Below are 71,179 nucleotides of genomic sequence, written 5' to 3'. Positions count from 1 at the left end.
CAATAATAATAAGAAATCACAATCAATGACAATCATAAGAAATCTGGGACGACGAGCAAGGTAATTTCTTTTGTATTGATGTATGTGTAAACGTGTTATAGAGAGAGTGGTGAAATTTTGTTTTGTCTTGTGAAACTTTTTTTCTGGATGTTATCGATTGTGTATCTCTCTGTGTACCTGCAAATATTAACAATGTATGATCATCTACCTTTATCTAGATATATAATCGCATTGTTTTAACACGTTCTAAAGTTTTTATGGCTTATATATTTTATTCAGTTGTGTTAAGACCTTAATAGAGAGCAAGAGCTAATACTAAGAAAAACTCCAGCTAAATTTCTGAACAAAAACTTCCTTGATTTTGTTAGTGTTAGAACCCTAATGTTATTGATCTTCTAATTCCCTAATTTTTCTTAGTTGAAATCCAAGAACAAATTCTTAGCAAGTTGGGCTGCTTCTAGGTAAACCATTTTTTTTTTTGGTGGGTTATTTTATTGTTGCACGGTTTAGGGAAAATGTTTTTTTTTATCTCAATCTAAGTTAAGTCGCGACATAGTGATGTCTTTTTTAATTTCATCTCATTCGGGTTCAGATTATTTTCAAATGGAAGAATCTACTCCTAGTTTTTCTATCGCTTTTAAAGTGTGATTGCGGTTTCTTTTCAAAATGCTTTTCACTCGGAAATACATCAAAATAATATTTTTTTTTATTTTTATAAAATTATTTTTGACATTAGCGCATCAAAATGATCTAAAAACACCAAAAAAATATTAATTTGAAGCAAAGAAAAAAATAAAAAAATTTAATTTTTTTTAAAAGCGCTTTTGAAACGCAAAAACAAACAGGAATGTACGATTTGTTTTCATGATGTTGAGCATAATGTAACCGATGAAAAATATTTGATAAGAGGACATGTGGGTGTCCTACCCGAGAGATGTCCTAGGGACATGTCATTGCAGACATTCTCGGAACAAGAGTAAGTTGCTTCTATTTCTTTTCTATTGGCAAGTTGTTTATGTTGCTGTAATTTTGCTTCTATTAATTGATGAATTTGTTTTTATTGTTAAATCTAAACTTTACATATAATCCAAATAAAACAATATATTTTTTTTATTATTTTTTGAAATCTCATTTGAATTTGATAGTATTAGATGAAATTTGTTTTCAAATGGTTAGATATAATATCATCAAATTTGTTTAGGTATAAATAGAGAGATAATAAATTAAGTATAAAAATATGTCTTAGGGTCAATTATATAAATTCGAGTAATTTTATTAGCCAGTAACAATTGAGAAGAGAAGAGAGACAATAACAGATGAAATTTGACAGTATAGCTTGTTTTTTTTTCTTGTTTTAGTTATATAAAACAACTAAGCATAAGAAATCTGACCATGAAAATTGATTTCAGTTTGGTGGTTACGCTATTACATAAATTCATAATAAAACTAAATTCGAATTGGCAATAAAGAAGAGCCCTAACTCTAACCTTTGATTCATAGTTTTTAGATTCGATCTGGTCCAAAGCCCGTGTTCTGGATTTTGACCGGGTCGTTTGGGTCAATTTTTTTTTAAATCAAAACTACGTCGTTTTAGTAAAAAAAATCAACGGGTTGTAACTGAGTTTTTAACCGGGTCTTGCCGGGTCAATTGAATCACCAAGTTACACCGAGTTTTTTTATTATTATTTTTTTTCAACCCGGCCCGAGTCAGCTGGATTCCAAGTTAATCTGTTAAGCCGGGTTCCACATCAACCACAAGACCGGGCTGGACTTTAAAAGTATGCTTTGATTTGCTCTTCAACTCCATTCCTTAAACTCCAATTTGGTTGCTGACGTGTTCCTTTCCAGTTTCAATTAAAGAACTTTGAAAAGCGCTTAAATAGAATTCAAAAATCTCTTTTCAATTCAGTAGTCAAGCTCGACTTGAGTGTAATGTTTCAATAATTTAACCGTTTGAATTATAATGGGAGCTAGTATATCAAATCTATGAATTAAATCATAAATTTTATTAGAATTATAAGCTGAGCTAGTATATTAAACCTATAAATTAAGTTATAGATTTTATTAGAATTATAATTTGTTTTTTTTGTCAAAACTATTTGTTATTTACTATACAATAATAAAAATAAATGAACATCAATCCAATACCAAGATGTTTTTTTTAGATCGTGATAACCTTATAAAATACAAAATGAAACTAATTATAAAACTGAATTCTCAATTAATTCAGTATTTAAGGATGAAATAAAAAAATCTAATTAAAAAATAGTTAACTTATCACACCCGAAAAACCAAGTCAACTAGCCAAACATGTGAATAGGTCCATGAACTTTATAAAGTTTAATAACATAACTTCTCTCTAAGACTATTTTTTTAAAAAAAAATTATATGAAAAAAAATAAACGATAGAAAAGTCAAGTTCAATTAAAAAAAACACCACGTCAAACTCGTGAACCAGGGCAACCCGGGTTACCCTAATAAACACGCAAACGTTGCTAACCTTATAGAAAGGTAAAATAAAAGGAAACAAATTATAAAATCAAATTTTCAACCATACCAATATTAAAAGATGAAATCGACAAAAATAAATTAAAAAAATCATAATAAAAATTCAAAAACAAAAACATAAAGAAAAAAGAAAGAAAGCAAAACCATGTGGATCACTATTATCATTCACAGTGCAATGAGCGTAGCTAAACAATAATTTCCTCACACCTTTTAATTTCTATTACTTTATAAAGCTTAATGACATGACTTTTCTCTAAAACTATTTTTTTAATTGTATGGAAAAAAATAGACTATAAAAAAAATCAAGTTCAATTAAAAAAAAAACAACCCACAAAAATTGTAAATCTGGGTTACCTTGACAAATCTGTAAACCACGCTAACCTCGTATAAAGGCAAAATAAAAAGAAAAAAATTATGAAATTAAATTATCAACAATCTTAATTTTAAAATATAAAATCAACAAAAACATATTTGAAAAAAAATCATAACATAAATTAAAAAAAAAAAGCAAAACACTATAACTATTATAATCCATAGTGAAATAAGTGTTCGAACAATAGCTTCCCTACATCCTTTAATTTTTGGTACTTTATAAAGTTTAATAACATGATTTTTCTCTAAAATTATTTTTTAATTATATATAAAAAAACAGGCTATAAAAAAGTTAAATTTAATCAAAAAAAAAGAAACCACGCCAAACGCATAACATGAGGCAACTGGGGCAACCTGGGTTACCTTGACAAATCTGTAAACCACGCTAACCTCATATAAAGGCAAAATAAAAAGAAAAAAATTATGAAATTAAATTATCAACAATCTTAATTTTAAAATATAAAATCAACAAAAACATATTTGAAAAAAAATCATAACAGAAATTAAAAAAAAAAGCAAAACACTATAACTATTATAATCCATAGTGAAATAAGTGTTGGGCGAACAATAGCTTCCCTGCATCCTTTAATTTTTGGTACTTTATAAAGTTTAATAACATGATTTTTTTCTAAAATTATTTTTTAATTATATATAAAAAAACAGGCTATAAAAAAGTTAAATTTAATTTAAAAAAAAAAGAAACCACGCCAAACGCATAACATGGGGCAACTGGGGCAACCTGGGTTATATTAACAAACTTGTAAACCATACTAACCTCATAAAAAAACAAAATAAAAATAAAGTTTTTTAATAAAAATAATTTTAAAAAAATCATAAAAAATACATGTGTTCAAAATAAAAAACACCAATAAAAAAAGATACAGGAAAGTTACAGACTTTCCCATATATTTTAACTATTTTATTAATTAATTTATGATGAAACTAAAATTAAATTGGGTCGGGTTTAGCATGGATTTTTTGAAGTATAATTATGAAAAAATGTAATTAAAAAATAAAAAATTTATTTTGCCAATTCGAATAATGAAAGAAAGTTTTTGAAATAACAAAATTTTATTCGAATTATCACCCTTACTTTTGGCCAAATTAAAAGAGCTTCATGAGTATACTGACTACATAATTCAACGAAAAATAGTAAAGGTACCATACCAAGATAATTACAAAAGTACAAGGACTAAATAAGGCGATGAATCTACTATATGAATAACCCCAGCAAGATTATTTTCAAGAAAGTTCTCTCAATCTCTTTCTGAACCGCAAACCCTAACTCTCTCTGCAAAAGATGTCTCACTTCGGCAGGTCTGGCCCTCCAGACATCGCCGACACATACTCTCTTCTCGTCCTCAACATCACCTTCCGTAAGCTCCGCTACCTCCCTGCCTCTCATTGTCTCTGTCTGCTTATGTATGTATATATGTATGTATGTATGATTTGGTTTATGTTATCAGGTACTACTGCTGATGATCTGTTTCCGCTATTCGACAAGTACGGCAAGGTTGTTGACATCTTCATCCCTAGAGATCGAAGGTTGTTATTGTTGTCACCTTCTTCACAACTCTCTCCCCTGTTTTTTTTTTTTTTACTTAAAGTTGTTGTTCTTGGTCGTTTAGAACTGGGGAATCGAGGGGCTTTGCATTTGTGCGCTACAAATACGCTGATGAAGCTCAGAAGGCAGTGGAAAGGCTAGATGGTATACTCCCTTTTCCTCTTTATTTACATTTTTATCTGGTTGAGCATATTGGATTATTTAAGGTTTTTGTTTGTTTTTCTTTTCAGGGAGGGTTGTTGATGGTCGCGAAATAACAGTTCAGTTTGCAAAATATGGGCCCAAGGCTGAGAGGATGTAAGTTCCGGGTCATGAATTGTTTGTTATGATAACTGCTATGTTGATTTTTTAATTGTAGCTGCTATGTTTATGGTTCCTTGGATTCTGAATTGCCTCTTTATTTCTGTATCAGTCATAAGGGAAGGATTGTTGAAACGCCTTCAAAATCAAGGCACAGGTCCAGAAGTCGCAGCCCTCGGAGAAGGTACCTTTTTTTGCGCTTTCTTTTCTTTTTTTAGCGAGTTATTGATTAGTTTTATAAATATAGCTTCCCAAGATTATTCTAGTACGGTAGCTGTTCTGACCTCTGAATTCTGAGGTAACTAGAATGTCCCTTAGCATCTATCTTTATGCATTTAGATCCCAAGAACCTCTTGCAATTGATAGGTTCTGCTGTCATTAGCTTGCTCTCTACAAAATTCTGCCTTTTATGCTTTTCTTTTCCCTGTAATCTACTGTTTTTTCTTGTTACAATAGCACTTCATGGTTTTTTACCCTTTGAAATCTACTTTAGTAAAATATGTTTCTGCACTTTAATGTCAAATTAGCTTTTGCTGTTCTGGTTTAATCTCTAGGTGCAAAATTTTGTGGTGGAGAGGGTTTTTGTTGGTGGTGGTATATGTTTGTGATTGAGCATGTTGTCACTGTGTTGTTTTATTGTTTCTTGGTGTGGAACCTATTAATTAATATCTTCAGGTACCGAGATGACTCTAGAGATAGGGACTCTAGGAAGAGAAGTAGGAGCAGAAGCAGGGACAGGGACAGGTCTGACCGTGACAGGTACCGTGCAAAGGACAAAGATTATCGTAGACGGAGCAGGAGTCGCAGTGCCAGTCCTGATTACTCCAGAGGACGTGGTAGAAGCCGTTATGATGATGAGCGGCGAAGTAGCAGCCGATCTAGGGATAGGTTTACATCTTTGCTTATTAGTGCATTGTTGTCAATTTTAAGCTGATCGCTTTGTCTTCTTGTTGTTACTATATCTTTTTAATGGTGTTGGTAATATTTCAGTCTCTCCCCTCGGCGGAGCCTGGAACCTCGAAGGAGTTTTTCCCCACGTAAGAATTCCCCTGTGAAAGGTGAAAGCCCTGATAGACGCAGCCGTGATGGTGGGTCTCCAACCCCTCGAAGTGCTTCTCCACGAGGTCGGCCTGCTGCGTCTCGTAGCCCATCCCCGCGAAATTCAGATGTTGATGTGAGTTGTTCTCCTCATGCTCCCATTTATTGAGTGCATATGAGGATTTCTTAACTGGCTGGTTCTGTTTTGTCATTGTGTAGGAATGAGCTTTGAGGGTTGCATGGATCTTTTGTGGCACTTTGACTAGTGCCAATCTGATGGTCATGTTGCTACAGCTGAACTCTCTTTTAATCGTTGAATATGTTCTGGTCAGGTTTTAAGAACTGGTTTGGTACTTATATATTTCTATGTTGAACCCAATGCATCTCTAATTAACTTGGTGGGTTTGCCTTGTATGGACTTTATAGTTTGTAGGCTGATACTTTACTCTCCATGAAAGACTTGAGTTGTAAGCCACATTATTGTGCTTGATTTTCTTTTGTTCTCTTGGATTTGGGATCATGTTTTGTGTGGGTGTGATTTATTGCATGAGAAGGCTGATTTAACACGTGCATTCATTGAATTTTATAGTTTTGTTCCGGAAAAGATTGACGTGGGGCAGATGGCCAGGATGTTGATATTGTGGATATTGTAGCTGTTGATGCTGTTTGTAAAACATAGATGGATGATCGTGGTTGTGATTTCTCTAAATTTCTGATGAGTGGTAAGATAAAAAAACGTCCACCCCTGATTTCAAAACAAATCGTGTCATTCTGGTGTCTGATGTTTGACCTGATTATCTTCTGGTCTTTGTTTATCTTGAAATTATTGGTCCTGAGATGGGGGTGGTAGTTGCTGTGATGGTATAGAAGGTGGACACAAGATGATCGTGTTTTGCCTGTAGCTGATGCTGCAAATGAAGTGGACCTGTTAATAGATCTCATACTGATACATAGTATGAGACATAATATGCAGTTCTGAATTTTGCAGCCGCAGTTTTTTACAGGCCAGGTTAACATGATTCTGCCTATTATTTGTTTGGGGCATAAGACTTTGCCATGCTTAACGCCACCAATATAACCTTTTAACTAATGTTGCTCAATGTAGTGAAGTAAGCATACAAGTCCGTGACTGTAGCTGTTGAAGTGATGGCTGATGCCTGTTCTGTTGTATGATATTGGTCGGTCCGTAACTTATGCAAGTATTAGTGAATAATCACCTGTAGCGGTCAGTTGCTGCCCTCCATGATGGGGTTGGTTCGGTAATGGTACTAGCACTTTTGATACTGGTGGTGGCTGCTACCTTGCTGTGTTGCTGGCTTGCTGTCAGTTCCATAAGTTGTATGCTTTGCCATGTCATCCACTTTACTGCAATACTTTGTTTGGAAAAAGTTGCTTTGCAATTTGCTTTTTTTTTTTTTTTATCGTGCTCCAGTCAAATTTTATGCCCATTAGGGAAAGATAACTGCTGTTTCTTAACCCTTATTTTATTCTTTTTTGTTAGGGTTTCTTATGTATTGGATTGTACATCTGCCACCTGGTCCTTGTGCTTTATCTAGATTGTATCTTCTAAACACTTTTGAGTGTGCTTATTGTATGTTCTTTGAACTAGTTGGTTGGTAGTATTATTACATCACTAACTGCATTTGTGATCTGTTCACAGTATCATCTCGCTGTTTCTATGGGTTTAGCTTTGTGTTCCCTTGTGTAGATTGCCATGCAAGCATAACCTGTAGAGAAAATTTTCTCACCGAGAACCAGAGTGGTTTTTAGAGAATTGAATAACTGTGCCTTTTTACAGTTGGTATTTGTATTGTGTGAATTTTGACCAAGGCATAAGAACCTGTCCGGGAGTGCGGTAGCTTCTGTTTTTTAGTGCTTATTAAAATTGCACTTTCCTTGAAAAAGCATCAAATTGATTTATTTTCTAGTGTTTTTTCATATCAAAAATGAAAAAAAAAATGAAAAAGAAAATCTTTTTGATGCATTTTTAAGTGAAAAACACACTTGAAAAGTCTGCACCAAAATTCCAAACACGCACTGGTCAACTTGTTAAAAAAAATTCATTTTCATATGTTATTTGGTTCTGGTGTTTTTCTTAAGTCCTGATTGACCATCTCAAAATGAGTTAACTTTTAATTCTTTTAGGCATTGTAACCTAACGTAGTCTGCAGTTGGAACTGTTTCATCCCAACTTTTTGTGAGACTTGTCATTGTTATGTGCCATTTTAGAAATGATGACTGGTGGTTTTGGCAATGTTATGCAAAAGTGACTGTAGAGGCTTTAGATTGGGAAAATGAAGATACCATCAGGCTTCAGCTTGTTGAATTCAATTTTCTGAAAGAACTTGGGAACTGTTTATTCTTATGAGCAATAAACTCAGACTTCACTGCTTCAGTGTAGCAATATCCTGTGAAAAGTTCTCAAGGGTGTAGTTTGATGGCAAAGGGCTTGAGATCTGCACAGTAGGTCTCAAGTTTGAGTCAGGGCATGCATCTCTTGTAAGAGCTTGGGATAGCCGGGATTTTACTTGCTCGTCTGGATCCACAAAGTGCGTTTTCTGGGGGGTTTTCTGGGGGGTGGGGTTTTCTCGAATTCAAAAAAAAAAATTTCCATTGAAAAGAAAAATGTATTTAGTAGTGAGAAAATAGTTCTGAATTTTGATATGTTTTCTAGAGAAAAAATAATGGGGGTGTTTGATGTTTATTTTCATGGATTTTAAATGGAAATGGCAGGCACCAAATTGTTTGGCCTTGGGATGTTTCTGCCTCCCTTTGATTCTTCAAAGGAGATTAATCATGCAAACTTGTAGTCGGGATAACCTGCTCCTTGTTTCGTTTCCATGTAAACTATTCTGAGATTGATCAAATCTATTTTGACGATTCTATGATTTCGATGGTCTCTTCTTTCCATTAAATATATATTTGATTAGAATTTAGAGGTTTTAAACTCGATTTCTTGGATGAATGGACCAGATGGGGGCATTTGATTCATTGGGTCCGAGCAAAATTTGTTTTTAAATGTTTAGATGGTATAAGTGTATTTTAAATAAAAAAAAATTAATGACCTAAGTTTTAAACAGAATAATTTTTTTTATTAACGTGGGTGTCTGGGTCTGCTTGTACGCCTCTCAATTAATTTCATGTAAGTCTCTGGTGGTTATCATATTAGCAACTATATGGCTTGAATTGAGACCACATGAAAGCAAACTTCTTGATCCCAAACTCTTACCACTGGGTCAAAACTCTAGGCTCACCAATTAGCAAAAAAAACTTAACCAAAACTTATGATATTTTTTTTATAAAAAAAACAAAGTTATTTTTATATATTGTAAAATTAAAAAAAAATGACCTAGGTTAAAAGTCAATTAACCTAATACTTGACTTGGGATTCGATACGGGTTGATCTTCGAGTTTGGCATGAAAAGTACGTGATATTATTGTTAAATGTTGAATAATAAAATTTAAAAAATTAATTACATGTAAGGATTTAAAATATAAAAAAAATAAAAAAATCAATTATATACAAGGATTTAAAAAAATTTAATTGAGAATGAAAATTGAAATAAAAAATAAATTAGAGGTTGGGCACAATTATTTGATTACATGGTTAAATTGAAAACAAAAAAAATAACAAAAGGATAAAAAAAGAAAAAAAAGAATGAGCACTAGGTTATAGCCTTGAATGGATTGAATAAGCTGATTTTTATTTTAATGAGATGATAAAAAAAAATGACAATGATGGTAAATGTTTTTTTTTTTTAAATGACAACGTTGATCTCGAAAACAACCCATAGAAAACATGTAATTAGATAAAAAAGAAAAAAAACTCGAGTTAAGCAAACCGGAGAATGCATGATAAACATGTAAGTCAGATAATAAAAGGCGAGCAAACTCGGGTTAACTCTTAAAACCTATAGCCCTGGTAATGAGACTGAAATAATCTGATAGACGATCTATTTAAAACCAAACAATTCCGATAGCTTGACTTGTTACCTAAGTGATCAGGGGCTAGATAAAGCCATGTCCCAACAAAAATAAAAGGGGATTGACCTAGTCTAATTTGATAAAAAAAAATAGGGTTGACCCGCAACTTAATTGGTTGTGGACAAACCTACTAAAAACCCTTTGATCTTATTAAAAAAAAATGATGTTATTTTTATATGTTTATGAAAAAGGGTTGATCTGGGTCAAACAACCTTACTCGGGTCAACCCACTTGACTTATGATCAGTGTCGTGCCTTGGATTGACCCCTAGGTCGGGTTTAAAAGCCATGACATAGATAACTTTAAAAACCCACGACACGGGTCATCGCATCAAAAGCACTACACATGACAAAACTGAAAAGTCAAACCCTCAACAAATTAAATGTTGAATGATAAAATCGAGGGAAAATAAATTTAAATGAAAGGATTTAAAATAAAATTTAGCAATTAAAAGAATGAGTGAAAATAAAAATAAAAATAGAAGGCATGGGAATTCTTTGATCAAAGATTAAATTGAACAAAAAAAAATTAACAAAATGAAAAAAATAAAAGTATAAGAACTAAATGAGAAAAAAAAAACTTGTATTGAAAGATGAAATTAAAAACCACCAAAATCTTAATAAAAAGGCAAAGGAAAAAAAAATAAAAGAAGAACCAAATTGAAAAATATTACACATGACAAATTAGAATTGAGGACTAGATTGAAAATAAAAAAACTTTCACAAAATGACCAAGTAAAAGAAATTAGAATTCAACCAATACGGACTGAATGAGAAAAAATAAAATATGCCTAATTAGAGTTGAAGGATTAAATTGAAAACAAATAATTTTTTTATAAAAGGGTAAAAAAGAAGAATCAAACATCACAAGAATAAAGATTGAAATTGAAAAAACAAACAAAAAGAGGACAAACTTGCATTTTTTGGAAGGAGAGAGAAAAGAATGAAAAAGAAAAGAATAGATAGGGGAACCGACGACAAACAACCACATCTAAAACCACATGTGCTACACCTGGTAGAAAAGGAGCACGACACATCCAATGAGATGGCCGAAAGGCTTGTTGTGTCACCACGAGGCACCGTACGTAGCGCTTCCCACGCTCTGATATGTGGTTTTCACACGTCAATAGCTTTATTAAATAACAAATTAATATTTCAAGAGAAAATAACCAAATTATCCCATGCATATGAGATTCACCATAAAACATATTTGAAAAGATCCAAATACCTTTTGGTCAATGGTTCATCTCTCCTTAACTGCGAGGGCAAAGAAGGTTTTCAACTATAAAAAGCAAAAATACCCTTAGCCAACCGTTTTAATTTGTTTTGAGATTAGAGGTAATTAAATAATTTAAATGTTTAAAAATTAAAAAGACATAAATACTCCTACATAATTATTAAATGCCCAATGAATTGTATAAAAAGACAAGAATACCTCCAAAACTATGGCTTATGATTTTTTGGCAAAGGATAAAAGTGTCTTTTTACTATGGCGGTGAATAGAAAAATATGTGTATAGCTACAATATATTTACCTTTAGTTTTAGTTTTTTTTTTTAAAAAAAAAATGTGATAGCTTGGACTTTTTCTCAACCACATAAAAAAAATAATTTGATTAATTAAATAGCTTTTAATTTTTTGCAATGGTTTCATTTGCGTTTGAAATCTTGATTTTAGAATAAAATAACATTGTTTTTATTTATTTATAAAAATATGTTTTTTCATTTTTTTTTATATGTAAAAACCCATATCATAACAGTTTTAGTCAAATACACATTCTTTTAAATATATTTTTTCAAAACCATAATTAAATTAAAATTAAAAAAGTGTTTCTTATTAGAATAATTCTAAACCTAACCGCCAAAAAGTTATTACGAGTAGTTTCGTTGAACTATAAAACTCACTTTATGCCGAAACTCATTTCTTTATAGAAAAGAGAGGAAACAGTAAGAGGTTAATCCCTCATGAGGAAGAAAACACATCTCCAAATCAGTAACAATCAAGCACGAGGCGCTGGAGAGGAGCGAATCCACTTCCAAGATTTGTGCTGAGACTACAACGTCATTGATATCAGTTGTAAATGCATGATATTTAGGACAAATGAGGGATGGATTTTGCTAGCCATCACTTGGATCTATGGAGAGGAAAGGCATGGCTTCTGGGTTTTTTTTTTTTAATGCTGTTTGGAAGCTCTTGGGTGAACTGGTGATTCCAGTCTGTTTCAAAATTATTATTTTAAAAATATTTTTTATTTAGATATGTATTAAAATAATATTTTTTATATTTTAAAAATTATTTTGATATTAATACGCTAAAATAATTTAAAAATACAAAAAATAAAAAATTTAATGAAAAAAAAAACACTTTCAAAATTCAAAAACAAAATTCTCCCATAAATAGAGAGGAAAGGAGTTGCATGCATACATCTTTTGATAGAAAAGAAAGGAACCGAGGAGGGAAAGGAGAGATTCCTCAATTTTTTTTTAATGATTTTTAATCTTTTCAATTTGTGTGAATTTACTCTTATCTTTTCTTTTCTTTTTTATATACAATTTGTAATGATTTCAATTTTAATGGATTAACTCTTGTCAAACAATTAAATCATAAATAAAAACAGTTATTTATTTACATAAATAAAAATATTATTTTTATTGGAAAGGTCATCATTTTGTAATAATATTTTAAAAAAAATTATTTTCATCTTTCAAAGGATAATATTTTCTTATTCTATATCCCTTTAGCATTGTAATAGTTTCTATTTTGATACACAGAGTTCACGACAAGCAGCAGTGCCTATTATTTGCATTTCCAGAAGAATCAACCAGCATGAATGAATAAACAAGGCACCAGAAAAAGCAGCTTCCAAACAAGAGAGAGGATCCCTCAATAATGGATGTCAAACCCGAAGGGAAGCCATCCAATTGATGGGATGCAAATCTCCAGAAATTTGTAATAAGTTAAGAGAGGCTTGTATAAATTTGCTAAATCCTATCCTTGCTGCAACTGAACATTAGGTTTCTAAAAACAAAATCATAAAACACAACATATCTTAGCATCGGCATCGCCGCATCGGCATTCACAATGAGGAAATTTCAGCTCATCTACCAAAATGAAAGATCAGTCCATGGGTCAGACCACTAGCATTAAGAACAGAGGTTATGTCAGATCTATCAGATATCTGATTTCAGAGTCACTTTAAACCTGTACAGACTCCTCAAACAAGTAACAAAATCAGTTGCTTTAGTTTGCATTGGATGCAACCTCCTGAATTTCGCTGTACGTGCCAGTTTCCTTGTTATAGGAGTACCTAACACAAGAAACGAAGGAAAAACAATTAGTCTAAGGGCCATGTACTATTGCATACACATGCTGTAGATATCTCATTCAATGACTGCTACCAACTAAAATTGATTCCATTCATTCAAACTTAATCAACTATTAACTTAAGGTTCTACTTAATTTATGATCCAAAGGAAAGAAAGCTTGGAGCTCCAGTGTATTGCGCTCTCCAAGTGTGCTTGTCCCCCCTTCTTCCTTACCATGGCTGGTCTTTTTCAGCTGCTTTATTTTTTTTACCAACAATTTAAGAATTGTTTTCTCTCGACACTCCAGAGGGGAGTAGGTTTCCATCTTTCCTTTTCTTTTGGTTCAAAAGTAGGAGACAAGTCAAATTGCATTCTCCTCTACCATGCTTAGCAGAGAAGAGGAGATCTATTGGATTCTTTATTCCCCATATTCCCAATGGGCATTATCATTCACCGGGGATCTGTAGATGCTACGCAGTAATAAGATAAGATAAACATAAATAGCAATGGTGAAAAGTCTTCCTAGCTGTATAGCAAATCATTTGTATAAATCTCTTACACAATCCTGGTATAAATCTCCTGCCAATCATTTCCGTAGCAAAATTAATGAGCTCAACACATCTAAAGCCTTAATTAAATATGGCTCTCATCAGGAGGAGAGGCAATGATCTAAGTTGCTCCATAAATGGAAGTGCAGGAAGTGATGGCAAGAAGTTGAACCAATCCAGCCTGAATTTCGTATCTCATGTGCTAGTACATACTAGCACCTGGTACATGATCTGATTTTCTAAGCACATATCAAGTGTGAGTTGGACCCATCTGATGTCCCTCCACAGTACTCTCACCTTTCCTATGTGTGGATATCAATACAAGGAAAGCAAAGCGCAACACCTAAATCATAAAGTTGGAAGTTTCTTCTAACACAAGTGAGTTACTTTAAAAGCTAATCCACAAAGGAAAGCAGAGTCAAGAAAAATTAATAATATAATTGAAAGAAATTGCGAGTTAATTACCATTGCCCTGATGTTGCCTGGCAGAACAGTCCTGTAGATGGGTCATAATAATATCCCAAACTGCTGCTGTAGTAGTAACTGGCAAAGGAAATTTAATGTCAGTTTAACTTCTATGCAAACCTTAAGTGTATATAACTGTGGTCATATTTTCTGCTACCCCATGTCCCTGGGAAAATCAAAAAGTGAAAGATACAAGTGTTTACAGAATTAATGACTGGATAATTATCACAAATTAAACTCAATTGTAAGATTGGTGCAAAAAACATTGTTAGCCCGAATAACAAATATCTGTAACATGATTAACTTGAATAAATCACAAGTCAAAAACAACAAGAAGACATAAAAATTTAAGAAAATGACAAGTCAATTAAAATATGGATTATCGAAGATGTTCTTTACAAGTTAAAAAAGTCAATGAAAAAACAATCAAAATGTTTACCCACAATGCTCTAAAGTATATCAAAAGACAAATTAAAACATGTATGGGAATATCATCAAAGAGAAAAGGGCCTAATGGTGATCATCTTTAAAAATGGACAAAGAATAAAATCATAAAGGAAACAGTTGTTCTAAGTAATTGGACACACAACTATACCTGGTCTATCGAATTAGGAGTTATTTTGACAGTTCTACAAATTAATATTAGTGTGTTCTCATTGCATAGAAACATCCATTAAAAAAAAAAAAACTGGTTTCTGTTATTCTGAAATGAATCAAACTCAGATAAGACCCTGCTTTATAAAGCTTAAAAAAAATTAACAACCAACTTTGTTGTAAAACTTCTCACTTGAATATTTGGAACAGAAACAACAGCATCGCTTAGAAAGTTGGGTTGTGAATTTTGAACTAACACCACACCATGTTGGATTGTCTCTAACCATGATAATTATGAGAAGGGGGGGGGGGATTAATGATGTAGATTGCAAAAATTCTTTTCTTCAACTTCAATAGTTGGAACATATAAAAACATTATGGCTTCAAAAGCTGGGGAATAAATTTTGCACCAATACCACATCCTAAATACTACCAAAACTATGGAAGATTATCAAGGTAGAACAGGAAAACACGTTGCAAACAGATCAACGATACATAAAATACTATAACTATAAGAAATTCTATTGCAATTTACTTAAAAGCCTGGAAAGAGAGGGAGAGAGTACCCTGAAGTCTCGTCATAGACATAATCACTTTGCAAAGATCCAGCTGCATAACAAGCAATAAGAAACATAAGACCAAGCACAGGATGCATAACTACTTCATCCGCACAACTGACTAAGCTATTACTATTTCATCCCAAAATTTCTACAATATCATCGTAGCTAATCATAAAAGCTTACCTCCAGAAATGGCATTAAGACCATCTGATGATGGTTGACTTGCAATAGCAGTGGCATTATCCTCATCATCCCCAAACATGTCAAATGCATCACCATCACAGCCTGAGATCTCCGCAGTAGATACACTTGGGATTGAAGGACCCACGTCCCCATCAGAGGGAGCTGACGAGGCCGCGCCAAGACCAGTCACACCAGAGGACAAGCCCTTCTCCATGCCATTACCAGAATCCTCTAGGCCTTCACTGATGGCTGCCACCTTCCCCCTAGCTATAGCTAATCTTTCATATCCTTCTAAAGAACATTGCAAAAAATTATTCAATAAACACTGAGAAAGAATTTCCACAGTTTAGCAAAAGTGCATGAAGAGGTGGTGATGAAACTTTTTGCAGATAGAAGCTTTTCTAAAACTCATCATCTTGAAATCACAACTCATAACATGTATAGACAACACATTGTTGTGGTATATTAATTCAGTTGACCATCTGAAAAATATCCAATGACAATCCAACTAAGACAACACAAATAGTTGCATATTATATGACACACCACATAACGATATCCTGATTCTTCTATTCAAAAGTAGAACTGGAATGGAGTATCACTGGTAACATAAATAAGGACAAGGAAAACATAAATAAGGACAAGGAAAACTATCATATATTGTCCCAACCTGCCTCACGCTTGAAAACCTCTTGCTTGTCGTGATATACATCTGCACAGTGGATGATTAAATCAGTGAGTGTGGCCAAAACTATGGAGAGCAGGGGTCTCAACAAACAAAAATGATGACCAAATGGGCATCATAAATAGTCAGGTGTACTTTTACCTTCAATGAAATCTTAAGAAAGAGCAAAAAAAAGAAACACTTAACTGTACTCGCCATGATCCAACAGCTTGTTGGCATCTTCAGTTAGCTGGTCAAACAGAAGTTGTGTCTCAGTGGACATCTTCTCCTTGCTCTTATTTGATCTTCCTTTCAACCTTCTCAAAGCTTGCAAAACCTGTCAACAAAAGGACCCCTACGCTAATTAATTCTCATCTTTTCTTCCTTAACACTCAGTTCTCCATACACACCAAACACCAAGTACTTGCTTTTCATCTACAATATTTCCAAAGATAATTTATTTTGCATGAAACAAACAGAGAGTCAATTATACATTTCTCTCTCCTTGACTGCATCATTCAGAAATCCAGTAGCACTAAGAAATTTATAGATTATTTTAATTTAATTCAACTATAAATTCGTGATATACCAGTTTATCTAGTAATTCTAATCACATATGATTCTATACCTATTTGGATACCTATTTCTTATTTTGCTTGGAATCATTAGGATTTTGGTGTCTATATAAAACAAAACCTATTTTATGTAGTAATTCTGGATTTGATAATGTATAAAACAAAACCTATTCTATGTAATAATTCTGGATTTGATAATGGTATAAAACAAAACCTATGAAATTGAGTAACTATGATTTAGCTTGATTCCTGCAAAGAGAGCATCCCTCTCTTTTCTCTAGATATTATTATATTCCTTTCTTCTTCCAAAATCTTCTTGCTACAGTCATCTCGGGTTACTACTCGCAGATATCAACTCCAATTTCTTCTAAAACAAGACCTTTATCAACTCTACTTCTCTAAACTCAAACCCATAAAAAAATCCCTAATTCTCCAAACCTCTGCCTCAGCACAAGCAAAAAACCTTAATGGTACAAATTCATAGTTAGCCTGCATGAATTTCTTATTGAAACCTAGATAACCATCTTGCATTACTCTCAAATAAACAATTAACCATATGCAACTCTAAGCATAGACTTCAGGTTCAATATATCTAAGCTTTTGATAATACCATGTCCTTGCACAGTAGTTACAGTATGACACTTATCCATGGCATATTGCAAAACAAGTCGAACAATTCTAATACAGTATCTTCCTCAGTGCATTATGCTGAATGTGATTAAACTACACTATAGAACATAAAAGCACAGTACTAAGAAATGCTAAGTTAGCCAGCATAGCAACTTAAAAATGCATGTTCTACTCTTAATTCAAGAACAATTGCTGTAAGCACTATAAAAACTTCCTTATTCGAGTTGCTTCTTAGTTGGAAAAAGGTCCAAAAAAACAACAAGACAGAAAGAGACTTAACAAGACAGGCACTTCATCAGCTAAAGTCCAACAAATAAAACAACAAACTACTTAAAAAAGCTAAGACAATCCATGAATTAAGCTTCAGTCAGGTTTACCGTTTCTCCCGGCTCAAGCAAGTTGGCAATCCGGCTCTTCATCATTCCAATTTCTTCAGAAGATAGGTCACGGCCATCATCTTTCTCATCATCTTCATTAATACTTGCCACAGAGGTTTTTCCAACATATCTTTCATGAACTTGAACACTATCCAGCCACGCATCCTGCAATGAACCCACGCACAAGGATTATAAACACCGCTTTTTTAATCTTAAGCAAGAATGCAGTCAGCCAGTAAGACAAAGTTGCTTAACCTTGATTTCATTTTCATTTATATATTCCACGAAATTTCCGTCAGCATCAAAATAACCTTCTTCTCTCTCTTTCTCGAGATTAAACGGTTCTATCTGAATCCCATCTTCCACGAAATTCTCATTTTCCTGCAAAAACAAAACCCCTCATCATCAGCTATACATCCCCTCTCCCCCCGAAAATGTAACCAAAAAATTGATAACGAAACAAGTCGTAACCCCAACCCCCAACCCCAACCCTATCGCTACCTCATAAGCGACTTCAGCAGCAGAGGCATCATTAATATCTCCACTAAAACCTTCATCGGTGATCAGACTGCGAAGCATCGCACGCTCCTTGGCTGCGAGACGAGGATCCTTCAAGTCACTTGGACCTTCTTCTTCAGCTTTGCCCCTGTCAACTCTTTCATCCACACTCTTCACCTTCTTCCCTTTAGGAAATCTAACCTTCTTCTGCCTACAAATTACAAAAAAAAAAATCATTAGCTGAAAATTTGAAGAATGAAATAAAAAAAAATTAGTGGAATTACTTGTTGGATTTGTCATCGTCTTCAATGTCTTCAAGGAACGGGCGCTTTCGCTTGCCCTCCATTCTTCGCAAAATTTTATGAGTTGCTCTGTGAGAGAAACAGGTTTATGAAGGAAATTGGACTTCGCTTGCCGGCTATCGATCGGGCCAAGGCTGGAGCAGTGGCGTCGCATTAATATTTTGGGTGTGGGCAAACCTCGAAAGGACCCACCACCTACGTAATTATTAGTATTAATTTTACAATTAAACAATTTGTTTTGTAATAATTTTATTTTTAATTTTAATTAAGGACTTCGGTCAATATTAATATCATTCTGAAAGTCACAACGGGGATGGAGGAGTTGGATTTGTAGGGCGTTTAGTAACGTTGTACGAATATTTTTTATTTTAAATATATTAAAATAATATTTTTTATTTTATAAATTTTATTTTTAATATTATTTAAAAACAAAAAAAAATTAAATTTTTTTAAATACAAAAACAAACAATAACTTTAGATATATAATAAAACTCGAGGTATCTATTAAATAAAATTTCATTAAAAATAATATAAAATTTCTCCATTTAACTAAATTACTGGGATAAAAACCAATTTAAAATTACTAGAATTAAATTTTTTATTAAAAAATTATAATTTTAAATAAAAATTAATATCGGTTTTAAAACTAAACCGAATAAAACTGAAAAAACTTTAAAAGATTATTGAATCAAAATCTCTTAAGAAAAATTGACCAATTAAAAGGTAAAAAATGTAAACCGAACCTATTGGTTTAGTTAAATTATTTGATTTCAAAATTGTAAGAAAATTAAGTATGGTTGGGTTTTTTTTAGTCTAAACTGAAACGTCGCTCGCCCCTCGTTCAAATGCAATTGAAAATGATTTTGAAAGTGTCTTCGAACAGTAAAAGTGCGGAGGCATGCGAACAACCATCTCAACCTTCCAGGTCTCTATAGCGCAGAGGCATGCCAGTAAGGCAAGGACCCACCTTACAACCTAGTACAACCACGAACACAGCAGCCACCTTACAACCTTGTACAACCACGAACACAGCAGGGTAAGGCACACTGAAAACTGAGATTTGACATGATGATGCAAATTGTGCTCTCCTCTTCAAGGTGGGTTTGGCTGAGATCAGAGTGTAGTAGTTTATGGACTTCGGATGGGATAATCCTAACATTTTACAGAAATCTTCCCGCCTACATTTGAGGTAAAATAGAGCAGACGAAGCAGCTCGATGGAGGTATGTTTGCATGGCAAATGTTTTGGAAGAAATTGACCAACACTGCAACAACTTCAAGTCATCAAATAATGGAAAGGCCCTGATATATAATTTAATCAGCTACTTCACCGCTAGATGTCGAATAAACTACAACGATTACACAGTTTTCCTCAGTGATCCTTGATCCTAACACAACTGTCACCGTAGGCTTCCAAGGAGCCATTCTCTAAACAAGGCTAATCAAACTGCTGCCTGAGATGCATCTCTGTCTCACTTTTCCAAGTAGCATGAGATGACTGGCCCTTCATTCTCTTACTCTTTTCCTTATCTTTGATAGCAGAACCTTTCTTCTTGGATTCTTTGCTTGTGTCATTAGGTGGCCGATCGCCGCAAACAGGACAGACCATTCCACTTGCACTGGAGAATGTCTTGGGTATTCCACATTGCAGGCACATCCTAGAACCAGGTTAAAGAACGTTAGAACAGAAGAAACTTAATCGCAATCGAAGATACTTTAAAACAATCATCACAAGGCTATAAGAGAACAAGAAGAATCGAAGGCTTCTGGATTTTGTTTATTCTTCAGTCAGTACTAGTCAAAGTTCAAAATCCCTTAATTTTCCCCTGGCCATACAATGGCCCAGGAACCACTAGTCCTACTGTCTACAGCCAGAACTCCAAAACTCCACCTTAGAAGGGCAAATATCGAATGAGGTTTGGCAAACACATGCTGGAGATTATGCCAAGAGAAATGTAAAGGGTTTCAACCAGACAAAGAAAAGGAATTGGTTGACTACCTTATCAGGGAAAACACAAAAGGGAGGAAAAGAAGAGTTTGTGACTGGAGGTCGGGGTATGTTTTAAGTTGTAGCACAAACACCAAATAATAATTAACCAAAGCAAACTAGTTTCTTTCAAGATAACAGTTGACCGCAACCAACAGGAATCCCCATTTATCACACATATCTAAATCATCAATATATACCCTCAGCTCGAGGTGATGCAACGGAGAGAACAAACTATAAAATCATGTCATAGCTTAAATACATGTTGCAAAAGATGTGAAGATATACCTCAGTAGCTCTGCAGCATCTTCTGCAGCAGGATTGGTAGCAGTTGAGATACGCTTTCCTCCCTCCTCAATAGTGCTTGGAACTGATGGTGAAAGTTCACCGGCCCCAACATCACTCCTCACTCGCTCACTAATTGCAACAAGTACAGGTTTGGCCTCCACCACAGCTCCTACATTGTGCACAACACACATGAGAAAATTTTTGTCCTCCATATGGAACAACATCGACTCTGATCAAATAAATGGTTAGCCAAAATAAACACTCATCAAACTATTGGTGACAGATAAAAGTGTGAAATCAGATACATTATTGATCAAGCAGATGCATGTAATGGCCTCACTGTGGTGAAAATGGAAGGAAAATTTAATCATGACTGAGGCATAATGGAGTAACAGAGAGCTCACTCTTAAACTTCTATAAACTTCTGGCATAATTTCGCTGTAATATGATTTCAGTAATATCATATATGTGATTCTTTTATGGTGAGATTTGGTAATTGAGATGGTTATTGTGCTTTGACCCTCTTGACAGTTTACCTGCATAATTACATGGACGGCATAGATGGTTTCTAGCAATGAGCGTGTGGTTCCATTAATGTGCAGACTTGATAAAAGCTGAAATAAGAGGCATGGACTTGATTTCCCTTATTGACTCGAGGAAGCAAATCAAGCTTGTCTCTTCGAACACCATACAGCATTAATTTAACAGCTATACTAAAATCAAGTTTCAAGCTTAAACATTTGTCATGGAACTATTTTGAAAACTCCATTGGTAGCACATCCTAACGAGATTCTCTGATAAACTAGCAGGCCTGTAATAAACGAAATCCTTGTCGCTACCAAATTGCAGCTTTTATGTTGACAACAAGTTTTCCAAGTTCAGAAATTACAGACCAGCAACTACGAGATTGGCCCTTCATTCGGGGGCGGCGAAGCACATTTTATAGCAATAAAACCCCATTGTTCTCTAGATCTAGATGGGTAGGGTACCAAAAGGATAATCCTCCTCCATCCCTCTTTTCTTCTCGCTATTGTGGTGAGAACATTTAGCTTACTAAGTGTGATACAAAGACAATAATACATGAAAACGACAACCATTTGAAATGGGAAAATTAGTAACTTACCAGAAGGTAAGTCTTTCTTCTTGTCCTTGCGTTGATTATAATTATTATTATTACTGCTCCTCTTCCATGTCTTTCGGTGCTTCCCTTGCTGTTGCTGAATATGGTCAGCTCCAACCCCGTACTCTTCCACAGAATTACTAAGAAACTGGGGCGGCCCTGAAACCTCCAGAAAAAAGAAAACAAAAGAAACAAAACCCTAAATCTCACTTTCTTGAATTTATCTAGAAAAGAAATTTTAAAAAATATAAACTACTTGGGAGAAAGCGTCTATAGCAGAGGGAAGGATGGAAGAAGAGGATGACGATCCATTGGTGGGTGCTTTGTATGAAGCCTTCCAACGGCTGCCTGAATGCCCTTCTTCTTCTTCTTCTTCTTCTGAAAAATCCTGGTAATCTTCTTCCTCTTCAGTTGCTGCTGCCGCTGCTTCTTCTTCCGCAGAAGAATAACCTTGGATCAATGACAAGCTCATCTTTTTCCCCTTTCTCTGACAAATTCTATCGCTTCTTTCTTCCCTTTCCTCTTTCTATGTGTTTCTCATTATTGCCGCTTTGTTTACGGTATTAAAATAACATATTAGCCCTTCTAGTTTATCAAAATAAACAAATTAATACCTATAGTATTAAACATTAATAAGATAATTCCTTAGTCAGTGTCAGTCATGCTTGCTTAATTAATAATATTTTGTTAAAAAATGTTTATCATTCATCTGTTTGTTTGCTGAAAAATAATTTGTTTTTTTAAAGTTATTATTTTAAAAAATAAATTTTTAAAAAATAAATTATTTTTCGATATTTAATAGTATCATAGAAAATAAATTGAAAATATTTTTCAGTGTTTGACTATGTTATGGAAAATGAGCTGGAAAATAAATTGTTAATATTTTTTCAAGTTTATTAAAATAATAAGGAACAAATCTTATAGATAAAAAAGTTGAACGAGAATAAAATTGAAAAAAAATCTAATTTCATAAATTATCTCAAATAAAATAAATAACAATTAAAATAATAGAGATCAAATCTAACGGATAAGAAAGTTGAAAGATGATGAAATTAAAAAAAAATTATAATTTTATAAATTATTTCAAATAAAATAAATAACAATAAAAAATATAATACCAAATTTGATAGATAAAAAATTTCAATTAAAAAAATAATACGAGAAAAGCAAATAACAATCATAAAAATAAGAATTGAAGTTGGTATAAAAATCAAATTAAATCAAATTCTAAGGGATGAAATTAAAAAAAAGATTCAAAACAAAATATATAGCAATCAAAAGTTTAAGGACCAAATTTGATATATTCAGCAAGTAACATGATATTTCTAAATTTTTCACAATTTATGAAGAGTATTTTCCACCCAAAATAAAAGTAACACACTTTTCTGGAAATCAAACAAAATTTTTCTTTAACTAGAAAGTGTTTTCCATTTACTGACTTTTCTTATAACAAATAAACACAAAAAATTTTAAAAAACTAATTTTCAGAAAACTAATTTTTGTAAAATAAACAAGGCCTGAATACTATTAATTTTTTTTTGCTATTTCTTGAGAAAAACAATATTCAAAATATTTTAAGGTATAAATGTGTAAAGAAAATATAAGAATTAAATGTGTAATTTCTAAAAATACGAGTGCTAATTAATATGTTTTAATTAACTCGGAAGGAAATATATATATATTTCTAAAAATGTAATTTCTAAAAACAACTGTAATCACTCTAAAATAAAAGGAAGAAAAATCACTTTCAAATTCACTAATCAATGAGTTTAGTTATCGAAGGTGTAAATTAGTCGATCCAATAATTTAAGTGATTTGAAATTTTGAATTGAAAGAAGGCCGGTCCTCGCTTTTTATAATAATTTTTTTTCAATGGACATTGGATTTCAAGAATACTAGATAATTGTTTTTCAATGTAAAACTATATGGCAAGGTGATGTAAATATGAATCAACTCAAGATAATTTAATTAATACATAATTTAGAATATAAAATCGATAACTTTGTATAAAAAAAATAAATTCACAAAGCTCAAAATCTAATAATTTAATATCAAATAATAAAATTAAAAAAAAAAATTTCATTAAAAAAAAATTTATGTTACCCTGATTTAACTTAACTAACTCATTACACGCGAAATGAGATCAAGATTAAAAAAAAAAATTAGAAAAGAGATTGAACTTAAATCAATAAAAAAACATTGGAAAAAAAACTCGAGTCTGTCCAAGTTAATTTTACTAACTCGAATTCGGGATAACCCCACATAAAAAAAAACTAAAAAAGATTTTAGGGCCAATAATTTCATGCTAAATAATGAAAACAAACAAAAAAATATCGAGAAATAAAACAAATTAGCACGAGTTAACTTGACTAACCCATTACCTAATATATAAGATCAAGATAACCCCATAAAAAAATAGGACAAATCACGAAGTTCAAGGCCCAATAACCTAAAATCAATTAATAAAATTAAAAAATAAATTAATTTGTAAAAAATAATCTAAAAAAACTACACTTAAACCAGATTAATACTTGAAAACAACAATCCAGGTTAAGCCGCGATTAACCCATAGAAAGCAAAGAAAAATAATAAAACAACATTCTCAATCATAAGAACATAAAAAACCAAATAAATATATTATAAGAATAAGATCTAATACAAAAACTAAATGAAAAAAAAAACTTCAAGTTCGTTTTGATGAATATATTTTAAAAAAATCTTAATAAAAAAATTGAACAGCATAAAGAAACTCATCAAAACGAGTGGCTACACTTGTCGCCTTTACAAATTGCATGTGGCTCACTTGCCTTCATAGCCATCAATCTTTCCTAATTTCATTAAATTTAAATTTAGTTAAGATTTTTGTAATAATATTGGTAATGTATTATGTAAAATATTAATGTCCCTTCAGTATTTATTTTTTCCCCTCCTCTCTTCAATATAATTTCCGCGAACCATTTCACTGTTTATTTTAAATGTCATAAAGCTATTTGAAAGTATAGTTAGGGTTATTTTTCAAAATACTTTTCATGCTAAAATATATCAAAATAATATTTTTTTTATTTTTTTAAAATAATATTTAAGATCAGCACATCAAAACGATTCAAAATAAAAAAAAATAATTTTTAGTAAAAATATTTTTTGAATTTTTTAAAAATACAGTTTATATCACGTTCCCAAACAGTACCTTAATAATGATAAGCTTAAGAGATATTTAGAATTTTTATGTCCTTCAGTATTTTAATTTTTTTTTCTCCTCTCTTCAATATAATTTCCACAAACCATTTCATTGTTTATTTGAAATGTCATTTAGGCAATATTTAGCACTGTAGTTAAAAAATATTTTTTAAAAAATTTAAATTTTTTAATTTTAAATTAATATATTTTTGATATTTTTAGATATTTTGATGAGTTAATGTTAAAAATAATTTTAAAAAAATAAAAAAAATATTATTTTAATATAATTTAAAATAAAAAATATTTTTAAAAATAATCAATATCACAAATATAAAGACAGTCTTAATAATTATAAGCTTAAAAGTTATTTTTACACGGCATCGTAAACTGTGCTAAATGTTTTTTTATAAGTGCTATTTTTTTTTGAAAAAATCCTAAAAAACACAAGACCAAGCAACAGTTGAGTTGAAGTGTTGAACTGTTGAAGTAAAACTCATTGACTAATTTCCTAGACATATAATATGTCTTCTTTCTTTTTTCCTCGAGTAAAGAGACAGACGATGTATAATATGTTCGTCCGTTCACCGGCCGGCGGCGTGCCCCTCTTCTTCTTGTAAAATCAGCCGCAGACGGAAGAAACAGACACCACTAGAGTTAGAGAACGATTCAGAATTTGGGAAGAAAATGGACAGGATATATCAGAAAGTGCGGAATTTAGACGCGTATCCAAAAATAAACGAGGATTTCTACAGCCGTACTCTCTCCGGAGGCCTTATCACTCTCATCTCTTCCGTTCTCATTCTTTTCCTCTTCTTCTCTGAACTCAGTACGTAGCCTATCCACTTCCTTTCAAATATTTTGGTCTTAATGGTTTTGATGATCCCTTTATTTGTTTTTATTTTGAAAGGTTTGTATCTTCATAAGGTTACGGAGACAAAGCTTTTAGTGGATACTTCAAGAGGGCAAAGCCTACGCATCAATGTCCAATTTTTTTTTTTTATGTATTTGATTCCTTTTTTATTTATTTTGAAAAAAAGGTTTTTCGTTATGATGAATATATATATTTATATGCAGTTTGATGTCACTTTTCCTGCCATTCGATGTTCGTTGCTCAGTGTGGATGCCATAGATATCAGTGGAGAGCAGCATCTTGATATTGTATGTACCCCAAATAAATAAAGTAAAATGAAATTTGGTTATTTTCCTATTAATTTGGTCCTGATTGCAATTGCAGAGGCATGATATATCTAAGAAAAGGATCAATGCTCATGGCGATGTAATTGAAGTCCGTCAGGAAGGGATTGGTGCTCCGAAGGTCAGTAACCAAAAGAATATAACACAATTTATGCTAAAATAAATTAAGGGATTTCTGTGAATTGCTTGATTTTGACTTGCAATTACATGATAATACATTCTATCAAAGTCATAAAGTTGATTTACATATACAGGGATGAATTTTGATTTAGGACTTGTGTCATTCCACATTTCCCTTTTCCTTTCAAATGCGTTGTATTATTTTTTCAGGTTTTCAATTTTTTCATCCATTGCTCTGTTTTCTTGTAACGTATGCCTTCCTTTTTTTTTCCCCTCTTTGCCTTTACGTTGGCTGTCTGCCTCTGGCCTTCTTTTCATGCAGATTGACAGGCCTTTACAGAGCCATGGTGGCAGGCTTGGACATAATGAGGAATATTGTGGTTCGTGTTTTGGAGGCGAAATGGTATATTGATGTCTGGTACTCCTTATTTTGTCATTTCATATGGAAACTCTTAAAATTATAGCCTAGGTATTTGTACAAATGTGCGAATATGAAACAAAAGAGTTTCTAGGTTTTTTTTTTTTTTGACTATATAGGAAATCAGTTATCTAGACTGAAAGAGATCATAATTATATGTTTTTTTTTTTTTTTTTTTGAAAAAGTTACAGGTGTTGTTAGGAGTATTTGTACAAATGTGCGAATATGAAACAAAAGAGTTTCTAGGTTTTTTTTTTTTTGACTATATAGGAAATCAGTTATCTAGACTGAAAGAGATCATAATTATATGTTTTTTTTTTTTTTTTTTTTGAAAAAGTTACAGGTGTTGTTAGGAAAGTAATGAATAAGATAAAGTATAATGATGAGGAAACTGAAAAAGGCTAAGGTTTTCTTTGTTATGAACATTGCATTTCTGACCTAAACTAGAGCCAGAGGATCTGCTGTCATCAATTTTTCTGGTCCATAGGAGTTTCATAGCAGGGTGTTTTTCAAACATCGCAATCTTGACCACCAAAATCATCAATCCAATCTCTATAATGTAACGTTGAGCGTGTACTTCTCAGAAGGATCAAATTCTGTTAGCCATTGTCATCCTTTGCTAGTGATTGTAATTGTGAAATGAAAGACAGGGAAATCAAGTAGAAGAAATGATAAAGGAGGAGGAGCTGACCACTGTAGCTTGGGTGGTATGCTTAGCAAAAGGTGTGGCTGATGGAATAAAAGGGAGTAGAAGAAGGGTTTAGGCAGGGCTAGCTTGACTGCTAGCTCTGCTTGGGTTTGCCCTGTTAATCATTGGGTCAGGTTGGGTTTGCATTTTAATTTGTTGGTTAGCTGAGTTAGGCTTCTTTTGGTTTATCATTTGGAATTGGGCCATACTTTACGTGTCTCATTAGTTTTTTTGGTCTAGCTGAGCTATGTGCTAATGTTGGTTTTGGTACATTGTTTAGAGAAGAAGAACAAAGAAAATATGGACCAATAATTTTATTTTTCTCGTTCACATATGCTAATTGTTAGTGTTTTTTGCCCCATTATAGAAATTATATGAGATAAAGCTTCTCATAATAATTAAAAAAAAGGGGGCATTCATGTTTCTGTATGGATTTAAATGACTCATGGCATCTTAATGTTACAGGAAGAATCTGAACAAAAGCTTCCTACAACCTTGGCTGTAGCAAATCATATCTCCCAACATGAGGCGATCTCATAGAGAACTATGTGTTGGGTAGCATGTAGCATTTATTTTTTCACAAATAGTTAGGGAATCAAAATCCTTGCTGTATATAAAAAATGATAAGTTTCCATTTTTAACAGCCATTAACAAGGAGCAAAGGTACATAGTGGCAAGATAGGAGATTTTTACTGACCCAAAATTTATGAAGTAATTAATGGTATGTACATGTGGTGGCCTGAGAGGTTGCCACATATTGTGGGCAATAGGAATTCCTACAGCCAAGGGTTGCAGGTTGCTTTTGTTCTTAAAAGTTTATTATGCAACCAAAGCAAGTGCTTCAAAGCATGCTGCAACATGAAGCTGCAACTAAATGAGCCTGCCCTTCCCAATCCCATGGACCAATCTACATTTCGAAGATTGGCTCTTATTTCTGTTTTTCTGTAGATTATTAATCAATCTCTCTCCTGCAGTCACATGATGATTGTTGCAACACATGCGAAGAAGTTCGTGAAGCATATAGGAGAAAAGGGTGGGCGATGACAAATATGGATTTGATTGACCAAGTAAGTTCTCTTGTATTTTACCTCAGACAATCTTCACACGGATTATATGCTATTTCTTAGCAAGGCACAAAAAGAAGCTTTATATTGTGGTTGCTGATGTGTCCCTTTGAACATCTCATGGAGGTATTCTACTTACCTTGATGATGGGACTTCTCCCTTGTTTTTTATTCCTTGTGTGATTCTAGAATTTTGCTCATCTACCATTATAAAGTGCATCATCACTTGCATAAAGAGTCGTAGATTCACCAGGAATTTGATCCTGACATAATGAAGTAGATTTGTTTGTACAATAACAGCATGAATTACTTGAACTAATTTCTTCCAAATTTGTTAAGGGGTACTGATGTGAGACATGGAGGAAATGAAATAAGAGAGAAGTGGATCAGAAGGAATCATGAATATTATTGTAGATGGAAGAAAAGTTTCACTATGCTCAATGCTCTTTATTCTTTCATCAAGAGCAACTGTTCTAAAACAAATAATGGGAACCCATGTACACACCAAGAATATAGAATGAATAGGAATAGGAATTCCTATGTAGGAAAATCAAGTTCAATAATTGCCAGATAGGAAAGATGAACTCCTAATTGAGATTACTTTTTATAGGAAACTGTGTGTATCCACATTTGGCATGAATTGTATGATGAGCCATCTCTATTCCTTGGTATTTTGTTGTCGGTCTGGTGACTTCTAAACTAACTCTAGTTAGCACCTTTGAATGATGGGCTCTTTGTGCTACAAATGTAGTAAAGGCAACTCAAACATACAACTAAGCTGTAGTTTTCATTAGTTTAATTTTGAAGTTGGCTTTACTTCTCTTTTGATGCTGGCCTGGCTTAATGTCATGGCCTGAACAGCGGTAGTTTGTCACAACACAGACTTCATAAGTAAAGTTAATTGGTGCAGAAGCATTAATATGGGTATTAATTTACCTGTTGGGAGAGCAAAATTCCCAATTAATATATTCTAGTTTAAAACTTTAAATAAGCCAAGCATTTAAAACTATTGATTTAACCTTTAAATGACCAGAATGACCTTCATTTGTAGTGATTTACAAGTATAATTGCATGGCCACTCATGGAAAACATAAAGCAAAGTTACCTTTTGTACCAAAAAGAAAATCGTTACTTTTGAATTTTATGAGAGAGACTCAGCGTTAAAAAATGGTTTTAGTTGAGAAAAAATTTAAAAATTACATTTCAAACCTGTTTTTACTGGTTTTATCATCATTATACACTTACATTCTACTAATGGAATAAAAAAATAATAAATTATTTTAAATGATGATTAATATTTATCAAAGCATAGTTTCTATTAAAAAAAATGTAAGATATTCATTAGTGCTGAACAACTCCAACACTAATATTTTGAAATCAAGATGAAATGAGGGTTAGATCATTTCATTTTCTATAACAATGTGAGATGTTCTTAACCAATATGGAACAATAATATAAAGAAGAAGGTTCCTAGAAATGTAATAACATGATACAAGTGGTTTCTTAAGAATTTATTTATTTTTATTTCTGATATCGGGGTTAATTAATCTAGGGTTGTGATTGTCATGCGAATTCTTAAAGTCTTTCCTTTAGTGGCTAAGTAGTTTTACTTGGAGACTAAGACTAGGAATCCTTTCTACTAGGATCTAGGGTTTTAACCAGTATAAACAGGCTGCTAGGTTATTCTAAAAGTGGTTCTTAGTTATTTTTATCCATCTATTCAGGTTTTAGAGGTTTCTTATGAACCTTAAATCCTAATTATCTTGTTCCAACTTCAATTTATCCTAATTTTAACCATTATTCTGCTGTAATTTCTGTTCCCTATGTTTCCCTCTTCCCACAGTGTGTCATTACAGAGGAATTTCCTATCACGTTTTTTGAAGATTGACAGTATCAGTTTATAATTTATTTGTCAAAATAATTATATCTATCATACATATTATGCCACCCTATTACTGCCCTTCAAATTATCATATAAGTTGTTTGTTTTATTTTATTACGAAGTTGAAATTATTTATATGTGAAAAAATTAGATACGAAAACCTTTTGAGATTATCAGATATTTGGCGCGTGAGCTTTTCAATTTTTTCTATTTGAGTGCCCATTATTTTTACCTTTTGAATTTGTGAACTCTCAAATTTTTTCAAATCAATGCTCCAGTTAGTTTCCATCAAATATATGATGTGGTTAAATTGACATGTGGCATGCTGACATTTACATCAATATTGCATGGACAATTCTCTTTATTCTCTTTATCTCTAATTGAGGGTTTGTACTTTCAGAAAATTATCAATCGAGTGCATTTGTTAGAATTAATTAGTCAATTGTTTATGTGTCCTGTCAACTGTTCAATTGACATCATTATGTGGATCATAATCAACTAGGTGAGTGACTCATAGTATTTGAATAATATATATGAATGGGTGAAGGTATTCCAATTGATGTGCACAAATATTTGAGATTCACTCTCTTTTTATTAATATCATAATATTATTCCCCAAATGTGTTTCATGTCATGGAGCTCTCCCTAATAAGTGGCTTGTGTTGTTTGGTTAGTATTTTTTTGAATTCAGTGGAGATGTTCTAATTGATTTGAATATATAATACATGCTCACAATTCATTCTGTCCATATTGTAGTGTTTTTATGCTGTTGTAGAAATAACTATAAGTCCAAAACAATTAAATTCCTAGGGAAAAATCTCAAGCTAGAGAGGTAGCAGTGCTTGTGGTGTAGAACCACCCATAAGATTACAAAACTGAGAACCAATTATCTAGAAGAAAACTCAATTTTTAATTCTGATATCAATATTCAACGTTAAAATTCAATGCTTCCGAGGTTGCATATTCATTTGTAAATGGATGCATCTATTTATTAGTTATAAGCTATAGCCATATCCATCTGAGTGTGAAATTAAATTCACATGCACATTCTATTCACAGTTGCTAGTTTTTTACTTCTGTTTGTACCGATTGTTTTTTGTATTGAGTTTTGTATTCTGATGTTTCATCAGTACAATTTTCTTTCAGTGCAAACGTGAAGGCTTTATCCAAATGATAAAAGACGAAGAAGGTGAAGGATGTAATATTAATGGATCCTTGGAAGTTAACAGAGTTGCTGGGAGTTTTCATTTTGCTCCTTGGAAAAGCTTCCATCTATCAAATTTTCTGATACAGGATTTGCTGGATTTGCAAAAGGATAGTTATAATGTAAGACATGTCTTGGTACCAACGTATAGCAAAGATAAAATTAGGGTTCTCAAGCCTTAAAATTACATACGAAACTGTAGAAAAACTTGAGAAAATTATCTGGTATTTTTATTGAAATTTGAATAATAGTTTTGATCCCCATAAAATAAACCAGACATCGCTATTTATATTAATATTAAATTCCATTATAGATAAGTATTTCTAATTAAAACTTGCCTAATTAATAAAATCCATTTAGCATTAGAATTCCTAAATAGTAAAATGCTAATTAAATTAAAAGTTCTAAACTAAGTAGGAAATAAATAATTAAAATCCAAAATTAACTAGAAAATAATAAAAACAGGAAAATAGTAACTTCATGCTTTAATCTTTATAAACTCCTGGGATTTTGTTCTACGTCAGTTTCCCCCACTTTAGAAAAACTCATTCTCAACTTAAGTTCAATATCTAGAAAGTACTCATAAAGATCAACAACAATGAAGGTTTTTTGATATGCCCATGCTATCCAGAAGATCAATAACATAAGCATTATCATTAATCTTCTTTAGCACCTTGTATAGACCATACTTCTTCATCTTTAGTTTATTATAGGTGCCTATTGGAAATCTCTCCTTGTGTAAGAAAACCATGACCATGTCTCCTTCTTGAAACAATTTAACTCGTCTATGCTTGTTTGATGCGTGCTTATTTTTGTCAGCTGCTTCTTATAGTTTTCTCTTGACCTTTTGATGCACAACTTGCACCTCTTCAGCCAAATTCCCTGCTGACTTGCTAAATCTAGCAGCTTTAGGCAATGAATGTAGATTGAGTGCATGATTTGGAGGCTTCATGTACACGATCTCAAATGGTGTCTTGCTAGTAGCATTATGCTTGGAGTTGTTGTAGGCAAATTATGCCTAAGCCAATGCAATACTCCACCGTTTAGGCTTGTCTCCACAAATGCTACGAATCAAATTGCCTAAAGTTCTATTTAGAGACTATTTGACCATCAGTTTGTGGATGAACAGTATTACTAAACTTCAAAGAGGAATTAAACATCTTCGATAAAGTTAGCCAAAAGTGACTAAGGAGCCTGATATCTCTATCATATGTAATGGATTTTGGAACACCATGCAACCTCATTATCTTCCTGAAAAATAGCCTAGCCATACTAATCGCATTCGTAGTTTTCTTACAAGTAATAAAGTGTGTCATCTTTGAATATCTATCCACAACAACAAAAACATAATTCATTCCTCGCCAAGTTTGTGAAAGGCCTAACCCAAAATCCATGGAAATATCTTCTTCGATATGTTTATGTATAGGTAGAGACATGTATAAACCAATGTTTTGTGATTGCCCCTTAGCTGCTTGACAAGTAAAACAACGTCGGACAAATTTGTTTGCATCATGCTTGAGCTAAGGCCAATAATACTTATTCTCCAAAGCTGACACTATTTTATCTCTTCCTCCATGATACTTTATTCCGCCACCATGCCAGTTTCAAATCAATTTCTCGCACAGGAATGTGCGAGAGATACACAATCGATTACCTTTCATTAAGTAATCATCATGTATACCGAAATCTTCATCAGCTCGACCATTAGAACACTTCTCCCATATCTTCTAAAATTAACATCTTCAGTGTATAGCTCTTTCAGACATTCAAAACCCAAAATCTCGCTATGAAAAGTGATTAGTAGGGCAACTCGCCTACTTAAGGCGTTGGCCACTTTGTTCTTAACTCCGAATTTGTGCTTAAGACTGAAACTAAACTTTTGAAGGAATGTAATCCATCTGGCCATCATATCTGCACTGATTTTCTTTTGACTATTCAGAGACTTCAAAGCTTCATGATCTTAATATAAGATAAAATCTCTATTAATCAAATAATGCTCCTACATTTTCAAAGCCCTTACCACAACATAGAGTTCTTTATCATAGATAGTTAGTTCATTTCAAGTGAGCTTCATTCAACTTCTCACTAAAAAAGGCTATAGGACGTTTCTCCCAGGGAAAAAATCCTTCAATACCCACACCGCAAGCATCACATTCAACTTCAAACAACTTGTCAAAATTGGGTAAAGCACGCACTGGAGCATTGCATAACTTTTCTTTTATTAAGGCAAAACTCTATTCTTCTTCCTCACCCCACTTAAACTTTTCCTTCAAACATTCGGTGATTAGTGCTTCTCATATAAAAAATAGCCAAGCTATGAAAATTCTGCACATCACTAAATGTCTTGGGTGCGGGCTAATCATGAATTGCCCTCACTTTCTCCTTGTCAACTTCAACTCTAGCAGCTCCTACTACAAAACCCAAGGATAACAACTTGCTGGTCATGAAGATACACTTCTTCAGATTTAAATACAACTTGTTTTTTAGCAACACCTTGAGAACACTCCTTAAGTGCTCAATATGATCTGTTTCATTATGACTGAATACAAGGATATCATTAAAATAAACCACAACGAATTTATTTATGAAAGGTTGCAAAACCTGATTCATCAATTTCATGAATGTGCTCGGTGTATTCATTAACCCAAATGACATGACTAACTACTCATACAACTCATCTTTTGTCTTGAAAGTCGTTTTCCACTTATCCCCTGGTTGTATCTGAATATGATGGTACTCATTTCTCAAGTCAATTTTTGAAAAGATTGTTGCACCAAACAACTAATCTAGCATGTCATCTAATCATGGAATTGGAAACCTATATCCCACAATGATTTCATTGACGACGCGACTATCAATACACATGCGCCAACTACCATCCTTCTTTGGTATTTGTAAAGCAGGAACAAAACATGGGCTTAAGCTCTCTTGAATCATCATTTTCTTAAGCAATTGTTCTATTTTCTCCCTCAAGATCTCCCTCTTTTTTGGTCTCATTTTGTAATGAGTTAAATTCGAAAGACTATCCCTTATTATCAAGTCAAATTGGTGTAGAATATAATGAATAGGAGGTAACTCATCCGGTAGTTCATCTAGAATAACTTTCTGAAACTCCTGCAATAGAGGCTTAATAGCTTCAAGAATCTTAACTGCCTTGTCAGCTTCTTCGGACAACAATAAGGACTTAACAATTAAAACATGTATTTTCTTCGTCTTCTTTAAATCTGTTTCAATTTTTAACAAAGATCGGGTAATAGTAAGGAATGCATTTTCTCCAGCCTTTTGGGTTTTTGGTTGGGAATTCCTCTTCAAAGGCATCAAAGTATGTCAACTATATCATGATAAACTTTATCCTTATACTTGCTTATGGAAAAAAAAAAAACGTTACATCTTTTCATTACTGTTATTTTTGTTACCTTTTTAATCCAACATATATTGTAAGGTTCATAATGTTTCTCAATATTCAAACCTGATTTAACAGTGGTTGCCTTACCATTAATATTCTCACAGCTACCTCTATTGATAATAAGGTCAAAAAGCTATTGGTTATGCACCCGGCATGAAAAAGCTTGTGTTGTTGTGTCTCATCATCAGCTTTTGGTGTGAGAAGTAATTGTCTCACAACATAGACCTGACCATCATCATCATCATCTTCATATTCACCCTCACCATTAGGTTCATAACATTCCTCCGAACACAATTTTGTACCTTCTCTACATTCTTCATCCTCATGTTCAACAACATTCACAGGTTTGGATCCTTGCCTTTCCTGATTGCATCTATAACACTTTGTTGGAGGCAAATTGATACGAGGATTATCTCTTTTCTGGTTATCTCTATTAGGAATTGCTCGGGTCTATTTTTATCATAGCTAGAGCCGAAAATAGCTTGCTTGGATTGACTGTTTGTCTGTGGCAGCTTACCTTTCCCCGTAGGTGTAAGTCGAGGCTTTATGGTAAGAACCCTCCCTGGATAATCAAATCTCGTATTGGTTCTATTCTACATTAACATTTCTGCTCTTAAAGCCATATTTGGTCCCTTGATAACATTTACTAGCATCTGAAGCCCAATTCTCTCTAATGGCAAGTTTCAGTCACTTTACATGCCTAGCAACTTGTTGCTCATCAGTTTCATGCAGATTATTTCATTCAGTTAGGTGTAAAAATTACGCTGGATATTCATGCATGGTTCGAGAATCTTAGGAACACCTTTGATACTTATGGAATAGAAGTTGATCATAATCAAGGGGGGAAAATCTGCCTCTTAACAACTGCTTCATCCGTTCCCAAGTCTCAATAGGTATTCTACCTTCACACCTCCTGGTTTTCAATAGCCAACCCCACTAGACTAAGGCCCCATGCTTCAATATAAACCCTATAATTTTTACCATCCTTGAATCTGAAATTCCTGTATGCTTGTAAAATAGATCACATTCAGCTAACCAATTAAGGAACTCCTCTACTCCTATATCATCACCAAAAGAAGAAATCTCAACCTTCATACAGTAATCTTGATTATACCTATTATTTCCAGCAATATCACCTCGATCTTCTTCATTAGATGAGCACTCATTGTCATGCTGACAACGAGAATTTGCACGAACCGGTTCAGGGACAGGCTGGCCGCGAGCATCATCCCCGTCATGTCTTTCTTCTTCCTTGGTTCATATTTGCGCGTAACCCCAGTGCCTTAAGCCTGGTTGTAAGGTCATCAACTTTGTTATTGATGTCACCAATCCCAGTTTGCATTCACCTCTTTAAAACCACTATTGCTACTGAATAGCGATTTAGTTGATCCCAAATAGCTTGCATCCCCTAATCATTGTCATTGAGATGGTTGCCACCAAATGCTCCACAATTCTCTTCACAATTTGCCATTAAATCGAATGTTGACATGTTCTGATACCGCCTGATGCAGCGTATAGCGAAGATAAAACTAGGGTTCTAAAACCTTAAAGTTACAGGCCAAACTATGGAGAATTCTAGAGAAAATTATCTGGTATTTTTATTGACATTTGAATAGTAGTCTTGATCCTCGTAAAATAAATTAGACATTCCTGTTTATATTAGTACTAAAATCCTTTATAGAAAATGATTCCTAATTAAAATTTACCTAATTGATAGAATCCATCTAGCATTAGGATTTCTAAATAGTAAAATACTAATTAAATTAAAAGTTCTAAACTAAGTAGAAAACAAATAATTAAAATCCAAAATTAACTAGGAAAATAATTAAAATAGGAAAATAGTAATTTTATGCTTTAATATGGTCTATAAACTCATGGGGTAATTATTCTATATCACTAAAATACTTTAGTTATGATTTACTTTTTTTTTCTTGTGGAATTTTGTAAAATAACCTCTCCTACACTTTTTTTCCTTGTATGAAATTTCAATTAGGTAATGTCACTGTCATGTAACTTTTCTCCTTTAATTTTTTATTTAGATGAAATCTCATTATGTTAAATTCATTTTAAACATTTTGGACCATGATACAGATAAGTCATAGGATCAATAGACTGGCTTTCGGTGACTACTTTCCAGGCGTGGTAAACCCCCTTGCTGGGTAATTTTCTCTTTCTTTTCTTGCACAGCTACACACACCTATAAAAGTTATTGCTCTTCCGGGCATATTTGTTTTATTAATTGAAATGTTGTGTGTGTGTTTGAGTGACTGATAGCCTCACTTGTGTTGAAAATAGATACTTGTGATTTATCAATTGTCATGTTTAGATACTTGTGATTTATTTTTTGTCAAGTCAAGTTTCCTTTCTATTTTGGATGTTTCCTGTTTGTTAATTTCATCTTCCCACCCCTTCCCTCCCATTTTTTTTTGCCTTTTTGTCTTAATAGTTTTAATCTATTGCCTTGTTCAGGATACAATTGATGCATGACACACCAAATGGCGTGCAGCAGTTTTTCATTAAGGTTGGTATTGTTAATGCCAAGGCATTATTCCGACTCTACATGTTTACACTGAGTCCTGTCCAATGTTAAAAGAATCAATGTTTTTGATTGAGAATTCCATCCAAAGTTGTGCATTCCTCTAGTTTTATTGCTTAAATCCAAGAATGTAAAAAATATTGCACGAGAATTTTTCAGTTGTCTTCCGCCTTTTCTGGTTAATTCTGTTTTTTGGAACCTTGTACCCATTAATTGTGAGGATTTCTAGACATTTGCTGTCTTTTTTGTTCATAGGCTATTAGCATATGAGAGCAATGCATTCTGACTGTTTATGGAAGAATACTGGATATATGTATAATATATATGCAACAGTTTTGAAGTTTGGATAACGTGAACAACCAGTTGTGCCTTTAACAATGTCATGTTAGCATCATTATCTTACGTGTAGCTGGCAATGTTTCAATAGAATTACAGTTTTAACTTTGCAGGTGGTCCCTACAATATACACTGATATTCGAGGCCGCACTGTGCATTCGAATCAGGTATTGCTAAAAATCTAAAGATCATGAATATGTTCCTTTTGGCTTATTCCTGTCATCATGTGCTGAAGTAGCATGGCTGTTTTGCAGTACTCTGCTACAGAGCATTTCAAGAAATCAGAATTGACACCCCTTGATTCTCTTCCTGGAGTTTACTTCTTCTATGACTTTTCTCCAATTAAGGTGTGTTCCTTCATGCATATGTATAATCTTGTTCAGCATCTATCTGGAGTCTTTCATTATTATGTTGGTGCAGCAATTGTTACTATTGAAAAGCTTCCATGTTGTTGACTGTTGTTATTTAAACCAATATCGTTTGTTTTTTTCACTGTTTATATGTTCCATATATTTTAACCATGTACAGAATGAAGTTATCTTGTTGGATTTTAGAAAGTTCTGTAGGAACTTGTCCGGTGAATAAATATAATAGAAGTGCTTGGGGGGAAAATGTGGTAAAAAAAATAAAAAACAGTGATCTACTTGTTTCAAATCTTTTGATCGGCAGTACACAAAATGGTGCTATAAGAGGCAGTACACAAAACCGTGATCGGCAGCCACTTGGTGTTGCTTATCATTTGCTATCTATTGAAATTTTTGCATTTTGCAGGTGATATTCAAAGAGGAGCACATTTCATTTTTACACTTCATGACAAGTATTTGTGCTATAATCGGAGGTAGTTTCTCTGTCCTTTGCTCTCCACAACCCCCTTCCCTTGAAAGTTTACAATTTTTTATCAGAACATGCATGCATGTGCTGTTTAAACCTTATCTTGAAAATGTGCTCTTGTTATTCATCATTATAGTGTTTATTTTGGCAGCTTTGACGTGACTTATTATGGTATTAATTGTTAGCTTTGAATTGTGATAGGGTAGCGCTGTTCTTGACTTGACCTTTCTGGCAACTCTGGAACATATTCAAACTTGTATAGGTCTATTTAAATTAAGGTGAATCTTAGGAATATTCTGCATGGTAAATGCATTAGGCTTGCAATTTGTACCAACAGGCATAAGTAGTTAGGCAACGGTTTTTTCCTTTGAAGGTGGCAACTCCACTAAAAATAAATAACAAGCGCAAAAGATTTACAGCGGTTTAGCAGTTGTCTGCACAAAAACTTCAGTAATCGAAATTAGCGATTGTCTACACAAAAACTCAGCAATCCAAATTATTACAATCACTGATAGATTTGCCCCTGAAAATCTCTCAACCACATCTCACTAGTAAGCCCAAAATCCAATTACACCCTGAGAAAGTTCTCACAACAAAAACTACTCAAATTAAGGAGAAAAACAAAAATTCTACCAAAAAAACCGTCCAAGAAAATCTCTCAAACATGGCTCAAAAGGCCACACCAAAATTACTTTTGAACTCGTGATTCTATGGTCGGTTTATAGAAGGAGCACAAACCTACTTGTACAATACTCAAAAAGAAAATCCTACACTTAGTAAAACAAATGCTATTTTAAACAAAGATTTTTCTCTATAGGAAATCTTTAACCTATTAGGAATTTGATATATAGTTCCAAAAGAGGACTGGAAAATCAGGAGAGTTGAGTAACTTTTGAGCCACTCCCCTTGCTTCTGTTTTTGAATCTAAATTACCTCTTGAAATTTCCGGATTATACCTATGGTCTCCAAGCTCACGTACATTTTTCCCAGATAAAAGGTTATATGATGCTATAATGTTTGTAAGGTAACCATTTGTTGTACCTGATCATCATATAAATGCTTAACCACAAAAAAATATGTTTCATATTAAGCATAAAAACTTACTGATATAAAACAAAGTGAAGTAGGAACCAAGCAACAAAAACCAAAGAGAACCTAATCCCTGGAACCTCAATTTAATTTACCAATCATGCATGTGTAGATCTCGTTGCAGTAGAAGACGACTTCTTCTAAATAGGAAGTAAGACCTTCTTCTAAATAGGAAGTAAGACCCCGTGAGCTGTTGGAAAAGCTACTAAATATGAAATAGAAGTATGAAAGTAAGTAGAGAAAGTGACTTGAATAATTACATAAAATTGGAAAAAAAAAGTTGATCTTATATGTCCTTCAATGTCTTAACTGGTCCTGGTAAGAAGCGGAGAAACTAGCTTTTGAAATTGCTGCTTTTGCTTCCCTAACCTTACTAGGGAATTGATGCCAAAGTCACCCTTTGCACCAGGGGAAACCATAAATGGCTTTACTTTTGCTAAATTGTATTGTACACAGGATGGAACAAATGATTAGTTTGTGCTTCTGCCAGAGAAGATGGTTTCAAGTTGGTGGATCCTGAGATTCCCATGCCGGGTTTCTCTTTAGGGTTTTGGTCCAAAGTGATAGCGCCTAGTTAGTTAAGATTAGGAAAGTCATGTTTAATGCTTAAATTAGGAAACAACATGTTCTATTGTCTTGGTTAAAATAACGGGAAATTGCTATTTCCGAAGCAGAAATTCTCGACTAATTGCACATTTGTGAGCGTAATTTGTCCACTTAAAATAACAGGAAATTGCATAATGTGTTGGCTACATGGATATTTTTTGTCCATTCTGTTATGTTTTTGCTCTGTTTGTCCTCCTTTTTTATCTTATTTCAATCCAATCAATTTCGTTTACCAATGCTTCTAAGCATTCTTATCTCTGCTTTAGCTCAATTTGCAATACGAGCAAACACTGGTAACTTGATTTATAGTGTTTACAGGGTTTCTTTTACAATTGAAACACTCAAAGTGCTTACAAATTAGGAACTGGAGAACTCTTATTACAACAATATTTTGTTATCACAGATTTAGTTTTAGGTTTGGAAATATTTTAGCGAACATGAAATTAGATATGGTTTTGTCCATTGTTAACCCATTCACTTGGCTGCCTTAGCTTCAGGTTCCAGATCCATTACAGCTGTACGTCATGATTTGGATCAACAAGATGCAAAACATAACGTGGAAGCTCACAAGTAATGAAATTGCAAGCATCTCCAAAAGGAAAATTATGCAAATCTATGGAAAATATACTTGCAAAATACTAAATATGAGAAGTGTATTTTTGCATGCATGTCAATCAAAACAACCTCAACAAGCACTCCTAAGCACACTAAAACCTGAAATACCAATTCAACTAAGCCTGTTGTAAAGTAGTTGTACAAGTCAAGGTATCATATCTACACCAGAAATTGTACCGTGAGCCTTACATACATCAGACTTGTAACGCTGGTTTAGCCCGCAATATGGCAGAACTGAAGTTTGACATGGAAAACCAGTAATACCTAGCAGTAAATTATTTCAATAACTTTTAACTTCTGTTTCAGTATTTCTGTGGCGCCTAATTGAGAATTAGTTTACTCTATTTGCCTTCTTGTGTAATATATTATTTAACCTTTTTACAAGAATGATAATATGATATCATTGGATCTTATATTCTTCCTGCATAAGCATCTCTCTTTCTTCTTTTTTATTTGAAATGATTAATATAGTGTTAACCCCTGTAGGTATTTTCACAATTGCGGGAATAATTGATTCCTTCATATATTATGGTCAAAGAGCAATCACGAAGAAAGTGGGAATTGGCAAATTCGGCTGATGTTGTTAGTGGCTATCTGTAACATTTTCAGGTTTTTTCTTTGTTTTAGATTTGTAATATATCTGCCAATCTGGTTATTCACTCAAAAGTTGTCTTCTTGAGTCAAGGGAAGTTCTTTTTTTTTTTTTTGCCTTCACAAACCTGATGTTTTAGGCTGTAAATGTTACACAATATGCATGCTAAGCCCAGAGCTGAAGGCAAAGAGCACACATTCAACTGCAGCTTAATTGATTGATGCTTGTTACACATGTTTTAGATAGCTTGTACGACGTGAACAATGGATAGCTGAGACTTTCTTTTTTGTAGAATATCATAAAGTTCTCTCTCTCTCTCTCTCTCTCTCAAGTGTTGCCGGCTAGTTTCATTCGGATTGCCAGAGGGGAAAGCTAAATTTGGAGCAAGACCGTGCACAAGAAATTATTATGGTATTTTATTCTTGTCCTTTATCTGGAGAATTCAGATGAGAACAGTTTACCATTTGTCATGCATTGACAAAGTGATGGGATTCACCAGCTCCTTCATTCGCTGTGGGAGGGGTTGCTCTTTCACAAAATTCATGCATGTGAGTAAATGATCTATAGAAAAGAGTTGCAGATAAATTGACACTGAACTCTAGCATTCTTGACCAGTCACCCTTTAGAAAAATAGAAGCAACGATGCATGTAGGAATGGCCAAAGTGCTCACAGATTTCAATTCTCATATAAAAAGGTGTTCTAAATGGGAAAAAAAACAGGCAGGTCACACTGCCAAAGTCAGAAAAGGTTATGTATTTGCTGCTTAGAATATACAGGAATCCTGAGGAAATTTAGAAAACTGATGCACGACAATGAAAAACACTAGTGTTTATAACAGAGCACAATAAGCAATCAGTTTCTTTTCTTTTCTGTTTTTTTTTTTGGAGTAGCTGAATCATAATGATCTCATTGCACCAACGGAAAACATCCGCTTCATCAGAAGCATCAATTTGCCACTTAAGGGAACAATGACAGCACACCCCTAGACCATGCAAGATCCGAGGTAAAACCAAAAATCTGACAGCCATTCTGAGCATACCATGTCATTTCGGCTGAGCAACATATCCGGGAAACGCCATGGCAAGCGCAGGAACTCCAAGACCACCAAGATGCTGACCACCAAATTGCATAACTGCATGCCAATCAACCACCGTAACAAAATGAATTATTTAGACGCCAATATACAGCATGTAGTCCTTTGCTTCCTTAAGAATATAAAGCATGGACCGGACACCCTATAACAGCTGATGATAAGAAAGATACCAAACACACGGGAAAGAAGAGAAAGCAGTACGAAACCACATATGTGATGCGAGAAAAAGTCCAAGGCTAAAGCATTGACATGACATGAGCGTCTCTCACACTTGCATAATGAAAAGCATTGAAATTGTTCTTCTTCTTTGTTACCATTTTAGAGGATAAAAAATGTGATCCAAAAAAAAAACTGTACCTGGCTAAAAAGAAGGTTGTTCCAGGGAAGTTCTGATCACCATGCCCAACACCCGCGTTCCTTGTGGCTCCCATAACCTGTGTCCCACCATATAGAAAAGATCCTCTTCTATTTCCCTGAATTTTTGGTGGAGAAGAGGCTTGAGAATCACTACCAGGACATTGGACTTCTGCTGAGCAGGAGGTTGACTACGGTTTTGAGCAGGGATTCGCTGAAGAGAGTGGAGCGGTGGAGTGGGAGAGGTTCTGTTGATTTGGTTGTGCTGCGGAGCTCCCTCCCTGATAAGTCATCTGGCCTGACATAGCTACAATCCTTCCTTGAGCCCTGGATTGCGAAGATGGAATAGAATTGACCACAGAAGGGGGCATTTTCATATTGCTCAAAAGCTTCCCTGCTGTCGGAGGAGTGACGGTATCATCAATATAAAGCGTGTCAATTGTAACAGAGTCAGCTATATTCTCCCCCCGCACCAATGCACTGTTTGACAGGAGTGCGAAGATTCTTGCTTGTGCTTGCACCATACATTTTCTTTTTTTTTTCTTAAAGTAATGTCTTTGTTTGAAGATCCGGTAGGACAAAAAGGAGGGGAAGCAGAAGTCAAGCTATGGAACCCAAACTAGGTGCCGGCGCATAAGAAAAGGTTCCTCTAGGTTTCCAAATTATATATCCCAAACTTACATACAAACGTTTTCACCTATATAAACAAAACAAAATTCTACACAACATAATAACATAACTAATCTCATAATATAAATTAATTATTTTAATAAAAAAGTTAAAACAAATATCATAATTATAGAGTACTAACTAGACATAATAAAAAAGTACCAATTTCAACTAAAAAATCATGCTAATAAACTATAAACCTGAAAAAGATAAGTAACGAGAGGGTTCAATATACGTACATGAGATATTACAACAATGAGGAATATATATACAAATATGGCTTTAAGTTCTTACAACAAAGTTTCTCAAATAAACCATAACAAAAATATCATAAAATAAAGCACATTAGAAAATCAAAAAGTAATGAGCATGATGCTCCATACTGTAGGATAATTGGTCGCCACAAGTTGGTGACTCTCCGGACCAATTAGAATCCAGATACGATGTGCATAAAAACTAACACTACCCTATTAACATGAGTATTCTAACTAACATACTATATGTCCATATTATAATCACACAGACAGATTCATATCTCAAAACTCAACTCATGACATCAGTCAAACGAAAAACTATCAATTCAGAAGTACATAATAGTTCATATAAGAGATTCAGTTTCAATAAATAATCATGTTTAATAATAAACAAGGAATAAATAACAATATAAGAATTATCAAGAAGCACGGTTAATTTCATATTAACAATTCAAGTATTTATACTAATCTTCTAGCATATAAAAAATTATTCACTCACCTAACTCAAAATTAAAAATAACACGGAGGCATATACTGAAGGCAATCCTATTGATGTTTCACAAGTAGAACATCAAGAATATTTGAATACAAAATGAGACATATTAAAAAACAACTAAAAAAGAATGTACAATCTATTTAATACACTTAGCTTAGGGTCTAACTCATAACCTTATAGCCTATATGTTTATGAACCAAACCTGTCCTTTTTCTCAAAAACCAAAAAATCAAATGGTTTTCCGAAATCTATTTCAAAAGGAAACAAAACATAAAATTTGATAATAATTCATCAAGAAACCACAATTATTCATCAAAACCAATCTGAAAAACTATAATTTCAGCTAGGGACCAATCTGAATTTTTCTTAGATTTTTAGGGGTTAAACTTGTAATTTTACCAAATTAGAGGACAAAACTAAAAATATCATAAATTCATAACTATACTAAGATGTTGCCCATAACTCATCCTAAATTCTGTCCAGAATCTCGAATTTAGCTCCAGGGACAAAACCATAATTTTTCCAAAGTTCAAGGACTAAACTGTAATCTTTATAAATTGAGGGACTAGACTGAAATCTCGTTATCTTTAACCCTAAACTCGGATTTTTTCACAGATCACCTACTGATCTACATCTAGCTCAAATTTATCTTTTAAACAAAACATAACTCAAAATCATCTTTACTCAAAATCTTCCCAAATCAACTAAATAAATCATTACCTATATCAATTAACCCATAATATTCTAATCAACTCATTATTCAAACCCAAATCAAAATCTTCAAAACATTGATCTTCAACAAATTCACAATCTTAATTAATACTAGCAATTTTACATATCAAAACATAAATTTTATCTTTTAAATTTATTTTCCCTAACTCTCTTCTCCTTCCTTTATCTCCTCTTCTTTCTCTTCTACTTACGGTTCCTCTCTTCAAATACAAGTCTTCTCCTCGTTTCCTTTTCTCTTCTTCCTTTTATATTTACCACCTCTTTATTCAATTACTAAAATGTCCTTCATCCATATACACCTAAAACTTACTCTTCTAAGGATATTGTTGTCATTTCCTATCAAACCTTCTTTCTTTATTTCAAAATATTACAAGAATGACTAAAATAATCCCTTGTCAGTCAATGAAGATGAAGCAGCTTAGCACAAGCAAAATGAAAAGCAAATACATGAAAAGAGAAGAAAATTCAACACATAAATGAACGTAAGACTCAGAAAAATTGATATCATATAACATTAATTTCAGCAAGTGTCTGGTAAAACACTTCAAATGGTAAGAAATAATAAATCAACCAGCAAACTACCATTTTCCAATTAAATCTGAAAATCTTGAAAGTAAATGATCTGATGCAAAGAAATTGACAAACAAAACACAAACTGAACCCCAGCATTCTTGAGCCACCCTTTAGAAAAATGGAAGCACTTCACCGCGGGCGTTCTCTTTCGATTGTGCAATGATTTAGATCACGTTGAGGGATAGTGGAGGAAAGCCGAAAGAATTTGTCTGTAGAATCTTAAAAGGATAACCATCATTGCTAAAAAACGATAAATATTGCAATCAAGCATTTAGAGAAAATTCAGCAGAAATTGACGACAGTGGCATTTAGGCAATGTTCTTCTTGCCTCGGCAAGAGCAAAAAAGTACATGCAATGCACTAAAAAGAACAGCAGGTGACAGCCACAGGGGCACTGAAATTGCAGCAGAGCAGGCAAGCATGGATCCACATGTTGTGCACAGAAGCCACACGTCTGGACGCGGGTGTCTGAGCGCAGGCAAGGCTGGGAAGCCAGTGACCCTGCAGGGAGACAATGCTGTGTGCAGCTGTCAGAGAAGTGTAGGAAACGAACTTAAAAGGAGCTGCCTGAGCAGGCCGCTAAATGAAGGAAAACAATGCAAAGTCATAACAAACGGAACAAAAAAGGGCGAAAGCACGAGCAGGTTTGAGTAGACGAGGGCGGAGTCAAAAGAAGGATCAAATGAGAAGCATCAATAAACGGACCGAATGAACATCAACAGGGCAGTCTAAGCCACTGTTAATTAAAAGAGCAAAGCATCATGTGATGGCTGCAACAGAGGTGATGCCAGTTGCCTGCCAAAAGAAGCAAAAGAGAGAACCAGCTGAAAAGACGTGAAAAGCATTGGTCACTGCATTTCTGACCTGACAAACCAGAACAAAACAGAAGGAACCCCTGCAAGAGACATAAACACGGACAAAAGACATGAGAAAGCATCGCTGTGAGCATTCCATAGAGAAAAGGTTGATTGAATGATTTCAGCATCTTCAGTTACCTACGATATATGCAAAGGAATCAAAAAATGATTCTTAGAACGTGAATTATTGATTGGTAAACTTTAACTTAATTCTACAAAAAAAGAGACCCGAGCTTCATCGATCATCGATCTGTAATTGATCAAGTTAGGCTTTAATTTGCAGAAATTAACATATAATTCCTAGGAAATTAATTTGCTTGTCTTCTCTAAAATGTTGAGTCTGGGAAGCCTGTGGTATTTTAATTACTTCCAAAGCAGAAAATAGGTGCAAAACAATAATCATAAACTATATCGCTTCCTTTTATGACAAGGAACTGGGCATTTTGTACCTACATGTGATCAATGTTTTATTTCAGTTTGAGAGAAGAAAATGTTGGTCAAACCCCATCAGTTCTTGTTTCTGGGACTAGATATCAAAGCAATTCTTTTCAGCAAATCTTCCTTTATTCCAAAGCTGAAATCATTCAATCAACCTTACGAAGTTATGATGATGGCAGACTGTGAAAGACTACTTATAATCTTTGAAGCTCGATAATAAAAACTGTACCTGGCAAAAAGGTTGGTGATCCAAGGAAGTTCTGATCACCATGCCCAACACCCATATTCCATGTGGCTCCCATAACCTGCGTCCCACCATAAAGAAAAGATCCTCTTTTATTTCCTTGAATTATGCCTTTTCCCTTTTCAACCAATGCTGTTCTGGATTACTTGATTCTGCAGCAGTCTCTGCTTCACCAGCTTCATAAGAAGTTAGTGACAAAGCAGTTTTTCGTGGAGAAGAGGCTAGAGAATTACTACCCGGACATTGGACTAACTGCTGGAGGTTGAATACGGTTTTGAGCAGGAATTCGCTGAAGAGAGTGGAGCTGTGGAGTGGGAGAGGTTCTGTTGATTTGGTTGTGCTGCGGAGCTCCCTGACAAGTCATCTGGTCTGACATAGCTACACTCCTTCCTTGAGCCGTAGATTTCAAAGATGTAATAGGATTGATCACAGAAGATCCAGAAGGTGGCATTTGCATATTGCTCACAGGCTTCCCTGCTGCCGGAGTGATGGTATCATCAATATAAAAGGCCTGTCAATTGCAACAGAGTCAGCTATACTTCCCCAGCACCAATGCACTGTTTTGTTGCATATTGCTCACAGGCTTCCCTGCTGCCGGAGTGATGGTATCATCGATATAAAAGGCCTGTCAATTGCAACAGAGTCAGCTAGACTTCCCCAGCACCAATGCACTGTTTTGTTGCATAGGAAAATTCTCATCTATAACAGGAGTGTGAAGATTCTTGCTCGTGCTTGCACCATATATACCTTTTTTGACTTCAAGTACTGTCTTTATTTGAAGATCTGGAAGGATAAAAAGGAGGAGAAGCACAACTCAAGCTTGAATGTTTTCGATCAATGGAAAACATAGCCACTAAAAGTAAACGAAGTCTTGATACACCCGAGAACTACGTTGGATATTAAGCTGCTTTCTAATGAGTGAACACCCATGATATCGAAGATCACACGTCCATACAAGACAATAACACCTATATGAGCTGCAGCTGGGAATAGATGAATACAAATGGTGCATATCAAGATGTAAGAAACAGAATGATTACTAATAAATCCTGTCCATGCTCCTCTATTTTCTCTTTCTTTAAGCCCTAACTTAGCCTCTTCCTTGCTATTTGATATTTTTCCAAGAACCAGCCCGGCATCAGCCTGTTGAACTTTCATGATCAACCAATAAGGCGACTCAGGCATAAAAAATGCAACGACAGAGAAGCAGAAAGAAAGAATTGTCCCTGCTCCAATAACCATGCATAACCGAGAGTTTTAAAAACAAATATCCGAATATGTATCCGACTACATTTCCGACACCCAGGAACACCTGATGAAAAAACATAAACAAGAAGTCAGAATTTTAAGAACTCTTGAGAGGATATTAGAAATATTCACTGGACCTTACCATATAGCATATCAGATCATTTTAATAAATAAAAGAAGCCATAACATCTGTTTATTGAAAATGGTAACACAGAATTTGACTAGCATTAAAAAATTATTTCAAAACATTTGCTAGTTTACACTAAATTTAGAAACTAGAGAGAGGTGAACTAGCTCAACAAGATGGTTACTGCCATGAGCAATGCTCCCCTTCTTTGTAAACATTAAAAAGGCGCATTCATGAATCATAGCTGTTCATCTAACTTCTATTTCATTATCATTCGTGATCCGATATATCCTCTACGGGATGCTTGAGATACCTCAATGTTATACAGGTCAATGTTCCTAACATAAAGTTTATTTGTACTATAACATATTGAGAGAAGGCAAGTCAGTGTGCCTATAATTTCAAGGAAGAAAATCCAAACCGAAAGAGGTCACAACTTGAAATGATTTCAATTATTATGATATTCAGAGTGGAAAAAAAAAGACAACTCATGAGTATGCCATCTCCATCCAACTAAATAAAAATAAAACTAAAACTCTATTACAATCTACGTAAAATGATTTATAAGCATTTCAATGATAAAAAAATAAACATATACTTAGGGGTAGAATTGTATATTCACATATTTATTACACAGTGTAATTACTCCCATGCCCTTGAAAAAAAAAACAATATAGCTAATGTTTGAGGGTATTTTTGGACTTTCACATTTTTGTACAATGTAATCACTCGATTTTCAGGTTAAGGGTTATTTCAGGTTTTTTACCCTCGATTTTCTTGGAATTATTCCATGGGGTCAAGAGTGTTCTGGTCTTTTTAGAATTAAAAAAGTGATTGGCGCGTGAGGCGTCTCTCGGTGGCCGTTGTTAGCCTTTCACAGCGGCGTCCGAAGCATCGCACCACCCTTTATGAGCGAGGGCACGTTGGCCTCCATAGCATGGAGGAGCTCCAACGATAATTTTTCTCCTTCTTCTCTTTTCTCTCTCCTCCACCTCAAAAGGTGTACTGGCCTTGCAAAGTTGCAAAATATTCCTCAATCATTTAATTGTATCGAATTTAATTTATTTATTTTTTCAATTTCATCTCTTAACATTTATTTGTTATGTTTTTTTTTTATCAAATTTGATCGTTATTCTTTTGATTTCTATTTATTTTGTTTTTAATCCTTTTTTATTGGATTTTATTTTTTGATTTATCCCTAATCGTTTGATTTTAATTTTTTGTTGTTGAATTTGATCCTCATTTTTATTATTGCAATTCCTTTTATTTTGAGTTTTCTTCTTGATTAATTATTTTTTTTGCAATTTCATTCCTTATTGTTTAATTTCATTGAATTTTCATATCATATTTTGTGTTTATTTTATTATTATTATTTTAAAACTCGACCCGAGAGTCGACCCCTATTATGTCCCGGGTTGGATTGAATAACTAGGGTTACCGAGATCAGTTGGATTTTTTTATTGTATATAAAGTAAAAATGATATTATTTTGATAAAAACAATAATGACAAAAAGGAAAAATCAATGGGGGCTGACATTATTTTTCTCTAGCTAATCACTTGATTTTTTATTTAGCTAAAAAGTAAAATCGATATTATTTTGATAAAAAAATAATGAAAAAAAATCAATTATAATCTTTTTTTTATTGGTCTTTTTTTGTTTTAAATTCTTTTTTTTTTTCATTTCATCTATTTTCATTTGATTTTATTTTATTTTTATATTAAACATGATATCCATTCTCCTGATTGTTGCATTTTTATTATTTTTTTAATTTTACCTCTATATTTTTTTTTCCGGATTTAGGTCTGATACTTGGATCCATGAATTCAAATTGTTATATCTGTACTTATATTATTATTTTTTAAAAAAATAAAAACACACGTATAATAATTATTTTATCCATATCTCGAATGGATATTATGCGTGTGGTTACTACATTTCCACCTTGAGCGCCATAAAATGTGAGGAACAAATTCGAAATAAAAACACAGCTTAAATTCTTAATCTATTTTCTTCCTCAACACATCACACTCACAAGTTGTCTCTCTCTACATCTCCGTCTCTTGGATATATTTTTGTCAGGCATGCATTGTTTATTAATGAGATCGAAGTAAATGAGGTAGCAGAAGGGATTATCGGGAGAAAATGCAGGGAGAAGTACCTGAGAATGACGGGGTTCACGGAAGAATGCGTCGGAGGTTGAGGAAGACGCACTTGGGAGACGGAGAGGAGAGGGAAAGGGTGTATTGTAGGAGTAGTGAGAGAAAGAAAGGAATATGAGCAACTCAAAATAGACGATCTTCCGTAGCTTTATGTCCATTTTTTTCGATTTTATCCTCTCAGTTAATATAGTTTAAATTTTAATAATTTATTTTGGTTCACGTGCTGCATTGTATTTGCAGTGTTAATGTTGAAAAATATCTTATCCTTGATTTTGTAAAATATCTCAAGATTTTATTGATTAAAAAAATTAAAATAATAGAAATTAAATTTAATATAGAAAAGAAGACAGCCTTTTTAATACTGTTCATGGGTGCAGAAAAGTACAATTTAGTCCCTGAAGTTCTTACTTTTTCATATTTGATCTTTATTTTTTAGGGTTTCAAGCTTTAATCTAAAAATTAATTTGTTTTTCGTTTCAATTTTGAAATATTAGAGGAAAGAGAGAGTCATTAAAAAATAGATAAGAAAAGAAAATGTGGTTGCCCAGCCGACAAAAAAACTGATTTTAGTATCAATGAGTTTGTTTTGAAAATAGAGATTAAATGGAGGTGATTTTTCTCTTATAAAATCTCGTGAAAAGCATCTCGTGACCCATAAATTTTTTTTTATTCAGTTGTGTTTTGGTTTTTAGGCTCATTCTAGAGTTTATAAAGATTTGAAGTGAGTATATTAAGGTTCCAATAATATTTTAAATGTGCTTTTAAGTGAAAATAAGTTGAAATTAAATTTTAAAGGTCTAAAAACTTATATCCTAACTTTTCAGTCACTAAAAATGGTTAAAAAATGAACTAAAAGATGACACTTTGTTTGGTTAGACAAGCTACATGTCGTCTGCAATATAAAAAAAAATTTAAAGATGAATAATGTGTTGTTTTTTATTTAAAAAATAAAACTAAATATGTGGCCTCACCTCCCTAGCCTATGTGCATTTGATTTTTTTTTTTGGTCATACTTGGGCTGGGAGGCCAAGCCCAAGCATCCCAGGCCTTTTTTTATATCCCTTTATATTTTTATTTTTTTTGAGTTTTTTTATTTGTCAGGCACACAAGGGTCGGGAAGACAAGTTAAGCATTAGCACGCCATGTGTTTTTTTGTTTTTGAGAAAAATATCTCTCTACATCAATTTATTAAAAAAAACTTTTAAAATTTTTAAAATAACTTGATTACGTTAATAAAATATGTTTTTGTAATTATAAATTTTCTTAAATATATTAATCTTAAACTTCTTTTATACAAGTGAAAAGGATTGATTCATATATTTTTTTAACTTCTTAATTAAAACTTGAATACACCAACATATTCTCTTCTTGATATCTCGAGCTCTCCTGTTTTGCACCCATGGAAATTGAACCCGAGAGACTTAGAGGGTGTTTGGCAGTGTGGTAGTGGTTGCTTTTCAAATAGCTTTTCGTGCTGAAATATATGCCAATGATGTTTTTTTATTTTTTTAAAAATCATTTTTGACATTAGCACATCAAAACGATCCAAAAAGTACAAACCGCACTCAATTTTAGCAAAAAATAAATAAATTGAAATTCGGTGAAAAGCAGGTTCAACCGCAGAACCAAACAGCCTTTTTAAGGTAATTAATACATAGGGGACTAGTAGGCTATCTAGAGCTAAGACAGTATATTTTACACTCTAAAGCAATATGCATGTACAAATTATTAGTGGCAATTACTTATCTACGCACTGTGTGATTTTCGATCTCATTTTTTATTAAAATTTATTTTTTAAAAAATTTATATTATTTTAATATGCTAATATTAAAAAAAATTAAAAATAAACTTTAAAAAATAATATATACCTCCAAACACTTTCCTCAACTGTAGTAGTTTTACCGAGTGGATATTGTTTTTATTTTCTAAGTTTCAACATGTTTTTATTAAAATTTAAAATTATTTTTATTTTAAATTAATTTTTTGGTATTTTAAATTATTTTAATATATTAGTATTAAAAATAAATTTTAAAAAATAAAAAAATATTATTTTTAATATTATTTTTAAAAATATATTTTAAAAAACTATAGCTCCCACGACAGCAGTAACATTACAAGTGCTTCCTGTTTTTATTTCCTCTGCACAGGAACAGCTGCATCCTAAGGTTGTACTTGTATAACTTGTATTAACAGAGATTGCCCCCCGGTCTACTTCCCGAGACTGGCTATGAAATGGCTTAATTTATTACCCTCTTTACTCATGCGTACCTATAATCATTTTAATTTAATAATTTAAATTATTAAATAAAATTTTAAAACATAATTTATATTATTATTCAATATATTTTCTTAAGTAAAAATTATTTAAATTTAAAATAAGCTCAGTCTAATTTTTATTAAATAAATAAAAATAATAAAATTCGAACTTTTAACCGTTTAATTATCAAGACTTTTAAAATATTATTTCAACTCAATAATTTATACGATTAGAAATCCAAGATATAATTAATCATTCTTTAAAAACCAACTCCTCTCCTTCCACATCTTCATGATAAATGCCATCCCCACACCAGGATATTTAACTTCTACGCAGCTACTATTGTCCCACTCTTGATAAATACTCTCAATAAATGCAGGCTTAGAGCTGGTTTTCCATGCAAGGCTCCCCTGCTAGAGAAGGAAAGGCTCCCAGCAAAACTAATGCTGGAAATCTCAGATTCAAACCAGCAGGGGTTGTACAGATCCAAATCAAGAGGGAAAACTGGAAATGAAAACCAAGGGGAACTGCAATGGCAGGCATAACATAGTCTGGCATGAGGAACTTAGTTTTAAACTTCCGAAGCTGCCAACGCAAGGCGAAGAACATCAGAAAAGAGAGAACAGTCGCATGAACAAAAGGATCGAGGAAAAAAATTACCTTTTCAACGAGCGTAGGAGTGCTAATAACACGACAAGATTTGTGCGTATGCATGCGTATTTTGGTTGCTTTGTTTGGACTTTTTAGATGCCCAGCGATGCAAATTCTAACTAGTAATGAATGTCTTTTGCTTTTTTTCTTTCCCTTTCTCTTCCCGCCAAGCAAACCATATTCTACTATTCCCTTTTGATGTCCGAAAGTGGAAGCTTCTTCCTTTTTCTCATTGCTCAGGAGAGGACAACAAACGTACGTACATGCATCTCGTTACCTTTTTTTGGTTGCCGTAATCGTTGTCATGATAACTTATTTTTTGGACCGGTATCCGACAGATTTTTTTTTTCTCCTCAAATAAATAATAATAATAATAATAAAAATAAAATTTAGTATTAAAATTATTTTTTCTAAAATTAAAAAGACTAGTTACTTAATAGATTAAAAAAAACTAAAATATACTTTTCAAATAAATTTTAAATTAAATACCACATATGTTACCAGCAATTTTTCACTCTAGCTCTATGTTTTTCAATTCAACATTCCCTCTTAAATAACATACAATTGGGTGTTAATTTTAGCTCAAAAGAGTTTAGTTCTGCAAATAAAAAATTTGAAGGTCAAAATAAAATTTTTTATAAAAATACACCATTATAATCTATAGTAAATTGTGAGAGGGTGAACAATATAAAAGGCTGCATGGTTTTCTCTACACGTTTTATATTTTGTTAACTAGATTGGTGGCCCGCGTGACACAATGAGCTAAACCAAATTTTTTTAACTCGAAAAAAAAAGGAGACAAACATGTTTTTAAAGAAACGAGAGAAATTCGATAATCGATTTAAATTTTGATTTAGTTTGATATTGCAATAAAAAATAAGGCAACAACGACAAAAAAATAAATGAAAAAAAAAACATTGTTGTGGGCAAAGCTGGATTAACATGTGAAATCTACGACTTGGACATGAGATATGTCAAGATTTCATGTATATCGTGCATTCTAAATCATGAGGTCGAGATAATTTGATAGAAAAATTGAAGATAAATAAAAATGAAATTGCAAAAAATAAGAGACAAATATAAATCAAGATATTTAACAGCGCAACACAAGTTATTTATCCGGTTGTGTTTAATGAATTTGTTTATTAAAATTAATTTTTAATAGAAGTTGACAAACACATAAAATTTATTGAATAGAATAAAGGAAAAAAATATTATACAAAATAAACTTTTATAGTTTATAAAAATAAATTTAATATATATAAAATATATATAAAACAATAACATATAAATCATATTAACCTCAAGAAAAATTAAGGACACCCAATAAAATTTAAAAATAATCGTCATTTAAAAAAATAACTTACTCATGTTAATTAAAAAAAACTTTAAAAAAGACATTAAAAAAGGTATTAATTGAAAAAAATACTAAAAAGGAAAAGCTCAGGCACAAGTGCCTTGAAGCCCACGCCCGTGCGCCTGGGCCAACTAATTTTTTTTTCAAAAGGGTGGACGATAGGATTTTTTGAAAAAAAAAATATAGGCAAATGATATGTCGTCCATTGTGGTAGAAGACGTGTTATCTGCCAACCCAAATTCCAGCCACCACGGTGGTAGCTGGAAAATCAGGTCTATGAGTTTTTTTTTATCCAAAAACATTTGTTTTCCAACTCATTTCAACCATGAAACACCCTACAAACACCAAGAACCAACCTATCAATATATTAAACCTAAAAAAACGATCCACCACTAAATCGAACCAGAAACAAATGTTGCATCCTTAACCTAGATCTAGTTTTTAAGGCTACATTAAAGCTTGAAACAACCGCTATAAGATTCTCATCACCTAGTGGAACTTGTTAACATCAATTTTAACATGTTTGGTGGTCGGAATCATCACCAACAAAGAGCTTTCTCTGTCTTTGCCGGAATCCGGCAACTCCTCTCTCTTCTCCTATGAGAAAAGAATTGAAAAATGAGAAAAATTAAGTTTGGTACCAAAAAGTATTTAAAAAAAATGAAAGAGACCAGTCACCTTATAGCAAAAAAGATAGGGGGGGCTAAAATGTACATCATAAATAAATTTGAAAGCACCACCTATGTTACTCGTATTTTTTACTTTGGTCCCCTCTTTTTCAATTCAACACTCCCTCTAAAAAAAACGTGCAATTGTGTCTTAATTTAGGTTCAATTGTGCAAAGAAAAAAGTTTGAGGATCAAATTGAAATTTTCAAATAAATAATTGCTTGAATCCATAGTAATTTATGAGAGAGTGAAACGTGATTTTATGCATAGTGAAAACGCAATATGCTTTATATTTTTGTTATCTAGCTATCTAACCTATGCTTTGTTGCGGGTTATAAATTTGTTTTCCAAAAAAATACCGAATATGCATGTTATTTTGATGTGTTTTTTTATATTAAAAAAAATTCAAAGTGTAAATAAAAAATCCAATGCAAGTATCTAATCAAATAAATCGATAATCATCTATATAAATAAAAAAAAGATTGTTAACAATAACCAAAAGAAAATTTAAAAAATTTGAGAGATGAACGTAGATTAAGATATTCCACCACAGAAAATGAGAAATTCATCCGATTATGTTCATTGAACTTATTTATTTAAATCAATAAAAGATAAATTCACACTGTAAAAAACACGTGACTTAAAAGACAAACACAAATGAAATTGACTGAATAAACTCACACCCTAAAAAAGATATTACACAAGGCCAAACACATAAGAAATATTATTTAAAAAAGAATATTTTTTACTTTGAAAAATAAACTTTATTTGTATAAAATAAAAAAAATATATAGATGAATTAGAATAATATCTTGAAAAATCAAACATAAACAAAATAATTTTTAAAAAAACTTATATTATAAAAAGGCATGCAAAAGACCTATATCATGAGACTGTGATAAACCCATAAACAAAATTTGAAAAAAATCACAGAACTGATTTAAAAAAAAAAAACTAATACAGAACAATAAAATCGCATAAAACTAAATTCCTAACAAATCAAATGTCAAAAAATAAAATTAAAGAAAAAAATCAATTATACAAAAGGATAAAAAAAAATTCAAGGTGAAAAAAAAAACTTAATCAGAGGACAAACAAAAGTTTTTAATTGGAGGATTAAATCGAATTGAAAAATAACTTTAGCAAAATGAAAAACAAATCAAAAGAATGAAAGTCGAATTGGAAAAAAAAAACAACAAAAACTTTGATTGATTGATGAAATTGAAAGTCAAAGAAACTTTAACTGAGAAAGAGGACATGATGGCGCATCCACTAAGACAACGAGATGTTAGGTTTGGCCACCGGGTGACATCATACGCGACTCCTGAATGAATCAATGAAACAGACGTCACCCATTCACTGGGGTATTCTAAGCACACCTTAATAGCTTTTTTTATTTAAATATGAAAAGAAAACATGAAAAATACCAAATGCCGACCCCATGATCTTAATAATTACCCTAAAACCCAGCGTTAAAGTACAAGAAAACCCTAAATGCAAACTTTATTTTTTTTATCCTTTCCAAGGCCAAAAACATACTTTAACTGTAGATGAATAACAAAAAAAACCAAAATGCTCTTGTTCAACCGCTCAACAATTTTTTGATATTATGGGTAAAATAAAATTATTGTTTAAAAATTTATGAATTTTTTTTTAAAAAGTCATTAGTCAATAACTTTAAGTTCTGTTAACTTTAGGGATAAAAAAATATTATCATTGTGAAAAAAAAAAGGCCTAGACACTATGAATAATTTTTTAATGACAAATGAGCTAGTAAAAAAAGGCTAAAACACCTCAATTTCTAAGGCTTTTTCTTATCATCATGCAAGTACAAATATATAATTTCATTTTAAAGATATATAATACACTGTGTCTATAGGTATGGTGAAAAAGTCATGTCCTATAATTTTTTACATTTAATATGTGTGTATTCAACAGCTCAATAATTTTTTGATAACGAGTGTAAAGAAATATTTTTACTATTTAAAAGTTTATGAAAAGTAAAAAAAAAAACTTTTGATCAACAACTTTAAGTTTTTTTAACTTTAGGGTTGAAAAAACATTTTCACTTTGAAAAAAAAAAGAAAAAAACTAGACATCACTAACAATTTTTTAATGACAAATGAGCTGGTGAAAAAGACCAAAACACTCTTATTTTCAAGGACTTTTTTTATCACCACTCAAGGACAAATATATAATTTTATTTTAAAGATATATAATAAATTGTGTCTATAGCTATGGTGAAAAAGTCATGCCCTATAATTTCTTACATTTAATATATGTGTGTAAAGATACTATTATAAGCGAGCTGTAAATTAAGATATATATTATTTTTTTACAAAGTTTAAATCAAATAAAATTAATTAAAATTTATTGAATATCAGATCAATCAATCTAAGGGTCTTTGGAATTTTTATTGCAGTATATGTACGGGATTGAGTTTTTTTATTTACACCCTTTTATTTCAATTAAGAGCTTCATTGTTGAAAATATAAAAAAGAAATAGTTGGTGATAAAATGATGTTATCAACGTCGACAACAGATGCAATTTTATTAAATGATATTCTAATAATATTTATGTTTGCAGTAAGGCAGCGGTGAAGGTTATAAAAATAGGAGAGATAATACTTAAGTATTTATGACAATAATTGTGAGGCAATAATATTTATATTGAGTACAAGTACTTATGGGTGCATCGTATAAGTGAGCAAAAAAATAAAAAAATCAAACCGTAAAAAAAACTGATTAAATCGATTAAAATTTTGAAAAAAACGACCGGTTCGGTTTCAGTTTTATAAGCTCGAAATCAAAAAAACCGAACCGAACCGAAAAAACAAGAAAAAACCGAGCCAAACTGGAAAAAACCTGAGCCAAACCTGGTTTGAACCGGTTTTTGTCTTAAAAAACCGAACCGAAACCTGTCGGTTTGAATCGGTTTCAGTTTTTTTTAAATTGTTTTTTGGTTTAGTTATTTTTTTTTGATAAAAACCAAACCGAATTGAAAATGATCACCTCTAGTTAATCATAGGAGTTTATTATTTTTTTTATTTCTTAATTATAAATACTTACTTCTTATACTATAAAAAAATAAATATTTTAAATCATTGATTTAGATTATATTTATAGATGGAAAACAAAACCGTAAGGCGTGTTTGGATTTATATATTAAAAAATTAAAAAAATATTTTAATATATTTTTAAATAATAAATAATTTTAAAGAGCATACCGCGACGCGATATTAAACAACTCCACCATACGACGACTCCACCTTGGCCTCTAGTTTCCCTGAGGAGCCAATCCCAATAGAAAAATGCCAAATGGACGTAATTATCAATGTTATATTTTATATTATATTATATATTAATCTTTTCATTGCACGTCCCTTTCAAATAATTGGCAAAATAAGGCGTGTTTGGATCTTTCACCATTCATTCCTGGTACTGATTTTTTTTTAATCATCTTTTTGTTTTTCAATATTTAATAAATAGATCCATCCATTGATGGATGCATAAAAATATGAGTAAACTACTTATTTGGTCCCTATACTTTGTGAAAAATAATTATCGAACCTCATGGCATACGAAATCTTGTATTAAATACTTTTAGTTTATTTTTTACTCCCTCAGTCCTTAAATCCACGTCCTAATTGTGTTCGTGCAATTTTTTTTAGAATAAAAATAATTCATTAATGGTTTTTTTAAAAGAATTATTTCGTTTTTATCTTATTAACTATATTTTATTTTTCTCATTAACTATATTTCATTTTAAGATTAAAATTTTATATCAATCAAGGTTCGGGAAGACCTTCAAATAAAACCTATAAATTATTATAACAAATTTATTATATTTTACTGATTGATTTAAGATTATTATTTTTTTATTTGGATTGCAACTCTTTTATTATTTTTTATCTTTATTTATTTCAAGTTTATTTATAACTCTTATTACTTTTTTTATTTTCAGATTTTTTTATTGATTTAGATAAGTTTTTAAGTTTATGCAGGGAGTTATATATATTTAGAGAGGGATATATTATTTAAAAATATTTAATAATAAACTTATAAATTAAAATATTTGTCATAATTTCCAATCTTACCCGTTAAAAACGAATATGTTAAAATAACAATTTTAACATTTACAAAAATCGAAAAGGTCAAAGGAGTAACATATGACTTTCAAAACTAAAACAACTCACATGTATAATCATAAGAAATACAAGGACTAAAAAATAATTTTCCCAAAATAGAGTCGTATAGAAAAAACAAAAAGGGAGCTAAAAGTCCTTTGAGCCGCCCAAATCAATTTAAACTTTTTTTTCATTGGTTGGAGAGAGCTTGATACCGAACACAACAGAAGAAATACTCTCTCCCTCTCTCTCTCTCTCTCACACACACACACACACACACACGCGTTTCAGCGATGTCTATAGCCACTTCTCAGATCCGCCCCCTTTGTCCACATATCCTCTAAATTTGGTCATCACGGTATCACCTTTTCCTTTTTCCCTTTTTCCTTTGTATTTCTTTCAGTAATGTTTTCTGATGGTATGGTATTGGTATTTATGTTACTTCAGTGTGACAATTAATACATATATGTGTGGGTGGTTTCTTGGGCAAGAATGAAAGGATGAGTGAGTGAAAATAGATTAGTTTGCTTAAGAATATTGGTTTCTATATGTTATGTTTTTTTTTTTTGGGTGTTGGTAAAAATAATTTCTGATTAGTTTGGATTTTATATGCTCAAGTTTATGGTGAGCTGATGTTTTCAGTTTCAGATCTGCTATTTAAGTTGAATTGTTGGTGGGTTTTTCTTTTCTTTTCTTTTAATTTGTCTTTTGATGGAAGGGGCCTGTTTCTTGGTTTTACAGTTGCTGGATAAGGAGGTCGGTAGATTAGGTATTAGCTGATATGTGTGTGTGTGTGTTATTGGAGATTCAGACTCACAGTATTGCAATTTGAATTTAAATGATATGGGGTCTGGAGTTTTTAACCTTTCTTGTATTACTATTTAGTGGTCTTATAACATCTTATATATATATATTTTCGTGTAAATAATGTTGGATAGAGGTCGAGGTAATTGTGATAGGAGGGGTGGGGTGGGAAGAATTAGCGAAAAATTTGTGCTCTGTCATTTTGGTAGGGAGGGCCCTCTCTGATTAAGGTTTGGGTACCATTCCTTTTCAGATATTACTTTGAGTTTGAAAAATGCATGACAATGTTCTGGAAGAGCGATTATATTAATTGTCTATTATTATTCCGCTAGATATTGCACTGTCCTACTTTATGCTGTCTAATGTGTTGAAAATATCGCATCTTGTCCTGTAAAACATGGCTTATATTGCTATATTCTGTCCAGTGAATTGTGAAATCATAAGTTAGTTTGAATTATATCTGATTTTGGTTTGCTGAAAACCATTTTTGTTTGACCATGTATTGCAATCATTCAGAGGTTCTCATTTCTTTTGCTTCCTATCAGATTGATGAAACTTAAGAATTGTGAAGGAAGGAGCGTAAGAGGCTCCAAAGATCTGCGCACATCAATTGTGACTGTTTGTGTTAAAGGGTTTTATCCTAGAAATGTTGTCAGATATTTCTAGGTCCTAAGTGCTTTCGTTGTTTCAGTCTCTGCTGTGGGTTCTGATTTTACAAAGATGGACAGGTCAGATACGTCAGGTTTTGTTAGTGGTGGAGTTAGAATATTGGGAATTTTCCATTTCTCTATAACCTATACCTGTTAGTATCATCTGCCGCAATCTTTTCTGCCAGTTAAGCCTTTCGTTCCCCAGCGCTTTAGTTTACAGCTTCTAGACAATGAATCTTAACAAAAAAGGTCTGCGATTTTCTAATAATAACGAGCTTCCAAAAAATGACTGTTTTGGTGATACTGCTTTGAGCTTGAACTGCCTTGGATATGGAGGAAGCAGTTCGACCAATGCTGAGGGTGCTCAAAATAATCTTAAGGTTGATTTTTCTAATGGTTCTGATGATGGCTGCAAGTTGGTGCTTGGACTTGGTCCGACACCAAGTGCATATTTTGATGATTGTTACTGCTTGGGGGTTAACAAAAAAAAAGGGCTGGATTCTGCTGTTATATTTCCCATGGGGTTGCTGTCTGAGAGTGATTCAATCCTAAAACTTGGCCTTTCCGGAGGGGATAAGGAAGCCCTGAGTGGTCTCGACTATTCAATTTCAGAGACTGATACTAATACACCTATGCTGAACCAAATTTCTGATGATGACAGTAGATCCCTGATTCCTGTTGTCGATGAAGGTTCCACCTCAGCCAAGAAGTCTGGTGGCTATATGACGTCACTTCTTTTGGCTCCTAGAATGGATGTCAGAAAAGCTCCATCACAGACTGAACTTCTCAACTTTGGAACCAGATCTAATCATCAATTTCAGCTGAGCCATGAACTATCTGCTAACACAGATTTCTCCATGGGCATTATGTCTGAGCAAGCGATTTCAACCACTTCTTCTGACCACAGAACAAGCAATCCGAAGAAATGCAAGTTCTTGGGTTGCTCAAAGGGAGCCCGTGGTGCTTCAGGCCTTTGTATTGGTCATGGGGGCGGACAGCGATGCCAGAAGCCGGGTTGCAACAAAGGTGCTGAGAGCCGAACAGCCTATTGTAAGGTCCATGGTGGAGGAAGGAGGTGCCAACACTTGGGTTGCACTAAAAGTGCTGAGGGGAAGACAGATTTGTGCATTGCACATGGTGGCGGCAGGAGATGTGGGTTTCCAGGCGGATGCACTAAGGCTGCAAGAGGCAAATCAGGGCTTTGTATTAGACATGGAGGGGGGAAGAGGTGCAAGGTTGAAGACTGCACTCGTAGTGCTGAAGGACAGGCCGGGTTGTGCATTTCTCATGGGGGTGGGCGCCGTTGTGAACACCAAGGGTGTACAAAGGGTGCTCAGGGGAGTACTGGGTACTGCAAAGCTCATGGTGGGGGAAAGCGATGCATATTTGCAGGATGCACCAAAGGAGCTGAAGGGAGCACGCCGCTGTGCAAGGGACACGGTGGGGGAAAGCGCTGCATGTTTGATGGTGGTGGAATTTGCCCAAAAAGTGTTCATGGAGGCACAAACTTTTGTGTTGCCCATGGTGGTGGAAAGAGGTGTGTTGTGCCAGGCTGTACAAAGAGTGCGCGTGGCCGTACTGATTGCTGTGTGAGGCATGGTGGAGGGAAGCGGTGCAGGGTTGACAACTGTGGGAAGAGTGCCCAAGGTAGCACTGACTTCTGCAAAGCTCATGGTGGGGGTAAACGATGCACCTGGGGTGAGGGAAAATGCGAGAAGTTTGCCAGGGGTAAGAGTGGTCTATGTGCTGCACACAGCAGCATGGTCCAAGAGAGGGAGGCAAACAGGACTGGTTTGATCAGACCGGGACTCTTCCATGGCCTTGTATCTGCTGCTTCAACAGCAGGTAGCAGCATTGACAACAATCATTCATATTCTGGAGTTAGTGCTGTCTCGGACTGCAGTGATTCCCTAGAAAAGCCAGCAAAAAGACTACATCTCATACCACCCCAAGTACTGGTTCCTCATTCTATGAAGGCCACGTCGTCTTTTACAAGTTTTATGAATGCTGACAACTTAGAGGAAGGTACAAATGGTTATGGTGCCACCAGTGGTGGGAAAAAGAATTTTGACTATCTGGTTCCCGAGGGAAGGGTGCATGGCGGCGGCCTTATGTCATTGTTTGGTGGAAATCTGAGGAATGCAATCAATGAAGTTTGAATGTGGTGAATTTCAGCATCCAAATATATTATCCAGGGAGTAAATTTGTACAAAAGTGTGATGCCTGTTTAATAACTGTGTATAATTGGTGTTAAGTGGTAGTGTTTATTGTGGTAGGATACCGTACAAGGCTCTTTATTTTTCTAGTTGACAATTTGACAATTAAAATAAGCCCTCAAATTATTTTCAGAACAGTGCTGAATGAGGCACTGTATGTTCATGGGAAGAAAGTTGTAAGTTCTGTAGCCATTTGAAGGAACTGCAGCTGCTGGAATGCCTCTGCCCTAAAGTTATTGTTGCTATACCTTTGAGGCAGTTGTGGAGGATTCTGCTTTGCAGTCCTGCCAGATTGATGTTTTTGAAGAGTGTCTTGTGCTTGCTGGTTTGTCAATGCTACATGTGTCCATTGAAGACATATATACCTCTTGGTTTTAGTGTCTCTGGAAATTTCCTAAAAATATTTTTATTTTTTAATATAAACACATGGTAACTATATCAAAACTATAAAAAAATTAAAAAAATCATTTTAATTTTTTTCAGCTCCGAAAAAAAAATTGAACAAAATAAATAAATAAATAGTTAACACTTATTTTATGTTTCTTCTTCGTTGATCAACTTTATATGCGAGATTGATGCAAGTTTAAGTTCATTATGATTCCATGGTGGTAAGTAGATGAATTCACAAGTAAGTGATATGCGGCTGGCAGAAAATATTACTACCTACCTCACTCCTATAATAAATGTCCTTATAGTTTTTGCACAGATTTTTTGAAAAAAATAATTATAGATGTTTATTTTAAAAACGTTATTTTAATAGCTTTAGCGCAAAAAAAAAAAAAAAATACTAAAGGTTTTTTTTTTTGGTTTTTACCTGGGTATCCTCACACCCTTTTAAAGAGTGAGACTAGTCTCGTTCAGTGTTCGTGGCTGCCCCTCCCAACAAATGCGCTTCCTGAAGATCGAACTTGTATTCTCACCTTTACAATGATATATATCAGTGCCTTTACTGCTAGACCAACATTTCATTGTAAAGGATATAAATCGCTACATACAACACTATTTATTTGAAAAGTGTTTTATATTTTTTTAACCCTTTACCAACCCATTTTTTTCTTTAATTTTTCTTTTTAATTTCATTGAAAGGATTGTGTCATAATATTTTTTAATCTTTTTTTTTGTTGGGTTATATACTAATTTCATGAATTTAATTTTTTTTTAACCTTCAACATTAGATTTATTGAAAGTCAGGTTTTATTTTTTTTTCAATTGCTTTCTATGAATTTATTTCGATCTTATAATCTAGATCGTAGGTTTAACAAGTTAACTTAGTTGACTTGAGTGATTTTTTTGCTGCTTTTTTAATTTTTTTTTAATTTCATCATTCAATATTGGGTTAGTTGAAAATTGAACTTATAAATTCCTTTTCGATTTACTTTTTATAAGGTTATCCCGATCTCATGACCCAAGTCACCGGTTTAGCAAGTTGGCTCGAGTTGACTCTATTTATTTTTAGGTCCTTTTTTAATTTAATATTTTTTTAAATTAGACTTCATATTTTTTTACAATTTGATTTCTATGAGGTTATTCCAATTTCATAACCCGAGTCTCGGGTTTGGTAAGTTAACCCGGGTGAACTTGATTTATTTTTTGAATTTTTTTTAATTGAATATGTAACAACCGGCAGTTCTAAAAGCTTTCGAGCCTTGAACTTATGTGAAAAACAGGGTAATTTTTTTTCCTGAATTACTCTCATAAAATCATCATTGTTTTTTGCTATTGTATTTTCAATCCTTAACTTGTCATTAACAATTCTATTAAAATTTCAGCAAATTTTTTTCTAGCCGGAACATTAACAATTCTTCTCTTTTCTTAAAAATTAGGATAGAAAATTAAGGAAATTTTAATTCCTACCCATACAATAATTCATTCCCACGACGGGCCTCTAGCCACTCAAGCAAATAAACAAAAAAAATAATCACACGACAACATTTATTACACATATTAAGCTAATACTTTTTAAATTACATAAATAATCAATTTTACAAGATACATGTTCACGAGCTTTCATTAAACTACTTTACAACCTAATTCATTATTTATTACATCCACCATGTCACCAAATCTCCTAAACACTAGTCGTCTCATAAGTTTAATTGTTGACTTGTGAAGATGAGTAAGAAAACCTTGCAATCATATCTGTTAAAATAAATTAAGATCAAACACAAAAGGAATGCTAGAATTCTGAATAATCTGTATATTATGAGTGCTTAGTCTTAATCTAAAAAAAATAAAGTATATATAGGTTAAACTGAAAGTACTATTCTATCCTTAATAAATAAGATTACATAAATATTATTTAACAATAACATATTTATATAAGCTTTTTATCTGAAGAACTTATAAGACAGATCTAAGTATCTATAAACTTTACTAGGTAGTAAACTTTACTAAATTTTCACGCATCACATGTAACGTCATATAGCTCATTTACCTTATATTTCATTCCATACCTCAATAAGCATATTTTCATTTGTATTTTCCCCTCGATCTTCACTTATGCTCTTTGACAACTCTTTACTCAAATCCTTATTCTAAATTTGAAGTCAATTTCTTATCTAATCTTCATCTCATAAACTTTCCCTTCTAGACCACATCCTCAAGTTCCAACTTTGAGGTAAATCTATCCCATGGTACCACCCCATGAACCAAACTAAGAAAAAAGGTAAGCCTATACCAAACTTTCATCATGGATACTTTTGAAAACCTGATCACCATAATGGATAACTTCCTATCAATTTTCAAACTATAACTATTAATACCTTAATCTCTTATCTATATGTTTTACTTAATTAGTTATAACTCTAACATTCCATATTTATCAATATAATATGTATACTTGTTTATTTACATCTTCATATACTTACTAATCCCCTATTTAACAAACAAGTTATACACTTACATGTTTTTCAGTTATAGTGTTCATATTCTTGCCAAGTCATGGTTTGACATATTCTTGCTTTTTTCAGCATTTAGAGTTTTCCAATTTACTCATTACCTATCACTTTTAAGTTGTCAATTCAGCTATCACTCTAACATGCTAGAACCACTTTAATAGTTCTCAAATGTACCAAGTTTCTGTTATTAAAATAGCTCATATGCACCTTACCACATTGTTTAACTAATCCCTTGTTTTTCATATCTTATTATCATCGTTATCCTTAAAATCTCCATATATACGCTGCCCAACACAACATTTGAAAGCACCCTATTACTATCTCTATAACAATACTATAACTCATATCATAAGTTGTCTAAAAGCATCTTACGAATTTCATTCCAACGTCATTCCAAAATACGGTAATCTAGTATCATTAGTTACCATTATCAAAGGTTGACTACCTAAATAGATTCTATATTAATATCACTAGTCAAATCTTCTCCATCTTGAAGCCAAATCCAAATCTTTCATTCAGGTCACTCCACATTCTACTTCCTTTCCTTTTTATATTTTAATTCTATTTTCTGGTTTTTTCTTTTCATGTTTCATTCCTTTTTCATGATTTTTAATATAACCCACAACTATTATATTTCCTACAATTCTTATTTCACACACCAACAATCTTGCATAACTGGTTATACCTTCTAGTTATCCAGTACAACTTTAAACTACCATCATCAATGATACTATTTAATTCTGGCTAAACCTTACGGTTGCCAATAACTCTGACAAACCCTACACCTATCCCTTTAATTATTGTTAATACAAATGACTAAGACATCTATTCTTCATGCCAGTAATCATCCACGCGAAATAACAAGCCTTCTACCCATCTCCTTAATCACCATGAACATGGTCACTGAGTATTAGAACACATTTTTTTTTCTTTGTCATGCCTTTGAAGTTCATCAATAAATATCGATAACCATCTCCTTAGCTACCACCATTATGGTATACTAATTATCAAACATCTTTTGTGTATGTCAACATTATTGATCAACATCGATATTTATTTCTTCAGCTACCGCTATTATAATATACTGAGTATCGAACATCCTATATGTTCGTCAACATTGATATTCATTTTCTTAGCTACCGTCATTATAGTATATTAAGTATTAGACATCTTTTATGTTCGTCAACATTATTGACCAATATCGATATTTATTTTCTTAGCTATTGCTATTATAGTATATCAAATATCAGACATCCTTTATATCCATCAACTTTATCGATCAACATCGATAATCATTCCTTTACCTACTACCTTTATGGTATACTAAGTATTAAACATCCTTTGTGTCCGTCAACATTATTGATCAACATCGATATTCATTTCCTTAGCTACTGTCATTATGATATACTAAGTATCAGACATCCATGTGTCCATAAATATTATTGGTCTTTAAATAAATAGGTAATTATATTTGATTAGAATTGAGAACTCCCTTTACAATAGATTCTCAACTTTTATTTAAATCAAGTCATACAATATTTCCCTCTTACGAGTTAATTCATGACATTTCTATTTCCAACACAATTTGTACTAATGCACATTAATAAAACAAGGCTAAAGAAAGTACAAAATTTTTAAATAGGATGAGTTGACAAACACCTAATTGTAGAGTGTGTAGTTCCTGCTCCACTAGCCTGCTACCTAACTCTAGTAATATCTCTTGTATCTATAGGATTATAAGCTATTATAAAACAATTAAAATTAACTTAGGAACCTTATCTCAATTCTCATTTAATGAGTATATATGAATTAACAATAAGTAAATTCATAAGGCTCAATACATATCCATACTTTCCATTGTTCTTATCACCTATAAAACTCCAATTCTACTATTTACTCTAGGTATAATAATCTATTAACAATCTAACATACATGGTATCACTTCATTTTCATCTCAAAACCAATTAAATAGTTAAACACAACTAAAACAATTACTCTGGTAGATTCTAATATTTTCTCTCCATGATTGAACCTTAGATATAGATAATTCATGAATATTTTTCTTCAATTTTTCCCTCACAATTCCCACTAAAAAAAACAACTATACTACACATTAAAACACATTAACTCATTTAACACAATTCTAGTCTAAAAAATCCAAACCAATTCAAATCACCATTTTCTACTAAAATGCTTTTCTTTCCTATTAAAATTTTCTTCATACTTTTAAACCAAACTCCATTTATACATGCTTTCTACATTTATACATCAATTAAATCACCATTAGAACCAAGAATTTCAAATAGATTCCCTTCCTTTAACGAATTTAAAAGTTCAGGCAAGGATAGGGTTCCTTCCCTTTCATTTTCAAGTTTACTAACCAATATCAATTTCTCCAATTACTCATCATAAACAAGAAATAAGAAGTAAGAACACTTACTCAAGACACACCCTCCTTCTCCTCTTTAACAGTTGCTGGGCTATTGTTCTTATAGCAAGAAGATGATATTTTTCTTCTAATTATAATTTTACCTTTTATTTAACCTTTTAAGTGATTTTCATGTAAAATACCCAGTCTCCAACCTAAATCATAAGGCCTTACTGAATTTTGCCTGACTTAAAATTTTAAACCTAGATGAAAAAATATGTTTGGAGACTTCAAGAAAAGTTTTAGCCTAATCCGAAAATTATATTAAAAGTTATGCATGATGGTATAAAAAAAGTCATTTTATGATTTTCTATCAAAAATCTGAATTTTCTTATCCAATCCTTACATATATCATATCAATCATTCCACTAGGTCCTAGGGACAATTTATTTATTTTAAAATATATATATTTTTTATCATTTATTTTATTTTTTGACTTATTAATGTTTCATAATAACATTACCGATTTATAGTCGAGTTTACACCAATACTTTTTCGTATGGTTCTTTATTATTTTTTATTTCTCATTTTCATCATAATCTCTCAAAATTATTTTCTCATTCTCAGAACAAATTTATTTAAAATTTTTCTAATTCTTCTATCCGTCATTTTTGTCGTCACTGTTTTTGCCATCGTTACAAATTTTAAACTAAAATTTATAATCCTCATTTTAAATTCAACTACACCTTTAAATTTATTTATGGTGATCATCTCATTCATTACACATCACCTTTATTATTAATTTCACCATCTATTCATTTATTTTCATTCTGAGTTTCAATTACTCTTCAAGGTCTCATTACTTTTAGTTCTAAGTTTATACGGGGCTTTACAAAATATTTTTTTTTTATTTCACACTCCAACAATTGAGTCTTTTTCTTTTTTTATTTAGTTTTTTTAATCACATCCTTCAATATTAGATTATTTGGAAATTGAGATTTATATTTGTTTTTTATAGAGTTATCATGATCTCATGAATTTAGTTTTTGTTTTTTCTCTTGATTTCAACCTTGAACATTGAATCTATTGTAAATGAAATTTTATAAATTTTTTTATTTGATTTTTATGAAGTTATCTTGATCCTATAACCTGAGTCGATGAGTCCTGAGCTTAAAAGGTTGGCCTAGGTTGACTTGTCTTGTTTTTTTTTTAATTACTTGTTTTTGATTTCATCATTTAACATTGAATTGGTTGGAAATTGACCCTGATTTTTTTTTTCCATGAGGTTATCCTAATTTCATGACCTGATTTGCTAATTTGACGGGTTGACCCAAATTTATTTTTTTTGGTTTTTTTAATTTAATATTTTTTTAAATTGTCTTTCAACATTATGTTGATTAAGAATTGACTTTTATAATTAGTTTTGATTTGTTTTCTATAAAGTTATTACAGTCTCATGATTGGGGTAAAAAATTTGACATGTTAACCTGGATAAATCTATTACGTTGTTATCTTAATATTTGAAAATAAATATCATTCAATATATCATCGTATCAATATTTTAAAAAAATATCATCTAAATATATATTATATTTTGAATTTACAATTAATACTTGTATATTTTTTTATATAAAAAAATAATAATTTAACTCGCAATATAACAAGATAAATAATCTAGTTAATGCTATTTGTTGTTTCAATGTTTTGATTGATGGGTGTGGTGGAGGCTTAGTATCTGTTCCTTGTTTTTGAAAACTAAGTTAGGCAAATCACAAATACATCACTTTTTTTTGTTAATCTTACACTAAAATTATTTTTATATCAATTTTACCTCTAAATTGTTTTGATTTCTTATTTAAAATCCTTATTAATATTATTCAATGAAAAGTGTCCTCAATAATGTTGTTATTTCTTTAAATTTAATTACAACATGAATGGAGATATGGATGAAAATTAAAAAAAATGGACGAAAGTTTTTAATTGAGGATTTTTGAAAGTTTAAAGATAAAATTGATGTAAAAAATTGTTTGGTGATAAAATCGATATTTCTTTTTTTTTTTAATTTTATTTCTTTCATTATTTTCTTCCTTCCCATTTAAATAAATATTTTTTTATGGGGTCAAAAACACTTGTGTTGTTTATCATATAGTTTCTTTTCTTTTCTTTTCTTTTCATATATATATATATATATATATATATATATATATATATATATATAGTGGCGGAAACTTCAAATTTCATAGAAGAGTGCCTTGTCTTGATGGAAATTGCTGTGTTGTTACCCTGAGTGGAGAAGAAAAATATGATTCTATTTATTCCTG

The 71,179-nt window shown here is 32.6% G+C and overlaps 6 protein-coding genes and 1 long non-coding RNA gene across 15 annotated transcripts in view; 3 read left to right on the top strand and 4 right to left on the bottom strand.

The window, feature by feature from the left end:
- Nucleotides 1-4,063: 4,063 nt before the first annotated feature.
- LOC18096633 (serine/arginine-rich splicing factor SC35) lies at nt 4,064-7,419 on the top strand. Of its 5 annotated transcripts, none has more exons than XR_008058766.1 (11): nt 4,064-4,256; nt 4,347-4,425; nt 4,509-4,588; nt 4,675-4,741; nt 4,857-4,932; nt 5,424-5,632; nt 5,735-5,918; nt 6,002-6,249; nt 6,372-6,504; nt 6,633-6,791; nt 6,888-7,419. XR_008058766.1 is itself a non-coding variant. In XM_024593070.2 (8 exons), exons 1-8 carry the CDS (start codon nt 4,181-4,183, stop codon nt 6,005-6,007), a joined length of 759 nt encoding a protein of 252 aa, XP_024448838.1. In that variant the 5' UTR covers nt 4,064-4,180; the 3' UTR covers nt 6,008-6,348. The 5 variants fall into 5 exon arrangements, 2 of the variants coding, with proteins under 2 accessions (XP_024448838.1, XP_052307389.1); XR_008058765.1 differs by having other exon boundaries at nt 6,620-6,791; XR_008058764.1 differs by having other exon boundaries at nt 6,372-6,791.
- Nucleotides 7,420-12,624: 5,205 nt separating this feature from the next.
- On the bottom strand, nt 12,625-18,636 carry LOC7478146 (SUPPRESSOR OF ABI3-5). Of its 2 annotated transcripts, XM_052451691.1 has the most exons (11): nt 18,448-18,636; nt 18,167-18,374; nt 17,921-18,046; nt 17,666-17,830; nt 16,291-16,420; nt 16,090-16,131; nt 15,420-15,710; nt 15,243-15,285; nt 14,083-14,160; nt 12,966-13,071; nt 12,625-12,865 (listed from the first exon to the last, which is right to left on the bottom strand). In XM_052451691.1, the coding sequence occupies exons 1-10, from the start codon at nt 18,507-18,509 to the stop codon at nt 13,005-13,007; spliced, it is 1,212 nt and encodes a 403-aa protein (XP_052307651.1). In that variant the 5' UTR covers nt 18,510-18,636; the 3' UTR covers nt 12,625-12,865; nt 12,966-13,004. The 2 variants fall into 2 exon arrangements, with proteins under 2 accessions (XP_052307651.1, XP_024452290.2); XM_024596522.2 differs by having other exon boundaries at nt 12,625-13,071.
- A 1,117-nt stretch (nt 18,637-19,753) lies between these two features.
- Nucleotides 19,754-22,401, bottom strand: LOC7478145 (uncharacterized). Its single transcript, XM_024593061.2, has 4 exons — nt 22,116-22,401; nt 21,863-22,025; nt 20,740-20,908; nt 19,754-20,122 (listed from the first exon to the last, which is right to left on the bottom strand). The coding sequence occupies exons 1-4, from the start codon at nt 22,329-22,331 to the stop codon at nt 19,903-19,905; spliced, it is 768 nt and encodes a 255-aa protein (XP_024448829.2). The 5' UTR covers nt 22,332-22,401; the 3' UTR covers nt 19,754-19,902.
- Nucleotides 22,402-25,504: 3,103 nt separating this feature from the next.
- LOC18096631 (uncharacterized) lies at nt 25,505-41,850 on the top strand. Of its 2 annotated transcripts, XM_024593062.2 has the most exons (13): nt 25,509-25,862; nt 25,944-26,017; nt 26,111-26,194; nt 26,271-26,351; nt 26,673-26,753; nt 28,431-28,523; nt 31,548-31,727; nt 37,103-37,170; nt 37,481-37,532; nt 37,997-38,050; nt 38,138-38,230; nt 38,655-38,721; nt 41,511-41,850. In XM_024593062.2, the coding sequence occupies exons 1-13, from the start codon at nt 25,721-25,723 to the stop codon at nt 41,600-41,602; spliced, it is 1,161 nt and encodes a 386-aa protein (XP_024448830.2). In that variant the 5' UTR covers nt 25,509-25,720; the 3' UTR covers nt 41,603-41,850. The 2 variants fall into 2 exon arrangements, with proteins under 2 accessions (XP_052307291.1, XP_024448830.2); XM_052451331.1 differs by lacking the exon at nt 31,548-31,727 and having other exon boundaries at nt 25,505-25,862.
- A 475-nt stretch (nt 41,851-42,325) lies between these two features.
- Nucleotides 42,326-51,024, bottom strand: LOC7478142 (uncharacterized). 3 transcript variants are annotated; one of them, XR_008058734.1, is made up of 5 exons: nt 50,863-51,024; nt 47,313-48,639; nt 47,099-47,219; nt 43,068-46,683; nt 42,326-42,749 (listed from the first exon to the last, which is right to left on the bottom strand). It is a non-coding gene; the product is annotated as an uncharacterized LOC7478142 (long non-coding RNA). The 3 variants fall into 3 exon arrangements; XR_008058735.1 differs by lacking the exon at nt 47,099-47,219 and having other exon boundaries at nt 47,313-47,952; nt 48,075-48,639; XR_008058733.1 differs by lacking the exon at nt 47,099-47,219.
- A 9,077-nt stretch (nt 51,025-60,101) lies between these two features.
- Nucleotides 60,102-63,975, top strand: LOC7478141 (uncharacterized). Its single transcript, XM_002304043.4, has 2 exons — nt 60,102-60,281; nt 61,273-63,975. The coding sequence occupies exon 2, from the start codon at nt 61,608-61,610 to the stop codon at nt 63,534-63,536; it is 1,929 nt and encodes a 642-aa protein (XP_002304079.3). The 5' UTR covers nt 60,102-60,281; nt 61,273-61,607; the 3' UTR covers nt 63,537-63,975.
- A 7,171-nt stretch (nt 63,976-71,146) lies between these two features.
- LOC7478140 (BRASSINOSTEROID INSENSITIVE 1-associated receptor kinase 1) overlaps nt 71,147-71,179 on the bottom strand; it is a 6,700-nt gene continuing 6,667 nt past the window's right edge. The window contains exon 11 of the mRNA XM_052451547.1: nt 71,147-71,179. This exon is cut by the window's right edge and continues 585 nt beyond it. The gene's annotated coding sequence lies outside the window, so the exon portion shown is untranslated.

The sequence above is a fragment of the Populus trichocarpa genome, chromosome 3 (assembly GCF_000002775.5).
Source record: "Populus trichocarpa isolate Nisqually-1 chromosome 3, P.trichocarpa_v4.1, whole genome shotgun sequence".
NCBI classification, from domain to species: Eukaryota; Viridiplantae; Streptophyta; class Magnoliopsida; order Malpighiales; family Salicaceae; genus Populus; species Populus trichocarpa.
Note: the sequence above shows the minus strand (reverse complement) of the source record. Positions and strands in the feature narration are given on the sequence as shown.

What these genes read in the sequence shown, in the direction of transcription:
- LOC18096633 (XM_052451429.1), top strand. Translation starts at nt 4,181, where the DNA reads ATGTCTCACTTCGGCAGGTCTGGCCCTCCAGACATCGCCGACACATAC. An exon ending in CGTCCTCAACATCACCTTCC is followed by an intron (nt 4,257 to 4,346) that starts GTAAGCTCCGCT and finishes TTATGTTATCAG; the next exon opens with GTACTACTGCTGATGATCTG. An exon ending in AGCAGCCGATCTAGGGATAG is followed by an intron (nt 5,633 to 5,734) that starts GTTTACATCTTT and finishes GTAATATTTCAG; the next exon opens with TCTCTCCCCTCGGCGGAGCC.
- LOC7478146 (XM_024596522.2), bottom strand. Translation starts at nt 18,509, where the DNA reads ATGGAGGGCAAGCGAAAGCGCCCGTTCCTTGAAGACATTGAAGACGAT. An exon ending in TGCTTGAGCCGGGAGAAACG is followed by an intron (nt 16,421 to 17,665) that starts GTAAACCTGACT and finishes TTTTGTTGACAG; the next exon opens with GTTTTGCAAGCTTTGAGAAG. An exon ending in GGTTTTCAAGCGTGAGGCAG is followed by an intron (nt 15,711 to 16,089) that starts GTTGGGACAATA and finishes AATGTTCTTTAG; the next exon opens with AAGGATATGAAAGATTAGCT.
- LOC7478145 (XM_024593061.2), bottom strand. Translation starts at nt 22,331, where the DNA reads ATGAGCTTGTCATTGATCCAAGGTTATTCTTCTGCGGAAGAAGAAGCA. An exon ending in CTATAGACGCTTTCTCCCAA is followed by an intron (nt 22,026 to 22,115) that starts GTAGTTTATATT and finishes TTTTTTCTGGAG; the next exon opens with GTTTCAGGGCCGCCCCAGTT. An exon ending in GATGCTGCAGAGCTACTGAG is followed by an intron (nt 20,123 to 20,739) that starts GTATATCTTCAC and finishes ACCTGGTTCTAG; the next exon opens with GATGTGCCTGCAATGTGGAA.
- LOC18096631 (XM_024593062.2), top strand. Translation starts at nt 25,721, where the DNA reads ATGGACAGGATATATCAGAAAGTGCGGAATTTAGACGCGTATCCAAAA. An exon ending in GGCAAAGCCTACGCATCAAT is followed by an intron (nt 26,018 to 26,110) that starts GTCCAATTTTTT and finishes ATTTATATGCAG; the next exon opens with TTTGATGTCACTTTTCCTGC. An exon ending in GAGAGCAGCATCTTGATATT is followed by an intron (nt 26,195 to 26,270) that starts GTATGTACCCCA and finishes TTGCAATTGCAG; the next exon opens with AGGCATGATATATCTAAGAA.
- LOC7478141 (XM_002304043.4), top strand. Translation starts at nt 61,608, where the DNA reads ATGAATCTTAACAAAAAAGGTCTGCGATTTTCTAATAATAACGAGCTT.